Source organism: Arachis ipaensis, chromosome B6 (assembly GCF_059453495.1).
Source record: "Arachis ipaensis isolate K30076 ecotype BB chromosome B6, ASM5945349v1, whole genome shotgun sequence".
Lineage (NCBI taxonomy): Eukaryota > Viridiplantae > Streptophyta > Magnoliopsida > Fabales > Fabaceae > Arachis > Arachis ipaensis.
The window spans coordinates 22,460,291-22,521,238 of record NC_142441.1 but is presented as its reverse complement, the minus strand read 5'-3'; the positions used below and the strand labels follow the sequence as shown (position 1 = coordinate 22,521,238).

Genomic DNA, 60,948 nt, shown 5'->3' with positions numbered 1-60,948 from the left:
TTTCTTTTAAAACAATCTACATATGCAAGAACGGAATGATCACTTTCACAGCTCTTAATTTGGGCTTTTAACTGCTTATTTTCGTCAACAAGATCACAAGCAGTTTCGGCCTCCCTTACTTTTTCTTTAAGAAAACTGTTTTCAGCTTTAAGAATGGTGATTTGTTGTTCAAGTTCTTGATTTTCCAACAGGAAGCATCTTATTTTTTCAGAAAGGTGGTCTATCATGAGATGAAGATCTTCAGTGTTAGGGTTATGAAAGACTACCTGATCTATGTGATCTGCCATGAGACAAGGTTGTGACTTGGTCTCGGATTCCTCATCATCATCATTCGAGTCATTTTCCAAATCTTCCCATGAAGCCATCAGTCCCTTCTTCTTTCCTCTTTTTAGCTTCTCTTCCTTCTTTAACTTGGGACAATCAGATTTGAAATGCCTCGTTTCCTTGCAGTTGTAACAAGTTACTTTGCTAAGGTCTTTCTTCATTTTCCTTGAGCTGCTGCCTTTGCCTTTGAGCTTTACCATTTTCCTGAATTTTTTTGCAAACAACACAAATTCATTTTCAGATGAGTTATCACTGGATTCATCATCCAGAGGGTTAGTGACAGATGAAAAAGCTATTCCTTTCTTTTTTGAATCTTTTTTTAAGTAGGTGTTTTCAAAAGCAAGTAAATTTCCTCTCAAATCATCATAAGTCATAGAGTCAAGACCACTACTCTCAGAGATAATTAAAGCTTTTGTTTCCCACTCTTTTGTGAGACATCTCAACACTCTTCTCACTAGTACAAATTCAGGATACTTAATTCCCATAGCATCCAAGCCAACAATAATGGTGTTGAAGCGCTCAAACATCTCATCAATGGATTCTCCTTCCTTCATTGCAAACATTTTGTACTCTCTGTTTAACATATCTATCCTGATCTTTTTCACAATGGTTGTTCCTTCATGAGTAACTAGGAGTGTATCCCAGATTTCCTTTGCTGTTGTGCAACGTGATACCCGTCGGTACTCCTCAAAGCTGATAGCACAGTTGAGCAGATTGATAGCTTTGGCGTTGAGCTCCACCTTTTTTCTATCTTCATCCGTCCAACTTGCTTCTGGTTTAAGAGAGACAACTCCTTCGGCACTTGTAACAGTTGGATATTTAGGGCCTTCCAGGATGATCTTCCAAAGTCTATAATCCACTGCTTGTACAAATATCTTCATCCTCTCCTTCCAATAGGTATAGTTTTTCCCATTGAAGATAGGAGGTCTGTTGCTTGATTGTTCTTCGGTCAGATTGTAGGACACCACATTTGAGCCACTGTGTTCTGCCATGAGGATCTTTACTCCAAGCTGCAAAGCTTGATCTCTTTGAGACCAAGCTCTGATACCAATTGATGGTTATCAGTGGCTAAGAGAAAGGGGGGGTGAATCTTAGCCCCCTTTTTACTTGATAATGCTTGCTGACCTTTGAAACCAATCTTGGAAACCTTTTGTCTTTTTATCTCGTGACTAGCCACGAGACTTTTTCTTTTGTCTCGTCCCCAGCCACGAGACTTTTCTTTTTGTCTCGTCACTTGACACGAGATATTTTTGGTTTTTGCTCCTGTGCAGTAGAAACAGAAATGGAGTAGAGAAGAGAGAAAATTACACCCAGATATATCCTGGTTTAGCTGCTAAGTTCAGTGCAGCCTACATCCAGTCTCAATCACAAACATGATAGAATTTCACTATAATCTTCCTGATTACAGACTGTAAAGTGCTAAACCCAACTTATAAGGGGATTCCCACAGAATCATGAAACACAACACAGATGTACAAAGGAACTCTAAGGACATCTATGGCTTTTTCTTTTAATTTTGCACTCTCTGCCTCTTTCCACTCTATGGCTTTTTCATTACAAACCTCACTGTTTACCTTTTTCCATGAGACTCAAGACATGACAAAATTAAACAGAAAAATTACAAATGAAAAACATTGAAGGAGAAGAGAAAACTGTTAGCTCAGGTAGCTCTGAGAACACTGTGCCTTGCACTCTCAAACTTTCTCCTTGAATCAAACCCTGACTGTTCACCCATACTTATAGGGAGAAGCCTCCAAGGTTGAAACCAATAAACCTAGCCAACTCCTTCTTCTCCAAGTAACAAAACTGGTTCGGCCAGAGAGAGAGAAGAGATAATCCATGCAATAACCAACATGCAATTACCTCTGGTCCTTCTTTGGTCATCACTCTTCATCAATCTAAGCTCTCCATCCTTAGCTTGCTCTCCAAGATGGATTTCTGGCCCTTGATGCCTCATGATGATGATGACTTCTTCTGCTCCACTTTTGCTTCTTTCCTCACGTAGCCACCCAAGCTACCTTCTGTGATGAGTGAACTCAAAAGTAGTGACAAGCCATCTCCTCCAAGATCTTCTCTTTGCTGGCCGAATCTCCTTCTCCATTTTTGGTATGGAGGAGCCAAGATCTCATCACCATATCTTTCCTTTCATGGTTGCAGATCTTAGCCACTATATTTTTTATATTTTCTTGCTATCATTATGATGGCCTTTAGACGTGCCTTTCCTTCTTTTCGGTAGCTCAATGTAGCTTCCGTGGCTTGCTGTGTAATGACCGAAGAGAAGAAAGAATGAGAGAGAAGAAACAAATGAAAGAGAAGCAATTAAATGAATTAGTCAAAATGAGTGGAAAAAGTTGCTTTTACTTCCCTTGCTTGAGTGGCGTGCTGCATCAACAAATCAATCATGACACTCACACACTCTCTCTCATTTATGTTTCCAATGCATGTATTAATTCTCTTCAATAAAGCTTTGAGTTCCATTACATGCTTAAAGAAGAGATCCGTTGAAGGCCTTAGCAAATGATAACATTTGCTTTCCTGATGAATTTATTTTCGGATCATGCATTGGGGGAACAATTTTGGGCTTGTATCAATAATGAGTAAAGCTGGCCCAATTAAACAAAATATAGTTTCAGCCACAATAATTTAACATCAAGGCTGAATGAGAATTATTCTAATGGGCTTGCTTAAATATTATTTTGTTTGGCCCATAAAGGAATCTGCACAGCAAAAATTATTACAATTAACATACTTTAATAAAAAATAATTTAATAATTTTGCTGTTAATAATGTTTGATCATCATCAATTTAAATTAGAGTTTTCCAAACTCATCACAAATAAAAATCCAATGGCCTCTGATCACTCGTATTCATAGAATTTACCAGAAGCCAATGGGGAACACGTCCCCTTGGAGAACTATCAGGCAAATGGTGGACGAATACAGAGTGTGGTGCATACTGAGATGCACCCAATCATCAGCTACGACACAGCTAAAACTCACACTACAAGAAGAATGCTGAATACCGTCGAATTTACTGTCAGATTTAGCGTCGGACATTAGTAGTAGATTTATTGGTGGATTTGGCAATAAATTTGTTGGATAAAAAAAGTACCATCGGATTCGATTTTCTGATGGTAAATTTGCCAGTAATGATTGGAGAGGAAAAAAAAAAGAAAAAATGGCGCGATCATTACCGTTGAATTTACCGGCGGATAAATCCGCCGATAATCCGAATTAGTGCAACGCTGTGTTTTGGTCATTCGCAAAGCAATTTTCCGGTAAAGCCGACAGTAATCTTGCCCTAAATTCAAACCGTGAATCCTCTCCCCCTCATTTTTGAACTACTCTCTCTCTTTCTCTCTCTAACCTTCTCCTCTCTCTCTCTCCCCTTCTGTTCCTCTCCCACAAGCCACCTCCGGCAGTCCTTCCACCAACGTCGACCACTACCAACAACGTTCAAAGACTACGTGGACTTTTGCGCTGTGTTGGTCGCTCTATCACTGCCATTTTTATCGCTCCCGCCACTGTTGCCGTCGCCACTGTTGCACCTCTGTCGCCGTTGCTCCTTGTATCGCCGGAGCTGCCTCCTTCCTCCCTCCAGTTATGTTGTCCTCCTCCTTCTTCCAATTATTTTTTAATTTATTTTAAAAAAAATCCTAATAATACAATCTTGCTGGTTGGTCACCGTCGCCACCACTTCGCTGTCTGTGCTGCCACCACTTCGTCGAAGCTGCCTCCTTCCTCCCTTCAGGTATGTTGTCCTCCTCCTTTTTCTTTTTTTTTTTCTTTTTTTTTTTCAGATTTAGTTCATCTATTAGTTTAGATTTAGGATTTTTTAATTCTATTTTGATTTAGGGATTTTTTTAATTCTATTTTGATAATTTTGTGTTTGAAATTTTGTTTATAATTCTAATTTTGAATTTTGTTTTGATGATTTTGTGTTTATTATTATGATTTCTGTTTATTGTTCTGATATCATGAAGAATAAAAGTGATTATTTCTATATTTTTAAGGGCTTATTACTTAAGTTTTCATTAAAAACGTTGCTAATATATTGAATGTTTGAAAAGTACAAGTCAATTTGGGAGTTTTGAGAATCCTAATTAAGGTTGAGGTTGGTGTGGTTGATTTTTTTGTGTAATTGAATTTTCAATTTGAAAATGATGAGGATCATATCAGAAAGAGTTAGAAATGCCATTAATTATTAGTATTTCTTTAGTTTTTTTATTATTTAGGTAGTGTTTTTTCGTTATTGTTTTTTCAAAGGGGTAGGGTGTTCTTGATAAGAAGACTTATTCCATGAAACTGATAATTTCATTCTTTTCTATTGTACTGCTACTAAATAATGTTATGTGGTTAAAAACTATAGACACTAGAAAGCTGGATTGAATTCATTTGCTACTTAGCACAAACCAAAAAGGTTCCTAAATTAAGATTTCTGCGAAAAAAGAGGTATCTCAGAGATAGAATTTTTTATTTTATTCAAATTTTCTTAGGCAAGGCTATAATGCATTAAAAATTTAACACGGTCTTATATCCTGTTATAAGCATAAACAATATCGTTGTTTTTATTAAGAGGCCATCAAACTATGAAATGATCTATTTATTTAAGTTCGATAAATTTTTTCTCAAGTTTAACATATATATTTTTGTTGTATAAACAGATCATTGATAAAAAGAATAGAGAAAAGGACAAATAGATCCCTAACCTTTTGCCCCGCGGACATTTTTGTCCCTCACCATTGAAAAATACTTTTAAGTCCCTGACCTTCACAAAACTTGGACGGATCAGTCCCTGACGGAGGCATTTGGACGGATCAGTCCCTAACGAAGGCATTTGGACGGAGGGACTGATCCGTCCAAATTTTGTGAAGGTCAGAGACTTAAAAGTATTTTTCAATGGTCAGGGACAAAAATGTCCGCAGGACAAAAGGTTAGGGACCTATTTGTCCTTTTCTCAAAAGAATATAGAGCAATATCAATATTCTACTTACTGCAGGTAATATGCATGAATTACATTTGTATTTTATCATTAAACATTTTATCCACAAGTTTCAAAGTCAGCTTTTTAATATGCATGAATTACGTTTTTTTGTTTATAATTATTTTTTGAATTAATTAGTTGATTGTTGTTAATTGTCTGATTTATTATAAGTCCATTAAACATTTTATTGACTTATTGTTTATTGTTATCAATTTTCTAAGTTTATTATTATCTGAGTTAATTATTTTCTGCGTTAATTAGTGTTGTATTTTCTAATTTATTAGTTTAAAAATTATTGAATTTAAATATTTAAAATTAAGTTTACCGTCGGTTAAATCCATCTGTAGTTATTAATTTAATTATTAATTAATAATATATTACCATAGGATTTACAGGAGAAAATCTGATGGTAAAAATTATCAGTGAAAATATTCCGACAGTAATTAGCGGCGAACGAAAAAATCCATCGGTAAACAATTACCGGCAAACTTTATAGCGTCGGATTTATCCCGATGGTCATTACAAGAAAAACGTTGAGTACCGTCAGATTTATTGTCGGATTTAGCATCGCACATTAGCATTGACTTTACCGATAGATTTATGGACATTTTCATGCGGAATTCGTCAAGTCAAATCGTTACAGGAAAATTTTTTATTCTGACGGTCATTACAAGAAAAAATTGGCACGAAATGTACCGTAAGATTTACCGGCGGAAAAATCCGCCAGTGAACCTATTTTAGTGGAACGCTGCGTTTTTGTGACCGCAATGCGTTACCATCGGATTTATCTGCCGGTAAATTCGACGGTAAGAAGTCTTAAAATTGAAAGCGTGAACCCCCTCCCCCTTCATTTTGAATTCTCCTCTCTCTCTCTCTCTAACCCTCTCCTTTCCTCGGCACTCCGTCAGCCCTGCCGCCGCTAGCTCCTTCTGTCGTCGCTGATCCCTTCTGTTGCCGCCTCCTCTCCCCCAATCCTAGGCTCTTTTTGGAAGTTTCAATGTAAAAGCTAAGAAAAACTTAATAGACTAGGTAAGGTCTATGACTCGCTTGAAGGAGGTAGCTCTCAAGTAATGGATTTCTCTAAGGTGCAATCGGGTAGTAAGAAGAAGGACCTTTAACAACGGTGATTTGGTATTACGCTACAACAACATCGGAGCCGCTAGGCCAAGGGAAGGCAAGTTATCACCAAACTAGGAAGGATGATACCAAGTTCGCGAGTCCTACGGAAAGGGAGCATACAAACTCGAGAAACTTGACGATATCAAGATCTCGAGATCCTTGAACGTTGCTAATCTTAAGAGATTTTATTATTAAGGTCAAGTGAACGTCGCTATTCATTTAGCATTTATTTGATTTAGATATATTTCGTTTTTCTTTAACATTTGTTCTTAGTTTTATTTTACCTTGTAAATGGGATTGATTTGCAAATTCATTAATAAGTGGGTACTCTTTCCTCACCTAAGGAACCTGTTAACGACGAAGGAAGGTTTTAACGATGCCCAAGCATTTTATTATTTCATTTCTATTTATCATTCAAATCGGTTCCACGGGAAGTGATTAATCTCAAAGCCATTTTGCCCATAGTAACGGATATCCAACACAATAAAGCGAAAAATGGTAAAGTATACAACTTGGCCAATAGAAACGATAAAAGTGTAGTAACTTAACCAAGAATACAAAATAGTTTCATCGGCCCCTTAGGTAGCAAACAAACATTCTAGACAAATATACAAAGTAGATAAAAGAGAGAAAAATAAACTAAGCTTTTCTCTGGATGGGAATATTAACAATTTGCCCATCCTTTATAATCTTACAAGCGCCAAGAAGTGAGACATCAATATTAGGAGCAAAAAGCAACACATGTGATTTTAGGATATCTTTATTTGTCAAAAAGTACTTTCTTAGCATTCTTCACAATCTCCATGTTCCTCTTTAAACCAGTAGCTACCTCCTCTGCTTCTTTAGCTTTCTTCTTTGCTTCCTTGGCACGACATTCAGCTGTTGAAATCTACAAATGAAGCTCTGTCGGTAAGCCGTTGGATTTTATTTCTGCATCCTTAACCTTCTTTTTAGCATTGATCTTTGCAGTCTCAACAGCCTCTTTCCATGCCTTCAAATTCACAAGATAAGTTTGAGATTGACACAGTTTCCCATCTAGCACGTGAGATTAAGCAAGAATAGGCTTTGCCTTTCGAACAATTGCTGCAGAATGACGTAAGGAACAATAAACCTACTTTGCTTGTGCGGAAAAATCACAATCCAGGAAAAAGTTCTCAGTCTCAGGAAGAAAATGTTCAATTATGAAACCCAGGGAATCAAAACATTTCTACATCACCATTGGAGAGATGTCATCTTTACCCTTACTGTTGCCCCCTACTTTTCTTCCATTTTTTCTTCTTGGGATCAGGGTCTAGGATGACATGCAGGTCGTCATCTTTTCCCGCGCCATGAGATATGTCATGCTGAAGGATAGCGTCAGAAGTTACTTTTCTCGGTAGCATTCTCGTCCTCTTCTTCTTGCTCCACCTCACGAAGGTTGGCCAAAGTCACGTGTCCACCATCCATAGCAACTACAAAAGAAAAATTAGCAAGTTAGAATCATAAGCTTGAAAAATATAAAGACGTCATAGGAAACAGCATGAAAAGAAAAAGTAGAAACCTACCGATGTACTGATGTTTAGCTTCACGGTCACCCATGTCTAGCCAAGGATTAAGGGCACTAGTTCCTCATATCACACAACACATCGGCGACATTCCGACCTACTTAGAACAAACCTTGATACGTGACCTTTATCAAATAGTCAGCCCCAACGTCATAGTTCCTGTAAGTCGGAAACCTCCTCTAACCCTCCCGAGTTAACCGAAAAAAATGTTATCCCCTAGCCATCCTAACCTTAAAGTACTGCTCCTTGAATTCGTGAAATAAATTTTCAAAGAGCCCAAAAATTTTACGATTTTAAACTGCACAAAAGGACATGTACCCTTTATAATGTTTTCCTCCCGATTCGGTATGGTCAAAAGGAAAAAGAATAGGAAAACCTCCAACTCGAAGCAACTAATAGTAGCCTAACTATTAGGATAAAGTTAGGAGGGAGTCACGGAGCAATGGTTAAGGAGGGCAATGACAAAGGGTGAAAACAGGAACCTAATCACCAGTATAGTTAACATGAATTTGTAAACCTACATCCAATCCGGAATGTGCAGGGCCGAGAGATTTATATAGCAAGCACACTCCTGCACGTCTGGGAAGGAAAGGTCATATTGTTCCTCTACAGTACCACCTCCACATATAGCCCCAATTTCTCGAAGCTCTTGCAAATCACCCTCACTGGGCCGTAGAGGGGTTTCCGTCACGTCAGAAGTACACTAATAGTAAGTACTGGGAACTCCTAGGTCAAGAAAAACAAGCCCCCGAGGTTGGAGATTAGGAATCCTTCGTGCAATACCTACAAATGGGAGAACCACCACTATCATAAGCTTAATATTGTACTTCAACAAAGAAGATTAAGCCATTCAATTAGCTATTCCTACTTAAAATAAGACTACTCCACAAATACAATAGTGGTACCCCTTATTTTTACCGGATAATCTTATTATGAAAATCCAAAATTCTCATAGTTGCTTATTAAACTAAGAGCAAAATACAAAAGCAAAAATGTAGCAAGAGAAAATTAGTAGAAAAGGGATAATGAAAAAGGAACAAAATGTACTAGAAACAAATGAGCACAACTTCTTGTGAGCCGTAGAATAGGCAGAATGAAAAAGGGAAGAAAAGAGAAAGAAACAAGACGAAAGTAGAAAGGGAAGATCAATTAAGAAAATGAGCGGTTTTCAAAAGCTATATAACTTTAGCGGGCACGAAGGAAACCAATAGCCTGGGGGGCATGATTGTAATTACACTTGCATTTAGCATTAAAAATTCACTCACATCAACTGATGTGACACCTCCAGAAGCGTGATCAACTGACCACGAGCATATAACCTAGAAGCTTCAGATCAATCGCAGCAGATTCACCATATATAAATTTAATTTAAGCTAAAGTATACTTTTTGTTACTAAAGTTTGCTAAAAGTTTTAAAATATTCTTAAATTTTATTTTGTTTTAATTTTATCCCATATATTTTTTATTTGCATCTTAAATTTTCAAAAAAACTTAGGACTAACGCAGCAATAATGATTGACAACCAAGAGTCAACGATAAAACCACATCTGACTTGTTATGTTAAAGGTTGTCGTTGTAAAGTTGTTGCTAAAATGGTCTTAAACTTCTTGAAAAATTAGCTAACATGGGTACATTTGATACAAATTAAAAGTTTTTAGGACAAAATTGAAACAAAATAAAATTTAGAAATATTTTTGAAATTTTTTTAACAAATTTTAGGAGCGAAAAGTATATACTTTATCCTTTTAATTTAATTTAAAGAGGAGTTTGATCTTTTTCAAAATAAAGATATGAAAAATGTCAATTTCCTCATGTATGTTTGGAGGATAGATAGCGAAATCTCGAAACATTTTTTTGTTTTCCACAGTATTACTGAGCTTGACAAACCAAAGATTAATCTAAAGATTTATCGTTGGCTAATGGATTGCGACATAAACAAGACGAGATTGAAATATCCGATACTTGTTTAAGTAAATCAGCGAACAGACAGCTCAACCATCCTAAGTTGATTAATAAATCAACCAGGGAGGGACTCAGGGGGGGAGGGGACAAGTAGTGGCCTTGGCCCTCTAACAAATTTTAAAAACTCATACTATTATAATAAAGGTATTGTATAGAGTAAAATTTAATAGTATAGTGATAGTAAAAAAAAAGTTACTATTCTTTATGAGGTTTAAATTTTTTTACATATATTTATATTATTTGTATTTTTTATTTAATTTAAAATTTTCTTTTACATTTCTATTATTAATATTAATTTTAACATTTATAATCATATAAAAAATACTTTAATATTATTTATAATAATATTATTTTTAAATTTTATTTAGTTGTTTATTTTTTAATTAATTTTTATCCCTATTATTATATAAAAATACTTTAATACATTTTAAATTCATATAACAAAACTGTTATTGCAATTAACTTGTATTATTTTATGTTATATTTTTTAATTATATAAAATATAAAAATATAAGTTATTGTCACATAAATACTTAATAAAGTAAATTAATTAACAAAATATTTAAAAATAAATAATTTTATATTTTATTAGATGTAAAATCATAAAAAAATTATGAAAAAATTATAAAAATTGAGATAATTTTTTTATTTGACAAGTATTTATTAATTTTTTTAATTAAAAAATTAATTATAATTATACTATTATCAAATATATAACATTATATTTGATTATACAAGATTTTAATTTTCGACCCCTTCACTCTTAGATTCCTGGATCCGTTAATAAACTATTTTTAATATTCTATTAAAATTATATATTTTATGTTACAATATTTGTATTGTTTAGTAGTCTTGTGCTGTTCTTTTTTTTTTTGGACATGAGTCTTATGTTGTTTGAATCTATACAAGTTTTTCTTAAACTATTTTTTTATGCAATAAAGACACGCTGCACTTACAGCATTCTTAGAAAAATTGGATAGTCATCCGTTGGGCCCGCGTCCATCTTCGTCAATCATAGTTCATAAAGTCATCCATCTATGATCCTATCACGACCCCAGAAAAAAACCTATGATCTCGCTGGGGCTCTGACCAGTGTAACAGTACCACCCCGAAACTAATTGAACAAGAGTGATAATTTGAGAATTGTTCTTGGGGTTATGCTTGACGAATCTCCCATCTCACTGGTATTTTTCCTGTCATAGTCCACCCGCTTCTAAAAAAGGTAACTGCCAGTGTGGTCTAAGCTGAAGCAGCTTCTAGATCGTTGTGACATGGCTCAAGAATCACTGACAGAAGCCCCAGACATGTGCCCTTCTTCCTCGCACGCAGATCCATCTCTCTCCAGAAACCTTTCCTCTAGCCGGCTCAACGCACAGGCTCCTGAATTCGTGCCCACGCGACCTACTACTCGGCTAGTGGTGCCGCCGCCGCCTCCTCCTCCGCCGCCTTCTGGTATGGTGCATGTTTATCCACCACCCCCGACTTCACCCTTCCACGTACAGATTCAAGGTCACGTTCCAGCCGTCCAGAATCACCACCATCATCATCTTGCTCATCAGCATCATCATCATGTTCAGGCTCACTACCGTTCTCACCATCACCCGCATCAGTATCATGTTGGCACCGATTCCGGTGTGCCGCAAGTTCAGCAGTCTCACGGCGAGTCAGATCACACTCCTTCTTCCAAAAGCAAGCTATCTGAGGAAGCTAGTCAGAAGATTTTGAATCAGGTCTACTTTAATGTCCAAATTGAATGGATGCTCTTTCTTATGTTCTTTGAATTATGCAAGTAGGCGGAATATTATCCTATTGATATTACCCGTTTCATCTATACATTTAGGTTTTGGATGTTAGACTTTGTTCCATTATGATGGTTCATAACCATTCTTTCATTCCAATTCAGCGTTTCGTGTGAAAAGCACTCCACTGATCAAGTTAGGTATTATATTTGGATTGGGAGTTTAGTAGTTTGGAGGGAAGGGTTAGTTTTTTGTTCCTAAACTTAAAGAGGTTTTTATATACTGTGTCTATAAAAATTAATAAAGAATGATTTGGAAGTTTCTTGGATTTGAAATTTCGCAGGATAAATTTTGGGTGTTTCAACTGCAATTGTTTTCATATGTGGTTGTTGCAACTTGAGTTCTTTGAAACTGCTTTATTGTGGTTGCAAGTGCAGTTGTGTACCACAGTTTAAAACCAATAAATGGTGCATGATAAATAATCCCCTATTCCCCTCCTCTACTTTCCAAAATCCACTCTGCAGTCATTCCCTCGTCTGAGTGCCGTAGAACAGTAACTCATATTGGCACAAATTGATCACCACACCTGACCTGAGGAAGCATTTTTGGAAGGGGGAGGTTTGGTAATTTTACCTGTAAACTGGCTCTCGGGCACAATTGGATGTGTTAATTCGGGCTGAAATTTGATAATGATGAGGGTCGGATGCTTTATTTTTTTATTGGAGGGTGGGGGTGGAGATAAAATGGATCGTGATAAAATTTGGTCTCTGATAAGTTTATGAAGAAACTGCAGCTTTACGCTGCCTCAATATCTTTTTACAGTATGAAGCTGAAATAGCAGATTAATCTTCCATTTCTTTTTTTTCCCCTTTGGTTCATTGCTGTCATTGTTCTAGATTAGCTGATGCCTGATGTTGGAACAATTCACTGCTTATGATAGTGGGTGTGCGTTGATGTATTCAACTGCCTACAATAGAACTTCATTACCCCTTTTTTTTCCTGATTAAATATCAGCTATAGAGTGGCATTTAAAATCTGCAAGAAGCTGAAATTTTGATATGTTTTACTCAAAAAAGTCTTCAGGAGTCCTAAGTTAGCACTTGGCACTACTATCAAGTTATATATCTATTATCTGAAATAGTTTACTTTCTATAACATAGACAGAGGGAAGCTTTTTGTTGTTGAAATTTTCTGAAATTTTTGGGAAATTGAATAACTCAATTAGCTGTCAAGAGTGCTTTTGGATCATGAATTTCAGGTGGAATTAGTACTTTTCTATAATGGATTTCTGGTGGAATTCTAGAACATTAATGCCTTTTCATATTTGGCAGAAAAGGAAATTTAGAATGGATAACAATCAAGGGAAATTTTTATTTTTTGTTACATATATCTTTCTCCGTCATAGAATACTTTAAACTGCCGATGTTGAGGAATGGTTGGGGGATGGTGCACTATGTGAGGTGCAGGAAGACATTGTGTATCAGTAGCTTCCCTTTTTAGTATCATCTTTCTTATTTTGTTACCAACATTTACCTCCCCCAAAAAATGTCTTTTTAGTATAATCCTTGATTTCTTGACTGAATGCTGGAACTTGACTATTATATTGGTTTATCTAAATATGCCATAATTTGTAGGTGGAGTATTATTTCAGTGATTTAAACTTAGCTACTACTGATCATTTAATGAGGTTCATCAACAAAGATTCTGAAGGTTTTGGTAAGATGTATATTCTGTTTCCTTCTTTTTTTTCCCCTTGTGGCAGAATCACCATGAACCAAAGCATTTTATTCTACTACTGCCAGAACTTCTTTCTAACTTTAAAGAGAGGAATGGGATGATGCAGTTTCTACTTAAAGATTATCATATTTAGTGAATTGTTTTTTGTTCTGTAATAAGATGGTTGCTAAATGGTTTAAAGTTTTCATGAGCTGCGATTTTTGTATTAATGCTTTTCTAAAACTATGCAGTTCCTATATCTGTTGTTGCATCTTTCAAGAAGATCAAGGCCCTCATAACCAGTCACTCTCAACTTGCGACTGCTTTGAGGAACTCGACAAAACTTGTAAGCTTCTTCACTCTCATACTTCATGAATTAATATTATCAAGCTCATGTTCTTCTCTATGTATCTTTTCGTAATTTTATTTTTCCTATTTTTGGTATCTTGTCCAGGTAGTAAGTGAAGATGGAAAGAAAGTCAAACGCCAGCATCCCTTAACTGAGTCTGATATAGAAGAGCTACAAGTTAATTTTACTAATATTCTGTGACTGGCTATAGATTATGCTGGACAAGTTATTGATGAGCAAACAATTTGTTGAATGGATTAAATATGATACTAATATTATACATGCTATTCATTCTTTCCCTTGTAATATGCATGCTATTTATTCTTTTCATAATATTTTAATTAATGACGTTTCTTTGGTTACTATTGGTGGCTCTTAATTAGACTTCTTTCCTCTCACTTTCTCTAACATCTAGGATTATTTTTTGTTGTAGTCTCGTATTGTTGTAGCTGAAAACCTACCTGAGGATCATTGCCATCAGAATCTTATGAAGGTGTTTTCTGCTGTTGGGAGGTATTATTGCAACTTGTAACTTAAGCAGCACAATGTTTGTCACAGTATTCTTTTTCCCATAATCTTTTTAAGTTAGGTATTTGCTACTAAATTTTAAATTTCTGTCATTTTGCATTTGATTCTGCAGCGTGAAGACCATCCGGACATGTCCTCCTCAAACTTCCAATAGTGGTGCTTCTTCAGCTTCAAGATTGGGAAAAGTTGATGGCGTACATTTAGCTAACAAGGTCTACATACATACATGCATGCATAAATTCATCTACTACTGGTTCATCTGTTGAGTTACCATGCTCTGTTCTTGTTTCCATTATGTTTTGGCAAAAGTTCTCCGATATATACTTTAATTGACTGGTAAAATGACCATTTAATGGTTCTCCATAGTCCTTAGTATGATACTATGGTTTCCAAGTATAGACATGCCTACCTTTGTTTGATGCAATCATTTTTGGGCATTGACATTTGATTTTGGATTGCAATTTATGGGAGTTGAGTAGACAAGTAATGAGAACCTTTACCTCTCTTTTTCATGGAGAGTATTAATGAAGTGTATGTAATTTTTGAATCTAACACAGCTTTCTGTTCCAGTTGCATGCATTTGTTGAATATGAATCTGTTGAGCTGGCTGAGAGAGCAGTAAGTACCATTTTATTTCTGAGTTAGCAAACTGCGATGGCATTTTTGGCATTATGACAAGAGTTAGTACTATTGGCAGGTTGCGGAGCTGAATGATGAGCGAAACTGGCGGAGTGGCCTCCGTGTTCGTCAAATGGTTAGATGCATGGTATACAATTAATTTTCTTTGAATATAGGGCATTGACAATCATAATTCTTATTTTCTTATCTACAACAGCCGTATCCTGTTATTTTAATAAAATTAAAATTAAAATCCCTCTCTAGTTTGGCCTGATAAGGCGACTCAAGGCTGAGGAGTCTTCAAACTGTTGGATGGATAGATCAATATTCAATATAGTTTAGACTTTAGACATAATATCTCTTTAATATTTCATGTTCAGCCAAAACCTTCTCAAGGACGGGGAAAGAAGGGATTTGATACTGAAGCTAACTGCGAGGAGGATTATACTTCTCTTCCCGAGCAGCAGGCAAATGAAAAACCAGTAGAAGATGCTCCCGTTGCTGATACTCATACTCATGGACATGTGGTAAGTGCTTGGATATTTTGATTGCTGATTATGTGATATACCAAGTCTTTGTTGCTTAATGGCGAATGATTACATGGATACTCTATCCATAACCAGTTAATTGGTTTTGGGTTTGTTAATTGGACTTACGGTTTCTATGCCTTGTCTTTATATATATTTGTTCATTTGGCAGGAAGAACATGCCTATGAAAAAGAGAGTGGGCAGAGGAAAGGGCGTAGCCGGGGCAGGGGGAAGGGTCGTGGCCGAGTTCATAGTCGTGTGAATAATCAATTGGGAACACAAACTTCCAATTCCAATAATTCAATTCTTACTGAACAAGTCGTCGCCAAGCAACCTCCAGGGCCCCGGATGCCAGATGGTACAAGAGGATTTTCCATGGGTCGGGGGAAGCCCATAGCTGTTAATATACCTTGAGCATAATATTGTGCTACTGTACTTATAGCGAGTTTATTTCTGGGGCAAGTCTGAAGCAGATATTTAATGAGGGAAAAGTAGAAAAGTGAAATCAAAGGATAGAACAAAGTAGTCAGTCTGCCCGTTGCCTGTAACGTGTGAACAACTAGACATGGTGAATGGTGATATAAGAACTCGTCAAACGGTCAAACCTCTTGTCGTTCCATTTAAGGCCATTATCGATCCTTATGTATTCCCATCTGACCAGTATAGAAAAATACATCCTATTTTTCTAGTGAGATGTAAGGCCAAAGGAACCCGGCACCCCAGTATATTGTCAAAGCAGTATTAAAAATATGAATTTGGAGTTCAGTTCAATTGGTTATTCCGAAATTGGAAACCCGTTATTGCCACATGTAGTGAATTCAACCTGTGAGTAGCTTCTAGCTACTTGTTAACAGTTTGATACGGTAAGTTTGAACTTCCAAGTAGAGTAAGAGTATATTACTTTATGAAAAAATAATATAATTTGACTATTAATTTGTTTAGGTAAAAAACACTGCACCTAACACAATCAAAAACAGTCCAACACTAGCATGACACCGTTGAAATCCCACATCCACAGTCAACGTCACCATTACCAACTCCAACACAGCACACATTCACACCGTCGAAGCCCTTTGGAATATTGCATCGTTGTTGGCTGCACCAGCCTCGCCAACATCTATCTTCATGCTGTTGTCCCGTAGTGGAGCTAAGGAAACAGATCTAGTGTGTAGCGAACAAATCAATGCTTGATGTCTGGTGGTCTCTGGTTTAGTGACCGTGAAGAAGACAAAGGGAAAACGATGGAAAAATAAAATGAGATGGGGTGGTTAAGTGGTGCCCCGGTTGAAGGAGGCAGTGATGGAATTTTAATTTTCAAACTATCTTGAAATTGGGTTTTTCAAATTAGAGAGGAAGAGGTGGTGTGGGTGCTTGTGTTTGACTCTGGAACTCTGTTGGAACTGGTGGTGGTACCGTTGGGTTAAACCAGTTTAAATATTGCAATATACAGTACGCATCAGCACTTTGTTTAACTGTTAATTGGATTATTATCGGGACCCGGGAGGACTAAGTTGATTTACACTTATAAACAACAGGAACAAGAGTACATTTACTATAAAAAGAGAAGAGTAATTGAATTATTTATTTTTTAAAAAAATTGAATTACGAATAAATGGAAACCTATTCTGATGCAAGCACGATGAAAGCTGGAAAATTTCATCCTAATAATGAACAAAACTAGTAGTTTACACTCAGGCAAGCTAAATGAAACAAGAGAAATTGAAAGGGCAAGAAAGAGCAAAAAAAAAAAAAAAAGGAAGCAGGGGAGGGGGTGGATGGTGGAATTGAGAAATGGGAATCATGGAGAGCCACTTTCGGATCGATCAAAGTGGAGGAGTTGACCACCACATTTTGGGCAGTCTTCAACCTGTTTGGGCACCATGAAATACATGAGACAGCTCTTGCACCCAGCCACAACCAAGACATTACCCTTATTATTACTATAACTACTACTACTACTGCTACTGCTGCTGCTACTATTATTCTGCTTTTCTACTTGTCCCAGCTCTTGGTAACACTGGTCTTTGGATGAAGAGGGGCATGACTCCGATGAAGACTCTTCGCTATCGTACCAACTCTCTTCTTCTGACTTGTAATCCCTACTCATACTGCTACTGTATTCTGCTACCCTCCTTGGATCCTCCTTTGCTTTCATTCCATTCTGCCAGTTTATGTAATAAATTTCCCCCGTCTGTACATGTATATAAGTACACAATCAATACATTGTTCATTCATTCCCACCAAATTATATGCAGATAACTTCTATAAAAAATCATCTTCTAAAAGGAAATAAGCACCCAACCGCCAGGACTAGCTAGAAAGACTCAATCTTCACAATTCAGATATCGAACAAATGTTCAGGACATCCGATTAACTAAGGAAAGCCGGACCTTCCCCCAAAGAGTAGGCAAAGCAAAAGGACATGACAAGCAATCAGAAAACTAAAAATAATCTTAACTTTCTAGGGGCTTCATCTGTGCGGTTGCACTATTGTTTTATATAATGAAGAACCTAGAGAAGAAAGAGGAGAGGATTCAATAACCTTCAAATCTAGGCATTGTTCCCAGTGGTAAGGGAGTGATATATGGGAGTTGAGTTCTAGAGTAGTGTCAGAGTTGGAGATGCGGTTGTTCAGGACATCGTCTGAGCTGGATGAGATTCCTATGCCAGCTTCGGCATCTGCCTCTGCATCTGTGACTGACCCTTCTTCCCTTCTGCTCTCATGGCTATGGTTGTTTAAGGAACAATTTTGAAGAGACCTCTCTAATGAAGCTGTGATCGCCTCCATCTCCATGTTCTGAGCTGAAAAATGGTTTCCAACAACTATTATGAAAACCACAAACATATACATATATATCCAAAATATAATCTTAAATTTTCTTCTACTTCCTTTTCTTTTTAATCTCATGCATTATATTCAACGTATTAATTAAATGGATGTACTCTTCCAAATAAACGATATACATTCAGATACTCTATTGCTACCTGTGATGTGACAGCGAGCAAAATCAAATAGAGTCCTGCACTAGAATACAGCACCAAACATAGCCTTAGAGACTCTCAACTATTTGAAAAACGCAAGACTAATCACAAGAAAACAGCCACCGATGTGGCATCGGTCAGTAATATTCTGAGAGAACAACTCAATATCCCTCAGTAAAAGATCACAATACTGACAAAAATAAGAGAAGCATGAGAACCAGTAAATTTCAAATTGCCTCCAATGAACCCAGCTCAAGTAACAATCATGCACAAACCCCTTTTCTTTTTTCGCAACTAGGAACATAATTCATGTTAATGAATCAAACATCCAAATGTTCAACCAAAAATGGAAGCAAATTCATAAACTTCCAAGCCATTGTAATCCATGAGAAGACAAGAACCATCAGAAAGGGCATTAGTCACCCACGCAGCAACTCAATCTGAAAAACGTGATCCAATACCAACATTAAGGAGCACGGGGTAAGAAACAACAAGTTCCAGCAACACAGCAACCCATCAGTATATGCAGCAACAAATTAGGATGACATTGATGTTCCAGCATATATTTAAACAGCTCTACTAACATTTAGAGGCAAGGAAAGTCCAGAAACAATATGACAGGCACAATCAAGGAGCAGGAAATGACCATCAGAAATTACAATTTCATCAATTTTGGCCATAACCCAATTAAAAATCACAATGGTAACACATGATTAATCCAAAGAATCTAACCCGGCAAATTGACCCAAAACATAAAGGAGTTGAAGTTTAAAACCAACACAACAATGAGAAATCTGCACAATACTCCACAATATCCCAAGAGAAATCACAATGAAACAAAAGAACATGACAATAATCAGGCACACGACGTAAGAACCACTTAAATCAACCAGGAATAAACTTAGCACATAAACTATCCATCATCAGGAAAATAAGGGAAAAAAACTTGAGAAGTATATTTACCAAATATCATAACCCTGACTATAAGTTGCTCAGAAATTCCCCAAGCAGAATGCCAGGAACAAAGTATAGGAGCAGAGGAAACCAAAAACCAAATACAGAAAAACTCCAGCCCCAACATCATTCAAGAAGAAGAGTTAATGATCTATTTTTCAGGATAATCTCAAGCAATAAGAACGCAATTAAACTCCATAAACAGAATGCCACAGGCACAAGCACAATCAAACGGCCAGAAATCAATGAATACAGCAAAAGACAGAGGAGAAGAAAAGAAAGGAAGGAAAGAAGGAAGGAAGGAAGGAAGGGGTTAATTGTTTACCAGTAAGGGTTTGGAGGTCCAAAAAGAGAGGTGGCTGGAAGCAGCAGCGAGCGGGGCAGAACCGCGAAACGCAAGGGAAGATATTAGAAAGCAGAAGAGTGGAGAGTGGGTGTGGATTTTAAGGGAAGAATTAGAGAACACGCGCAATGAAGCGGCGCGTGTGGAAGGGTCATGGTAACCGTAGGGTAGGAGGTGTCAGCTCCAGGGAACCACTGTGGGATGCATTTTGTCTGGCTTCGCTGCTTTCACTGAAAAGAGAAAGTGGAGGTTGGTGCAGAATGGAGATGGTCCAAACGGGACTGTGGACTGTGGACTGTGGCTGTGTCTCATAGGCATAGCTGGACTGTAAGAGAATAAAAGAATCTTTTCTTTTCCTTGTTTGTTTGACAAAACAGCAGGGAATCTATGGATAAAGGCCGCAGTGACAGTGGCAGCAGGCACCATCGCCTTGTCGTACCACAAAGAAAGAGATTGATGGGAGGTGTAGGGAATACAGACCTTTAGACTACTATGGACTATGGACTTGGTCCTGTGTTGTGTGTTCCCCCTCTCTATAATTTTGGATAAATTGTTATTTTTATCTAAAATTTTTTATAAAAGAATAAAATTAATAGAAATTATTTTTAATATAGACATGACGAAGGTGTTTTGATTGAATATTGACAGCATTATAAAAATGTAAAAAAGATATCGTATTACCATGTGTTTAATACGTATCATACGTGTTATAACGCAAGACCCTTTGTGTTGACTTTTCATCTGTAAAATTCACTCACATATAATTAAATCAAATAATTTTATTTTCAACAAAAATATTAATATTTTTTTATATATAAAAATTAACCTAAAATTAACGTTATACTTATAAAAAATAAATTTTATATAAAATTAATATTTTGTTAAATTTTTTAAAAATGTTAAGTAAAATTTTAAAATTATCTTTATTCTTCATCTTCAATCATAGATACATCTCTTTTTCTTTATCCTAAACTTTTGTCATCTTTTATTATTACTAATTTTTTTCTACTCTTCTACTACCACTCCAATACTCCATTACCACTCTATGTCTCTTCTGTCTTAAATTTCACAACCTCCCTTTAAAAAAATAAAAATATCCAAAAGTGAATATGACAAAGCACAAATTTTATTTGGTTTTGGTTAGAAAATAAAGGAGAATATGAAGAAAAAAATGTCGAAGGAATAAATAGAAAAAACAAAACTTAGTCAACACAATCTGTTTTAATAATGCCCTGAAAGAAAAGAAAATATTTTAAGTGTTGAATATTACATAATCTTAGTTACACATACTGAAGTGGTGGGCTCTTTTTTTTTTTTTTTTATATGAAAGTAAAAGTAGTGATATATTTTAACATTGTAATTTTTGATATTTTTTAAAAGTGTGGAAGATACACAAATCGAAGGATTCAATTTCTATACTTCAAATTTTTTAATTTTTTTAACAGAAATTCATCGGTCCAATTTCTGTTTTCTCACAAATCTCTCGGTCCGATTTCTGTACTTCTCACAAATTGGACGGTCCGATTTTTGTTTATCTAATTAAACGGTTCCACATTTGAGAATAACACCCTATCAACCCACATTTTGAAAAAACACCGTTGCTACTCCAATATCAAAAACAAAATCTGGAAGTGGTGTAATAGCAGAAAAGAAAAAAGACAGTGACAATAAAAAATTGTAAAAATCTAGGTTGAAGATGAAGGATAAAAATAACTTAAAAATCTTAACTTTTTTAAAAAGTCATAAAAAATATAAATTTTTGGTATTTTTGTTATCGACGTTATACAAGAAACATGAATAACGCAGAAAGCTATGTAACTCCAGGTCTAAAAAATGACTAAAGGTCATATAAACGTATATTCAACATCAAATACAGGGGATAATAAAGAGCACATAAAACGGGAGCTCTAACACAAGTAAGATAACTACTATTCTACACCAAAAGCACACTTCTAACTTAAGCTTCGAAGTGTCATCGCAGGTTGCCCCCTGGCTTAGACTGTGAACAATCAACCTCGGGTCCTCGAATTCTCGTGAGTTCGTACCACGAGTCAGGTATGAACATTGACACCGTTTGTGGGATCTAAAATTGCTTGCACCATAGCTGGACACATGATCCAATCAACCATTAATCCTGACACTCCACTCAAGGAAACAATTCATGAAGACGGGCATGAAACTGATCCCAACCCCACTCATGAACGCCATGACCCTTTGGGGTTTGAGCGCAACAGTGGAGAACGTCGTATAGTTAGTTTGGGATCGTAAGACTATGACCATGCCATGCAGGAGATGTGCCATAAGATGCAGGAGATGCAAGAAATGCAAAATAAGATGAAGGAGTATTCCGAGGGTTACCTGAAACTGTAGGTCGATCTCGGATGAGATCTGCTGTGGTGGCCGGAGCTGTCGTGTCCGACTTGTTGAATCTGGTGGCGGAGCTGTCGTGTCCGACCTGGTGGAACTGAAGGAGCTGGAGATGCTGCTGATCCTTCGTCACCGGAGGATGGTGGTACCTGCAAGAGACTCCGATACTTAAGTTAGCATGGGCTTTTAGCAGGTTTTTAGTAGAATCAGAGTATGAGTTATACCTGGGTGCTCCAGTGTATTTATAATGTTGTAGAGTGATCTTTTCTGGAGATAAGATAGTTATCTTATCTTATCTTTGAGTGAAGTCATCTTTATCTTTAGGGGAACCGTCCTTATCTTTCTAGGCTTTGGCTGTCTTTAGATTTGGGCCGTGTTCCTTTGTCTGGGCCTTCTTGGGCCTCTGTAGTGATTTGGCCGACCTCTTTTATAAAGAGGTCGGATAATCCTGGTCTGAACAGTTCGGTCGACTTGTCGTTAATCAGCCTGGGTCGCACAGCTCGGATCCGGGCATGAATAGTTCCCCTGCTTGAGCGTGGTCTTCCTCTCGAGGTCGTGTCTTTTCAGACTTTTAACCACTTCTTGGAGAAGCCGAGCTCGAGCATTCTTTGTTGGGCCCGTTTGTAGAACTTCCTTTTATTGGTTTGAGTGCGGAATGTCTTTCTCACTCCTTTAACTGCATCGTGTGTTTGCGTTTTACCTAGGGAACGTGCGAGGGACTTTAAGTACTCATTAATTCCCTTTTGCTGTTTCCTTCTTCCCTCTTTCTTATTTCACTTTCGAATTTTCAAAGTGTCATCCCTTGTCATCCCTTCAGTTTCCCTTCTCCGTGCTTACTGTAACTTCCCTTTTTCTCTTTGTTCCTCTATTTCGTCTGTGACTCTTTGTTCTCTTGCCCCAAGCTCTCACGTCTTCGTGCCCTCCTTGCCTTCAGGAGTAGTTTGTGGGTTTGCCATCGTTTCGATCTTTCGTCGCCTTCTTTACAGGTTGGTTTTCTTGGCTTTTTTCCATTTTTGATACTTGGACTTTATGAGACTTTTACCTTTGCTTGTCTTTGTGTTGGAGAGTTTTTCTTTGCCTGCTGTGCACTGTTTTAAGGTTTCTTTAATTCTGTATGAATCTTCCTTTCGTTTTCTGCTAGCTAATGCTTCTAGGTTTTTGAATTTTGTTTATTGCTTCTGATCGTATCTTCTTGATTTGCGCCTTTGATGATTTTCCCTTTGCGTGCTTTGATGTTTGACAATTTGCTTTGATGATATGCTGTAAAAAGGTGATGACTTTGATATATTATTTTGTGTTTCTTCTTGTGGAATGTTGCTGTCGAAGGAGAGTTGTTTTCTTGTTTGAGGGATGTCGGGATGTAAGTCGCACTCTTTTTTCTGAAACCTTACTCTGTTGTTGCCTCCAAAGGGTGCCCCTGGATTTTGGTGTGAGTCCTGGGGTTTTCTTTTGCTGTTTGTATGCTTTAGCCCGAGTTGTATCCATATTTGTTCGAGATGCTTTGGTTAGTAATCCATTTTCTTTTTCTTACTGTAGGACTAGTTGACCCATGTTGTCTCGCAAAAATATTGTCGAGACCTCTTCCAAAGTCCCCGAGGGCATGTCGGACTGGCTGGACTCCCTCGTGTTGATGTGTGTCTCTGTGGTAAATGCTGAGTATTGTGTAGAGTTGAGGAAACATCACAGGATTTGTAGTAGTCAGGAGCAGGAGAAAGATTATGAGCTAGTAGCGCCTGATCCCGATGAGAGGGTTTGTTTCCCGACCTCGGTCCAGGGGGAGCGTCCCTTCTTTTATGCCTATGACTATTTTTTCAGCCAGCTGAACATTACTTTTCCTTTTACTCCTTTTGAGACCAATTTGTTGTGGTCGTGCAATGTATCTCCATCCTAGCTTCACCCGAATTCGTGGGGCTTCCTTAAGATCTTTCAATTACTGTGTCAAGAGTTGGATGTTAAACCATCTCAAAATCTTTTTCTTTACCTCTTTGTTTTGACTAAACCCGGCGTGGCTAAGAAGAAGGATGCTTGGGTATCTTTCCGAGCTGCCCATGGAAAGAAAGTTTTTTCGATGTATGATGAATCTTTTCGCGATTTCAAGAATTATTTTTTCAAGGTTCGAGCTATTGAAGGAGCCCGACCTTTCTTTTTGGATGAGAATGGTGAGCCCAGCTTTCCTTTAGAATGGCAAAAGAATGTAGTGGTGTCTAGATATACTTGGGAGATGTTGGACGAAGTTGAGCAAGCCTTTGTAACTGTGTTGGAAGAGAACTGGGGGCAGCCTCCCCATCTTGATACAAAGAAATTCCTAGGAGATCCCTTACTTCTCCGAGCTGAGCTGGGTAGTGGTCGACTCTTTTTTGTATCTGTTGTGCTTGTTTATTTTGTCGAATTTATTCTTTTTCTTTCCAATTTATAATTTGGTTTCTTGCTGTGTATTTTCAGATATGATTAAAAATAATGACTCCATGAGGGCCTTTAAGAAGGCGAGAAAGGCTACGGCTGCCCAGAACATCTCGGCTAAGGCGGCTGGAGAAGGATCTTCTCAGGTTCCTCCTAAAATGTCGATATTGAGCACTTCTAGGTCGAGGAAGATGATTCCTACTCCTCAAGTCCACTTGGTTAATCCTCCCGAAGCCTCTGCTGCTACCTCTTCTCCTACTGCCGTCCCTTCTCTAAAATGACAGAGAACTGTTGAGCCTTTCAATCTGGATGCCCCTGACTTTGATGCTATCGGGTTTGTTGATCAACAAAATTGCTCCTTATGGTGTTGTTCCTACTGACGATGTATCCATTCTTCGTCATTTGGACTTCATTACCCGGAGCAGTATAAAAATGGCACACATGGGGGCAGCATTATTTCGGACTGCCCAGGATGTTCTAGTTCACGCGACAAAGGCTTTTATGGAGGAGGCCAAGTCGGAATATGACAGGATCAAGGGGTTAAAGGAGGAGCTCGAAGTGAAGGTGGCTAAGCTGGAAAAGGAGTTGGAAGGTGAGAAGACTCGGGCTACTACTGCGGTGGCTTCTGCAAACCTGGCTGAGGAGATGGCGTAAAAGCATAAGGAGAGCTATGTCCTGACTTATGGCGAGATGATAGAGCTCAGGGAGAGGTTGGAGTCTGCTCGGGCTGACTACACCGAGCTCCAGGGCCATCTTGTAGGTAGCATGAATGCTGCTTATAAGAATTTGAAGGCTCAGGTTCGAGTTCTTGCGCCCGAGCTCGACCTCACCCTATTCAGTTTGGACAACATTGTAGAAGATGGTAAGATTGTCCCTGATGGCCCTGATGACGACGATGTAGATGTAGACCCTCCTCCTGTGCCATCTGTCAAAGCCCCTGCTGCCCCGGCATCTTCAACTCCTACTGCTGAGGTCGGCCAGCCCGAGTCCGACCCTGATGTTCAGATCTAGAACCGGGATGATGGGACTGTAGATGCAGTTCCTACGAGGATCATCTATCCTTCATCGACTCAAGATGCTGCTCCCGATGAGAACCTGGATCTTTGATGAATTTTATTTGATGTTTTGTACTGCCCGGTCTGTGGGCTTTTGAACTCTTATTTCTGTAACTTGTGGTCTGCTTGACTTGGATATTTTCGTCGCTTTTCTATAGCAACTCTATGTAGAAAAGCAAAGTAATTTCTTTAAGCACTTGAGGTCGGCTTTTTCGGGTGGCCTCTTGAGCCTTTTATTATGCCAGTTTTGTTCTTTTGTGATATGCTTTGTATGCAGCATTGTTCAGCACTTCCAAGCATCTTTAGAATGTTGGCATTTTGATGTCCGACCTCTTTTGATATACTTTTTTTTGTTTTCTGTGTTTTAGTCGAAATGGCTTTCGAGGTTAGCTTCGTTCGACTTATTCTTCGTAGTACTCCCATGGTAAGTCGATTTTGGTGAAGTTATGGTTGAGCCGTGCCTCTTCTAGCGCGTGTCTTTCACTAGGCTTTTTTAGTAATCCCTTGGGTTTACTTTTTTACAACTCTGTTGCTTGGTATTGGCTTTAGGCTGACTACTTCATCTCGGATGAGATCTGCTGTGGTGGCCGGAGCTGTCGTGTCCGACTTGTTGGATCTGGTGGCCAGAGCTGTCGTGCCTGACCTGGTGGAACTAGAGGAGCTGGAGATGCTGCTGATCCTTCGTCACCGGAGGGTGATGGTACCTACAAGAGACTCCGATGCTTAAGTTAGCATGGTCTTTAAGAAGATTTTTAGTAGAATCAGAGTATGAGTTATACCTGGGTGCTCCAATGTATTTATAATGTTTATCTTTAGGGGAACCGTCCTTATCTTTCTAGGCTTTGGCTACCTTTAGATTTGGGCCGTGTTCCTTTGTTTGGGCCTTCTTGGGCCTCTGTAGTGATTTGGCCGACCTCTTTTATAAAGAGGTCGGATAATCCTGGTCTGAACAGGTCGATCGACTTGTCGTCAATCAGCCCAGGTCGCACAGCTTAGATCTGGGCATGAACAGTGCCCCTGCTTGAGTGTGGTCTTCCTCTCGAGGTCATGTCTTTTCAGACTTTTAACCTTTTCTTGGAGAAGCCAAGCTCAAGCATTCTTTGTTGGGCCCGTTTGTAGAACTTCCTTTTATTGGTTTGAGTGCGGAATGTCTTTCTCACTCCTTTAACTGCAACGTGCGTTTGCGTTTTACCTAGGGAACGTGCGAGGGACTTTAAGTACTCATTAATTCCCTTTTGTCATTTTCTTCTAAGTTATTTCTAGTAATCCATTTTATGTGGGCCTTGTCAGGTCTCTTTTTATGGATTACTTTTTTATAACTTTTTGTAGCTTTGTCGGGCCGACTTCATCATGTCGGTCCCTTCTAAGTTATTTCTAGTAATCCATTTTATGTGGGCCTTGTCAGGTCTCTTTTTATGGATTACTTCTTCATAACTTTTTGTAGCTTTGTCGGGCCGACTTCATCATGTCGGTCCCTTCTAAGTTATTTCTAGTAATCCATTTTACGTGGACCTTGTCAGGTCTCTTTTTATGGATTACTTCTTTATAACTTTTTGTAGCTTTGTCGGGTCGACTTCATCATGTCGGTCCCTGGTGCACGAAATTGTGATCATCAATGGCGCCAAAAACTTGGTACGCACAATTGTAATCTCAACTCTTTATCACAACTTCGTACAACTAACCAGCAAGTGCACTGGGTCGTCCAAGTAATAAACCTTACGTGAGTAAGGGTCGATCCCACGGAGATTGTCGGCTTGAAGCAAGCTTTGGTCATCTTGTAAATCTCAGTCAGGCAGATTCAAATGGTTATGGAGAATTGATAATTAAAAGATGAATAAAACATAAAATAGGATAGAGATACTTATGTAATTCATTAGTGAGAATTTCAGATAAGCATATGAAGATGCTTTGTTCCTTCTGAACCTCTGCTTTCCTATTTCCATCTTCCAATCATTCATACTCCTATCCATGGCAAGCTTTATGTTGGGCATCATCGTTGTCAATGGCTACTTCCCGTCCTCTCAGTGAAAATGGTCCAAATGCGCTGTCACTGCACGACTAATCATTTGTCGGTTCTCAATCATGTTGGAATAGGATCCATTGATCCTTTTGCGTCTGTCACTATGCCCAACACTCGCGAGTTTGAAGCTCGTCACAGTCATCCCTTCCCAGATCCTACTCGGAATACCACAGACAAGGCTTAGACTTTCCAGATCTCAGGAATGACCGCCAATTATTCTAGCCTATACCACGAAGGTTCTAATCTTAGATTAGAAACCCAAGAGAATATACTCTAGCTGTCATCCAATGACTACGTTGAACATCATGTAGATCGCTTTGTGGTTGTCAGGCACGCGACCTTGGCTAAGCGAGTAACGAAGATTGGGTGATTGTCACGGGTCACCCCTTCATTCTGACTTAACTGAATTAAGTACGAGAGTATATCTTGGAGAAGAAGTAGGTGTGAATTGAATAGAAAATAGTAGTACTTTGCATTAATTCATGAGGAACAGCAGAGCTCCATACCTTAATCTATGGTGTGTAGAAACTCCACCATTGAAAATACATAAGAACAAGAAGTCTAGGCATGGCCGTAAGGCCAGCCTCAAACGTGAACATATAAGTTCCAAAGATGAAAAGTGTGTAAAGGTCTCTGAAAGTATGTAAAGGTCTCCAAAAGTATAATAGCAAGAGGTCATATTTATAATACTAGTAGCCTAGGGTTTACAGAAATAAGTAATTAATGCAGAAATCTTCTTCCGGGCCCACTTGGTGTGTGCTTGGTCTGAGCATTGAAGTTTTCACATGTAGAACTTTTCTTGGAGTTAAACGCCAGCTTTTGTGCCAGTTTGGGCGTTTAACTCCAGCTTTTATGCCAGTTCTGGCGTTTTGACGCCAGAATTTTTATGCTAATTTGGAACGCCAATTTGAGCCATCAAATCTCAAGTAAAGTATAGACTATTATATATTGATAGAAAGCCCATGATGTCTACTTTCCAACTCAATTAACAGCGCTCCAATTGGGCTTCTGTAGCTCCAGAAAATTCACTTCGAGTGCAGGGAGGTCAGAATCCAACAGCATCTGCAGTCCTTTTTCAGCCTCTGAATCAAATTTTTGCTCATGTCCCTCAATTTCAGCCAGAAAATACCTGAAATCACAGAAAAATACACAAACTCATAGTAAAGTCCAGAAATGTGATTTTTATTTAAAAACTGATAAAAATATAATAAAAAGTGACTAAAATATATTAAAAACTACCTAAAAACAATGCTAAAAAGCGTATAAATTATCCGCTCATCACAACACCAAACTTAAATTGTTGCTTGTCCCCAAGGAAATAAAATCAAAGTAGGATAAAAAGAAGAGAATATACAATGACTTCCAAAAACATCTATGAAGATCAGTCTTAATTAGATGAGCGGGGCTATTAGCTTTTTGCTTCTGAACTTTTTGGCATCTCACTTTATCCCTTGAAGTTCAGAATGATTGGCATCTATAGGAACTCAGAATTCAAATAGTGTTATTGATTCTCCTAGTTCAGTATGTTGATTCTTGAACACAGTCACTTTATGAGTCTTGGCCGTGACCCTAAGCATTTTGTTTTCCAGTATTACCACCGGATACATAAATGCCACAGACACATAACTGGGTGAACCTTTTTAGATTGTGACTTAGCTTTGCTAGAGTCCCCAATTAGAGGTGTCCAGAGCTCTTAAGCACACTATTTTTGCTTTGGACCACGACTTTAACCGCTCAGTCTCAAGCTTTCACTTGACACCTTCACGCCATAAGCACATGATTAGGGACAGCTTGGTTCAGCCGTTTAGGCCAGGATTTTATTCCTGTGGGCCCTCTTATCCACTGATGCTCAAAGCATTGGATCCTTTTTATTTCACCCTTGCCTTTTGGTTTAAAGGGCTATTGACTTTTTCTGCTTGCTTTTTCCTCTCTTTTTTTTGCAAGCTTTTCACTGCTTTTTCTTGCTTCAAGAATCATTTTTATGATTTTTCAGATTATCAATAACATTTCTCCTTTTCCATTATTCTTTCAAGAGCCAACAATTTTAACATTCATAAACAACAAACTAAAAAATATGTACTTTTCAAGCATTCATTCAGAAAACAAAGAGTATTGCCACCACATCAAAATAATTATTCTGTTTTAAAATTCAAAATCCATGCACTTCTTTTTCTTTTTTGATTAAAATATTTTTCTTTTAAGAAAGGTGATGGATTCATAGAACATTCATAACTTTAAGACATAGACACTAAGACATAATGATCATATAATAAAGACACAAACATAGATAAACCTAAAGCATAATTTTCGAAAAACAGAAAAATAAAGAACAAGGAAATTAAAAAACGGGTCCACCTTAGTGATGGCGGCTTGTTCTTCCTCTTGAAGATCTTATGGAGTGCTTGAGCTTCTCAATGTCTCTTCCTTGCCTTTGTTGCTCCTCTCTCATGACTCTTTGGTCTTCTCTAATTTCATGGAGGAGAATAGAATGCTCTTGGTGCTCCACCCTTAGTTGTCCCATATTGGAACTCAATTCTCCTAGGGAGGTGTTAATTTGCTCCCAATAATTTTGTGGAGGAAAGTGCATCCCTTGAGGCATCTCAGGGATTTCATGATGAGGAATTTTCTCATGCTCTTGCCCATGAGTGGGATCTCTTGTTTGCTCCATCCTTTTCTTAGTGATGGGCTTGTCCTCATCAATGAGGATGTCTTCCTCTATGTCAATTCCAACTGAATTGCAGAGGTGACAAATGAGATGAGGGAAGGCTAACCTTGCCAAAGTAGAGAACTTGTCCGCCACCTTGTAGAGTTCTAGAGATATAACCTCATGAACTTCTACTTCCTCTCCAATCATGATGCTATGGATCATGATGGCCCGGTCTATAGTAACTTCAGACCGGTTGCTAGTGGGAATGATTGAGCGTTGGATGAACTCCAACCATCCCCTAGCCACAGGCTTGAGGTCATGCTTTCTTAGTTGAACCGGCTTCCCTCTTGAATCTCTCTTCCATTGAGCGCCCTCTTCACAAATGTCTATGAGAACTTGGTCCAACCTTTGATCAAAGTTGACCCTTCTAGTGTAGGGATGTGCATCTCCTTGCATCATGGGCAAGTTGAATGCCAACCTTACATTTTCCGGACTGAAATCTAAGCATTTTTCCCGAACTATTGTAAGCCAATTCTTAGGGTTCGGGTTCACACTTTGATCATGGTTCTTCGTGATCCATGCATTGGCATAGAACTCTTGAACCATTAAGATCCCGACTTGTTGAATGGGGTTGGTGAGAATTTCCCAACCTCTTCTTTGAATCTTATGTTGGATTTCCGGATATTCACCCTTTTTGAGCTTGAAAGGGACCTCGGGGATCACCTTCTTCTTGGCCATAACTTCATAGAAGTGGTCTTGATGCACCCTTGAGATGAATCTCTCCATCTCTCATGACTCGGAGGTGGAAGCTTTTGCCTTCCCTTTCCTCTTTTTAGTGGTTTCTCCGGCCTTTGGTGCCATAAATGGTTATGGAAAAACAAAAAGCAATGCTTTTACCACACCAAACTTAGAAGGTTTGCTCGTCCTCGAGCAAAAGAAGAAAGAAAAGAGTAGAAGAAGAAAATAGAGGAGATGGAGGGGGGTTTTGTGGTTCGGCCAAGGGGGATTAGTAGTGTGTATGATGTGTGAAAATGAATGAGGGAAGATGGGTTTATATAGGAGTAGAGAGAGGGGTAGGGTTCGGCCATGTATGGGTGAGTTTGGGAGGGAAAGTGGTTTGAATTTGAATGGTGAGGTAGGTGGGGTTTTATGATGGATGGATGTGGATTGGTGAAGGGATTATGGAGAAGAGGGTAGGATTTGATAGGAGAGGGGTTTTTGGGGAAGAGGTATTGAGGTGATTGGGGAAGGGTATTTGGGGGAGAGTGTTATGGAAGGGTGTGAAGAAGAGAGAGAGAGAGAGAGACGAGGTAGGTGGGATCCTGTGGGGTCCACAGATCCTGAGGTGTCAAGGATTTTGCATCCCTGCACCATGTTGGCATGCAAACGCCCCTTGCTTGCCAATCCTGGCATTAAACGCCAGGTTGCTGCCCATTTCTGGTGTTTAACGCTAGCTTTTCTCCCCTTTCTGGCGTTTAACACCAGCTCTGTGCCCATTTTTGGCGTTAAACGCCAGCTCTATGCCCCTTTCTGGCGTTAAACGCCCAGAATGGTGCCAGACTGGGCGTTTAACGCCCATTCTGCTATTCTTACTAGCGTTTAAACACCAGTAAGCTTCTCCTCCAGGGTGTGCTATTTTTTAATACTGTTTTTCATTCTGTTTTTACTTTTTTAGTTATTTTTGTGACTTCACATGATCATCAACCTACATAAAATAACAATGGAAAATAAGTAGATATAATAAAATTGGGTTGCCTCCCAACAAGCGCTTCTTTAATGTCAATAGCTTGACAGTGGGCTCTCATGGAGCCTTACAGATACTCAAAGCATGATGATGGCCTCCCAACAGAAAAGTTAGAGTTTGAATGTAGGGGCTCTATTTGACTCTGCATTGAGAGAAGCTTTTCATGCTTCCTCTCCATGGTTACAGAGGGAGATCCTTGAGCCTTAAACACAAGGGAGTCCTCATTCACTTGAAGGACCAATTTTCCTCTGTCAACATCAATCACAGCTTTTGCTGTGGCTAGGAAGGGTCTGCCAAGGATGATGGATTCATCCATACACTTCCCAGTGTCTAGGATTATGAAATCAACATGGATGTAGTGGTCTTCAACCTTTACCAAGACATCCTCTACAAGTCCATAAGCCTGTTTCCTTGAATTGTCTGCTATCTCTAGTGAGATTTTTGCAGCTTGTACCTCAAGGATCCCTAGCTTGTCCATTACAGAGAAAGGCATGAGGTTTATGCTTGACCCTAGGTCACACAGAGCCTTCTCAAAGGTCATGGTGCCTATGGTACAAGGTATTGAGAACTTTCCAGGATCCTGTCTCTTTTGAGGTAATCTCTGCCTAGTCAAGTCATCCAGTTCTTTAGTGAGCAAGGGGGGTTCATCCTCCCAAGTCTCATTACCAAATAACTTGGCATTTAACTTTATGATTGCTCTAAGGTACTTAGCAACTTGCTCTTCAGTAACATCTTCATCCTCTTCAGAGGAAGAATACTCATCAGAGCTCATGAATGGCAGAAGTAAATTCAATAGAATCTCTATGGTCTCTGTATGAGCCTCAGATTCCCATGGTTCCTCATTAGGGAACTCCTTGGAGGCCAGTGGACGTCCATTAAGGTCTTCCTCAGTGGAAATCACTGCCTTTTCCTACTCTCTAAGTTCGGCCGAGTGGGTAATGTTGATGGCCTTGCACTCTCTTTTTGGATTCTCTTCTGTATTGCTTAGGAGAGTACTAGGAGGGAGTTCAGTAATTTTCTTACTCAGCTGACCTACTTGTGCCTCTAAATTTCTAATGGAGGACCTTTTTCAGTCATGAAACTTTGAATGGTTTTAATTAGATCAGAGACTATAGTTGCTAAGTCAGAATGGCTCTGCTTAGAATTCTCTGTCTGTTACTAAGAAGATGATGGAAAAGGCTTGCTATTGCTAAACCTATTTCTTCCACCATTACTGTTTGTTGAAGCCTTGTTGAGGCCTCTGTTGGTCCTTCCATGAGAGATTTGGGTGATTTCTTCATGAAGGATTATAGGTGTTTCCATAAGGTTCTCCCATGTAATTCACCTCTTCTATTGCTGGGTTCTCAGGATCATAAGCTTCTTCTTTAGATGAAGCTTCTTTGGTACTGCCTGTTGCTGCTTGCATTCCAGACAAACTCTGAGAAATCATATTGACTTGCTGAGTCAATATTTTGTTTTGAGCCAATATGGCATTCAGAGTGTCAATCTCAAGAACTCCTTTCTTCTAATTCGTCCCATTATTCACAGGATTCCTTTCAGAAGTGTACATGAATTGGTTATTTGTGACCATTTCAATGAGTTCCTGAGCTTCTGTAGGTGTCTTCTTCAAATGAAGAGATCCTCCAGCAGAGCTGTCCAATGACATCTTGGACAGTTCAGACAGACCATCATAGAAGATACCTATGATGCTCCACTCTGAAAGCATGTCAGAAGGATACCTTCTGATCAATTGCTTGTATCTTTCCCAAGCTTCATAGAGTGATTCACCTTCCTTCTGTCTGAAGGTTTGGACTTCCACTCTAAGCTTACTCAATTTTTGAGGTGAAAAGAACTTTGCCAAGAAGGCATTGACTAGCTTTTCCCAAGAGTTCAGGCTTTCCTTAGGTTGTGAATCCAACCATATCCTAGCTCTGTCTCTTACAGCAAAAGGGAAGAGCATAAGTCTGTAGACCTCAGGGTCAACCCCATTGGTCTTAACAGTATCACAGATTTGCAAGAATTCAGCTAAGAACTGATGATGATCTTCTAATGGGAGTCCATGAAACTTGCAATTCTGTTGCATTAGAGAAACTAATTGATGCTTAAGCTCAAAGTTGTTTGCTCCAATGGCAGGGATAGAGATGCTTCTCCCATAGAAGTCGGGAGTAGGTGCAGTAAAGTCACCAAGCACCTTCCTTGCATTGTTGGCATTGTTGTTGTTTTTGGCTGCCATGGCTTCTTCTTGTTTGAAAAGCTCTGTTAGGTCCTCTACAGAGAGTTGTACTTTAGCTTCTCTTAGCTTTCTCTTCAAGGTCCTTTCAGGTTCAGGATCAGCCTCAACAAGAATGTCTTTGTCCTTACTCCTGCTCATATGAAAGAGAGAGAAGAAGGAAGTATGGAATCCTCTATGTTATAGTATAGAGATTCCTTGAGACGTCAGAGGAAAAGAAGAATAGAAGGAGGAGGTAGAGAGGAGAGAATTCAAACTTATAGAGAGAGGGAGTCCGAATTGCACATTGAGGAAGAGTGCTAGTCCCTTAAATAGAAAAATGTGAGAAGGGGGGGAGGAAGAATTTTCGAAAACAAATTAAAAAGATTTTGAAATAATTAAAAGAAATATTGAAAAATTGATTGATGATTTTCGAAAATTAATGTTGAGAAAGTAGTTAAATGATTTTAAAAAAGATTTTGAAATTAGAAATAAAAAAGATATGATTGAAAATTATTTTGAAAAAGATGTGATGGAGAAGATATGATTGAAAATCAAATGAAAAAAAGAAAGTTTTAAAATTAAAGTTGATTACTTGACTAACAAGAAATTAGAAGATATGATTCTAGAATTTAAAATTTGATCCTTTCTTAATAGGCAAGTAACAACTTGAAAATTTTGAATTAAATCATTAATTGTAGCAAGAATTTTCAAAAATAGTAAAAAAAATATAAAATGGAAAGAAATTGATTTTGAAAAGATATGATTTGAAAAAGATTTGATTTTGAAAAATTATGAAAATTTGCAAAAGATTTGAATTAAGAACAAAATCTTACCTCTTGTGCCATCCTGGTGTTAAACACCTAGAATGGTATCCATTCTGGCGTTTAACGCCCAAAATACTACCCTTTTGGGCGTTTAACGCCCAGTCAGGTACCCTGGCTGGCGTTTAAACGCCAGTTTTCCTTCTTCATTGGGCGTTTTGAACGCCCAACTTTTTCTGTGTAATTCCTCTGCTGCATGTTCTGAATCTTCAATTCTCTGTATTAATGACTTGAGAAGACATAATTTTGAAATTTTTTTTTGAGTTTTTTAATGATGAGAAACAACAAAATAAAACTAATCATGGAAAACTAAGATCAAATAAACAAAGCATGCAAGACACCAAACTTAGAAATTTTCATATTAGATACACCAACAGATTGAGAATGCATATGAGAAACAACTAAACACACAAAACAAGAGAATTTAAAGATCAGAGCAAGGAAATCATCAAGAACATCTTGAAGATTAATGAAGAACATAATGCATGTAATTTTTGAAAATTAGAAGAATGCAATTGACACCAAACTTAAAATTAGACACTAGACTCAAACAAGAAACATAAAATATTTTTGATTTTAAGATTTAAAATTTTTTTTTGTGATTTTTCGAAAATTATATGGAAAAGAAAATAAAGAGATTCAAAATTTTTAATAAGAATTCCAGGAATCATGCAATGTTAGTCTAAAACTCCGGTCCAGGAATTAGACATGGCTCACTAGCCAGCCAAACTTTCAGTGATAGCTTCGATCTAAAACACTAGACATGGCCAATGGCTAGCCAAGCTTTAGCAGATCATTACTTTCAATAGCAAAATTGATAGAAATCAATAAGCTCTTGTGATGATAAGTTGAAACCTCGGTCCAAAAGTTTAGACATGGTTTCACAACCAGCCAGACTTCAACAAATCATCATGAAACTCTAGAATTCATTCTTAAAAACTCTGAAGAACAGAATAGAAATTTTTTTTTTGTATTTTTGAAAATTTTTTTCGAAAAAAAAAAGTAAAAAGCTTAAACATAAAATAAAATTACCTAATCTACGCAACAAGATGAACTGTCAGTTGTCCAAACTCAAACAATCCCCGGCAACGGCGCCAAAAACTTGGTGCACGAAATTGTGGTCATCAATGGCACCAAAAACTTGGTACGCACAATTGTAATCTCAACTCTTTATCACAACTCCGCACAACTAACCAGCAAGTGCACTGGGTCGTCCAAGTAATAAACCTTACGTGAGTAAGGGTCGATCCCACGGAGATTGTCGGCTTAAACCTCTACTTTCCTATTACCTTCTTCCAATCATTCATACTCCTTTCCATGGCAAGCTTTATATTGGGCATCACCGTTGTCAATGGCTACTTCCCGTCCTCTCAGTTAAAATGGTCCAAATGCGCTGTCACCGCACGGCTAATCATCTGTCAGTTCTCGATCATGTTGGAATAGGATCCATTGATCCTTTTGCGTTTGTCACTACGCCCAACACTCGCGAGTTTGAAGCTCGTCACAGTCATCCCTTCCCAAATCCTGCTCGGAATACCACAGACAAGGTTTAGACTTTCCGGATCTCAGGAATGACCGCCAATTATTCTAGCCTATACCACGAAGGTTCTAATCTTAGATTAGAAACCCAATAGAATATACTCCAGCTGTCGTCCAATGACTACGTTGAACATCATGTAGATCGCTTTGTGGTTGTCAGGCACGCGACCTTGGCTAAGCGAGTAACGAAGATTGGGTGATTGTCACGGGTCACCCCTTCATTCTGACTTAACTGAATTAAGTACGAGAGTATATCTTGGAGAAGAAGTAGGCGTGAATTGAATAGAAAATAGTAGTACTTTGCATTAATTCATGAGGAACGGCAGAGCTCCACACCTTAATCTATGGTGTGTAGAAACTCCACCGTTGAAAATACATAAGAACAAGAAGTCTAGGCATGACCGTGAGGCCAGCCTCAAACGTGAACATATAAGTTCCAAAGATGAAAAGTGTGTAAAGGTCTCTGAAAGTATGTAAAGGTCTCCGAAAGTATAATAGCAAGAGGTCCTATTTATAATACTAGTAGCCTAGGGTTTACAGAAATAAGTAATTAATGCAGAAATCTTCTTCCGGGCCCACTTGGTGTGTGCTTGGGCTGAGCATTGAAGCTTTCACATGTAGAGACTTTTCTTGGAGTTAAACGCCAGCTTTTGTGCCAGTTTGGGCGTTTAACTCCAGCTTTTGTGCCAGTTTGGTCGTTTAACTCCAGCTTTTATGCCAGTTCTGGTGTTTTGACGCCAGAATTTTTATGCTGACTTGGAATGCCAATTTGGGCCATCAAATATCGTGAAAATTCACTTTGAGTGCAGGGAGGTTAGAATCCAACAGCATCTGCAGTCCTTTTTCAGCCTCTGAATCAGATTTTTGCTTAGGTCCCTCAATTTCAGCCAGAAAATACCTGAAATCACAGAAAAATATACAAACTCATAGTAAAGTCTAGAAATGTGATTTTTATTTAAAAAATGATAAAAATATAATAAAAAATGACTAAAATATATTAAAAACTACCTAAAAATAATGCCAAAAAGCGTATAAATTATCCGCTCATCAGTCCCTTCTAAGTTATTTCTAGTAATTCATTTTATGTGGACCTTGTCAGGTCTCTTTTTATAGATTACTTCTTTATAACTTTTTGTAGCTTTGTCGGGTCGACTTCATCATGTCGGTCCCTTTTAAGTTATTTCTAGTAATCCATTTTATGTGGACCTTGTCAGGTATCTTTTTATGGATTACTTCTTTATAACTTTTTGTAGCTTTGTCGGGTCGACTTCATCATGTCGGTCCCTTTTAAGTTATTTCTAGTAATCCATTTTCAGGGCTAGCCATGCCTCTTTTCTATGGGTTACTTTTTATAACTTTTTGTCGCTTTAATCTAGTCTGACTTCTTTTATGTCAGTCCATTCTAAGTTATTTCTGCTAATCCATTTTTTATTTCAAACCTCGTCAGGCCTCTATTCATGGATCGCTTTTTATAACTTCTTGCATTATTCTGTTTTTGTCGCTTTTCATCTTGCTGATTTTGATCCTCGTTTGGCCGACCTTTGATGAATTCGGTTTTCATCTTCGCCGACCTTATCATGATCGAGCAGTGGGTTTGGTTTTCACTTTTGCCGATCTGTAGCTTTATAATCGGGTGATGAATTTTTGCATTTCAGATTAATGCGTCTTGATAAAGAGGATTTGTAGAAAATCTGAAAAAACTCTATTCAAATAGAAAATATGCAAATATATACATGTGGGTGCTCACCCTTCTTAAATTAGGTAATTTGTAGATCTTGGCTTGGCGCCTCATTAAAAAACCTTCTTTAGGAAAAAGAGTGTACCTTTGTCCTAAGATCTTTTATTATCTTTTAACTATAATACCTTCTTAGGTTGCAGGCATGCCATGACCTTGGTAGCTCTCGCCCCTCAAGTTCGGATACTTTGTAATAGCCCTTTCCCAATACCTCTGTGACTCGGTATGGTCTTTTCCAGTTAGCCGCCAGCTTCCCCTCTCCGGGTCGACTTGTTACGATATTTCGGATTAGAATGAGGTCATTGTTGGCGAAGCTTCGCTGTACTACCTTTGTGGTGGAATGAGGAGTTGTCCGATATGCCCATAAGACTTGTGGGAGCTCTTCAGCCCATGCTCCCTTTCCGTCTTGTAGTCTCCATTTTAATCCAGCCAATATGACTTTATTGGCGACTTCTGCCTGTCCATTAGCCTGGGGATGTTCTACGGAAGTGAATTGGTGTTTTATTTTCAAGTCGGCCACCAATTTTCTAAAGCCTATGTCTGTGAATTGAGTGCCATTATCTGTGATAATGGAGTAAGGAACCCTAAATCTTGTGACAATGTTTCTATATATGAATTTTTTGACTTCTTTGAGCAGTGGCGTTAGCTAGGGGCTCTGCCTCAATCCACTTTGTGAAATAGTCTACCCCTACGATGAGGAACTTGACCTATCCTGATCCTTGGGGGAAGGGCCCAATGAGGTCGAGTTCCCATTTTACAAATGGCCAAGGTGAGGTTACACTGATGAGTTCTTCTGGTGGGGCGATGTGAATATTTGCATGTTTCTGACATGGTGGACATGTCTTTACGAACTCTGTTGCTTCCTTTTGCATAGTCGGCCAATAGAATCTGGCTCGGAGTACTTTTTTGGCGAGAGCTCGTGCTCCGAGATGGTTTCTACAGATGCCACTGTGTACTTCCTCTAAAACTTCCTTGTATTGGAAGTTGGCACACATTTTAATAGTGGCGTTAAAATCCCTCTCTTGTATAGAGTATTGTTTATGATGGTATAGTATTGTGCCTCCCTTTTTAACCTCTTTGCCTCCTTTTTATCTGTAGGGAGTGTTTCTATTTTGAGATAGTTAATTATGGGAGTCATCCATCCTTGATCCATACTTGTTATGGCTAGGACCTTTTCTTCTTCCGAGATTGACGGGTTCTACAGTATTTCTTGGATGAGGCTTCTATTGTTGCCCCCTGGTTTGGTGCTGGCTAGTTTTAAGAGTGCATCAGCTCGAGCATTCTGTTCTCGAGGTACGTGGCGGACCTCATATTCCCCGAGTTGTCCGAGCTGTTTCCTGGTTTTGTCCAAGTACTTTTTCATGGTGGGATCATTGGCTTGGTAGCTCCCTGCTTTTTGTGAGGTGACTACTTGTGAGTCGCTGAAGATGATAAGTTTTTGAGCTCCAACCTCCTTAGCCAGCTCCAAACCAGCTAGTAGTGCCTCATATTCGGCCTGGTTGTTTGAAGCAGGGAACCCGAATTTGAGGGAAAGTTCGATTTGGGTTCCCTGAACGCTTTTTATTATCACGCCTGCGCCACTTCCGATTTTGTTTGAAGAGCCGACTACGTAGAGATTCCATTCTGTGGGAATTCCCAGAGTGTCAGTGTATTCAGCAATGAAGTCGGCCAGATATTGGGACTTGATGGCCGTCTGAGCTTCATATTGTAGGTCGAACTCGGATAGCTCGACTGCCCACTGTAAAATCCTTCTGGCTAAATCTGTTTTCTATAGAATGCCTTTTATGGGCTGGTAAGTATGGACTTTGATCGTGTGAGCTTGAAAATATGGTCGAAGTCGTCGAGAAGTTAGTATGAGAGCGTAGGCGAACTTTTCTATCTTCTGATAGTTTAGTTTGGTCACTTGTAGGGCTTTGCTGATGAAGTAGATGGGCTGCTGCCCATTTTTGTCTTCTCTGACTAGTGCTGAGGCTATTGCTCGATTTCCTACTACGAGGTATAATACAAGTGGTTCTCCCTCCCGTGGTCGAGTTAGAATAGGTGGTTGTCCCAGGAACCGTTTGAAATCCTAGAAGGCCTGCTCGCACTCCGTTGTCCATTCAAACCTCCTTCCCTTCTTTAAAGTGGCGTAGAAGGGGAGAGATCTTATGGCTGATCCGGCTAAAAATTTGGACAAGGCTGCCAGTCTTCCATTGAGTTGCTGTACCTCTTTGACGCAGGCCAGACTTTTATGTCGAGTATTGCTCGACATTTATTTGGGTTTGCCTCAATTCCTCTTTGTGTGAGCATGAAGCCCAAGAACTTGCCAGCTTCTACTGCAAAAGTGCATTTTACTGGATTGAGTCGCATACCGTGCTCTCTTATGGTGTCGAACACTTTGGTGAGGTCAGAAAGTAGCAATTCTTCACTCTGTATTTTTACCAACATGTCATCTACATATACCTCCATGAGTTTCCCAACGTGGTCTGCGAAGACTTTGTTCATTAATCTTTGGTAAGTATCTCCTGCGTTTTTAAGTCCGAATGGCATGACGACATAACAATAGTTTGCTTTTGGGGTTAGGAACAAGGTTTTTTCCTAATCAGGTGGATACATTGGGATTTGATTGTATCCTGAATAAGCATCCATGAAAGAGAGGTACTTGTATCCAGAGGAAGCATCCACTAGAGTGTCGATATTTGGGAGTGGATAGGGATCTTTTGGGCAAGCTTTATTGAGGTCGGTGTAATCAGTGCACATCCGCCATTTCCCATTTGACTTTTTCACCAAGACAACATTGGCTAGCCATAGGGGGTACTTGAATTCTCTTATGAATCCTGCCTCCAGTAGAGCTTGTACCTGTTCTTCCACAGCTTGGGATCTTTTCGGCCCGAGCTTCCTACGCTTCTGCTGTACTGGCCGAGATCCTGGGTATACTGTCAGTTTATGGCACATTAGCTTGGGGTCTATGCCTGACATGTCTGTGGCCCTCCACGCGAAGAGGTCGACATTATCCCTTAGGAACTGTATCAAGGGCCTTTTTACCTCTTCCTTTAGGGTTGCCCCAATATTTGTTGTTCTGTCCAGGGTGTCTCCGATCTGGACTTCTTCGACTTTGCCCTCAGGTTGTGGGCGAAGTTCTTCCTGACCTCGAACTCCCCCGAGTTCAATGGTGTGGATTTCTTCCCATTTGCCTCTGAGGTTCAGACTTTCATTGTAACAGCGTCGTGCTATTTTCTGATCTCCTTTTATCGTACCAATCCCTTCTGGGGTTGGAAATTTCATGCATAGATGTGGAGTTGAGACTACTGCTATGAGCTGATTTAATGTTGCCCGACCTATTAGGGCGTTGTAGGCTGAGCTTATGTCGACTACAATATAATCTATGTTGAGTGTCCTTGACCGGTTTCCTTTTCCAAAGGTTGTGTGTAGTGAGATGTATCCAAGTGGTTGGATTGGAGTGTCTCCTAGTCCAAATAAGTTGTTCGGATATGCTCTGAGCTCTTTTTCCTCTAGGCCGAGTTTGTCGAAGGCGGTTTTAAACAAGATATCAGCCGAGTTTCCTTGGTCCACTAGTGTGTGGTGGAGGTTAGCGTTGGCCAATATGATAGTGATGACCATGGGATCGTCGTGTCCCGAGATGATACCAGTCGCGTCCTCTTTAGTGAAAGTAATAGTAGGCAGGTTGGGTGCCTCTTCTCCTCCCTCGATGTGATATACTTCTTTCAGGTATCTTTTTCGAGATAATTTAGAGATCCCTCATCCTGCAAATCCTCCATATATCATGTGGACATGTCTCTCTGGGGTACGAAGTGGCCGCTCAGTTCGGCCGACTTCTTCGTCTCTTCTTCTTTTTCTGGGCTCATCTGTTTTGCTGGCTAAGTACCGATCTAGTCTCCCCTCTCTCACCAATTTTTCTATGACATTCCTCAAGTTGAAGCACTCGTTGGTGGGATGTCCATAAATTCGATGGTATTCATAATATTCTGTCCGATTTCTGCCTCCTTTTTTGCTTTTAATTGGTCGAGGTGGTGGAACCTTCTCAGTGTGGCATAATTCTCGATAAACTTCCACAAGAGACACCCGAAGGGGGGGGGTGTAGTTGTGGTATTTCTTAATCTTCTCTCCGTGTTGGTCTTCTTTCTTCTTGGACTCTTTATCCTTATCCCGAGATGAGTAGGAGAATCCGGATTTTGAGGTCTCTCCTATTCGAGAGTTTTCCTCCATGTTGATGTAGTTCTCATCTCGTTCCTGCACTTTATTTAGAGATGTGGGATATCTTTTTCATATGGAGTGACTAAAAGGTCCCTCTCGTAGGCCATTGATGAGGCTTATAATGGCTGCTTCTGTTGGCAGACTTTGTATATCCAAACATGCTTTGTTGAATCTTTCCATATAGTTGCGAAGACTCTCCCGATCTCTTTGCTTGATCCCTAATAGGCTTGGGGCGTGCTTGGTTTTGTCTTTCTGTATGGAGAATCTGGCAAAAAATTTTTTGGCTAGGTCATCGAAACTTGCGATGAATCTCGGGGGCAGACTGTCGAACCATTTAATTGCTGTCTTGGTTAGGATTATTGGGAAGGCTTTGCATCGAATAGCGTCTGATGCGTCGGTGAGATACATTCTGCTTCTGAAATTGCTGAGATGATGGCTCGGATCTGATGTGCCGTCGTATGGGGTTATGCCAGGAGCTTTGAAGTCCTTTGAGACTTTGGCTTTCATAATCTCTTTAGTGAATGGGTCTTGATCTTTGCGGGGGTGATCTTCATGACTGGATTGTGTAGTCTTGGTTTTGAGATCGGCTTCGAGTTTCAAGAGTTTATCCTCCGATTCTCGGCGTCGCCTGGTTTCTCTCTGAAGGTTTCTTTCAGCTTCTCGTTGATGTTCGACCTCTTTTTCGAGTTGTTTGAGGCGATCTTGTTGAGCTCGTAGGGCCTCCATGATTTCTGTGTTTGGAAAATTTTTATTTTTGTTGGGTTGAGAGGTATCCTTAGGTGTGGTGTCCGCATTTTTATGCGGAGTTCTCTCCTCCAATTCGGAGTCATGGTCGTTGTCAAGGTTATCTGCCATGGTGATGGGATGACTTCCAAGTCCCCGAAAATGGTGCCAATGTTCTGAGGGTTACCTGAAACTGTTGGTCGATCACGGATGAGATCTGCTGTGGTGGCCGGAGCTATCGTGTCCGACCTGGTGGAACTGGAGGAGCTGGAGATGCTGCTGATCCTTCATCACCAGAGGGTGGTGGTACCTGCAAGAGACTCCGATACTTAAGTTAGCATGGGCTTTAAGCAGGTTTTTAGTAGAATCAGAGTATGAGTTATACCTGGGTGCTCCAGTGTATTTATAATGTTGTAGAGTGATCTTTTCTGGAGATAAGATAGTTATCTTATCTTATCTTTAAGTGAAGTCATCTTTATCTTTAGGAGAACCGTCCTTATCTTTCTAGGCTTTGGCTGCCTTTAGATTTGGGCCGTGTTCCTTTGTCTGGGTCTTTTTGGGCCTCTGTAGTGATTTGGTCGACCTCTTTTATAAAGAGGTCAGATAATCCTGGTCTGAACAGGTCGGTCGACTTGTCGTCAATCAGCCCGGGTCACACAGCTCGGATCCGGGCATGAACAAAGAGCTAGAGAGAAGATTAAAAGAATTCTTAGAGTCCCACAGAACCCGATCCCGCAATCGTACGGTAAAGGAGCGTTCCCGAGGTAGAGAAAGGGTGAGTCCAGAAAGGTCCCGAGATCACCGACGTGAAGATGGGGTCGGCTAAAACGGAGGAAATCCTCTCGACATCAAGATCCATATGATGACCACAAAAGATGAAGAAGGTCCAACTCCCAATCCCAATCAACTCAGTCCAGAAGGAAACGGACTTTGGACAGAAGTCCAAGCCCTATGCATTATATGGATTCTAGGGAGCATGTAATCATGGGACAAACTCCCTTTGCCTCACATGTTCTACAGGTCCGATTATTCAAATACTTTGATAAACCAACCGATTTGAAATATGAAGAAAAGTCAGACTCTCAGGAACATATAGATGCTTTTGAAGCATGAATAAACCTAAAGGGAGTAGGAGATGCTATAAGATATAAAGCATTCCCAATAACTCTTTCTGGGCCGGCAAGGGTGTGGTTCAACACATTGTCCTCTGGCTCCATCTCCTCATTTCATGGCATCAAGGTCAAGTTTCTTGCTCACTTTACCACTAGGCGTACTCAGGCTAAACACCAATTTCACTACTCGGAGTAGAACAAAGGGTTGGGAAAAGCATAAGAGATTATCTTGACAGGTTCAACAAAGCACTCTTAGAAGTGAACACCAGAACACCAAAGGTCATATGTCTTTGCCTTATCGCCGGTTTGCTCGAAGGAGACTTCTGTAGGCACCTCACATCTAAAGATGTGAAGTTTATGGAGAAAATCCATTAGATTGCTCTAGAATATATGAAGGACGAAGACATCTCAAGTGTAGTTTTGACAAAGTGAAAAAACTCAGCTCCCTCACCTAATAAGGCCGGGACCTCGGGATAAAGTACTCTAAAGACAATGGTTCCTAGAATGGGAAAATTTTCTTCATACATACCGCTCGTGGCATCACTAGCGGAGGTTTACCAACAAGTGTCACATCGTGGCATCTACCCAAAGCTAGGCAAATTTGACCAAGGGCATCTTTAAATAAATCTCAATATTGTGATGACCATAAGTCCTATGGTCATAGGATAGAAGATTATGTAGATATGAAGGATGCCTTAGAGTAGGCTATCCAGGATGGAAAGCTTCCAGAGATTGTCTAGCATGTTAAGCCACCCCAATGACAAAATGATTATGAATATCAGGAGGCGAGGAATCCTCAAAATTCTAAAACTACAAAAAGTCAGGAAGTCACTGCACAAGTGTTTGTGAATGTGGTGGTACGAAAGAATGAGTTGTAAAAAACTAAAAACGCAATTAAGAAAGATGTCAAGTCCACAAGTAGTTCCAACGTTTTCAAGATACAGAGCTTCCCAACCATTCAATTCAATGCAGAAGATTACCAATATACCACGATGGAGGATGATGAGCCTTTGGTGATCACAACTAGGTTATGAAATGGAATCGCAAAAAGAATATTGATATATATTAGAGCAGATTCCAATTTACTATTTAGGAATGCATTTAATGCCCTAGGGCTCAAGGATCACCATCTCAAGCCACACCTACCTGGAGTGATGGGATTGGGAGATTATTATATCAAACCTGACGGAGCTATCAACTTCCTCTTCACGGTGGGAGAAGGATCGGAAGCTTGGGTGGTACAAGAAGAGTTTGTAGTTTGAAGGATTCAACGGCCCATAATGTTATCCTTGGACGAAAAATGCTGAATGACCTTTGCGCTTTCGTTTTAACCAAGTTTTCCATCATGAAGTATATGACGGCAGAAGGATGGGTAGCCACAATTCAAGGAGATCGAATATTTGCTATCAAGTGCAATACAGCAAGTCTGGGCCTAAGAGATAAGGCCCAGAAGTCCACAGGGGTATTCTTACTGGATTTGGACTCTCGAGTTCAGGAGAAGCCGAGGCTGCAGACTGACGATAATCTGGAAAGATCCAAATTGGATTGGAGGCGGAGAAATATACATTCATCAACAAAGACTTACTTTACCCGCTGAAGTCGGAACTTCAAGATCTCTTGAAAGGTAACATATCTATTTGCCAGGGAACCATCCGACATGCCCGGGATTGACCCCGCGTTCATGTCCCATCAACTTGCCATCGATCCCTCGTATAAACCGGTCGCTCAACGACATCGTAAGATGTCCCAAGATCAGGGTGACGAGGTTAAGAGGCAAGGGCAAGGGTTATTTGTAATACCCTACCACACTAAACTTTACGCTTAAGTCGTAAAACAGAGGTGGTGTGGTATTACGACCTCTAAAATAAAATGAGTACATATAATAGCAGAAGAATTATAATATGCTAGGAGCCTTGAAGAATAGAGGAAACAAAAATCGCGAAATAAAAGAGCAACGCTCAAGGAACGAGTTAACTTGCGTGCTAAGAAAACCATAACTATTAAACATAAGATAACAGAAGTGGGAATAGAGTGCCAAAGATACAAAATAACAAGCTCCTAACTCAGCCTGCGAAGTCAAGACTGGCCGGAGAATATTTACATATATATACATACATATCCAAAACCCAAAAGTACATATACACAATCCTGCCTCTCCATAAACCTCTAGGAGGATCAAAAGAACAAGTTATGCAGAGAGAAAACTAAGTACATATATATACATCATAGCATGACAAAATAACCCTGTAACCACTCTGCTTCAAGAGTCCAGATGCCTAACGAGATGCCTCTCGACCTGCATCTGAAAAATAACAACATAGTATGGAATGAGAACCGGAGGTTCTCAGTATGGTAAAGGTGCCACACACATAATATATAAGGTCCTGGGAATGCCAGAGGCAATCCTAGAACGCCGACACTCAGATTATAGAGCTTAAAGTATTAAATAGAAGCCATAAAAGGTGGTTCTCTAAAAATATTTAATCCTAACTCAACTTAACCTTAAATCTAAATCCATACTGCCATTCTTCCATACCTCCAACTCCTTCATGCATTTTCACAGACAAATAGACAGATAAGGCAAACACAAGAAGGTTACAACTACTGCAGGTAACAAATACACATTTAGCATGGCAAATACAGATAGGCACACCCAATTAAAGCACAAGCAAGTAATTCAAGTAATATGCATATGATGCATGCCTGTCCTATGGCTGATGAGGCTCATCTGTCGGTTATCCAGCCAACCCGACAAGTCTGAATTGTCCTTAGACGGTCCTCCGACGTGCATCCCCAAGAGTCTATGCATAGCTTTTTTTTAAGTAATCAATATTGCTCAATGGGGGTAACATTTCCGGGAATTTATATAGTGCCCGGTCACACTTACGTCGTAGGGTCAACAGAGTATCGAGTTTTCAACCTGGTACACATGGTGGCAAGCCACGGCACTTTATCCAGGGAATCTCTGATGTGGCGGAAATTGGGGAGTTAAGAATTTATTATAAGAGATGCGTTGCAAGTAAAGTTCTTAACAAACCAGAAATCCACTTATCAATTTAGAAGGGTTGTCACAAAGTTAAAATTAAAATACTGGGAGTATGAGTCCCAGGTCGTCTCCCAACGAGTTGCAGAGAGATGTGCTATTTTATTAATCAGATGTTTTCAAAAATGGTTTGAGTTGAATAACAGGAAATTAAATTGGAGAGTTTATGTAATTTTAAATAAAAGCCTTGGCTGGGAGTAGATTAGTTGGAAGCCCTATTCTTGTTGGAGTATTCTCAAGATTAATTGGTAATTGAGGGTTGTTCTGTTTAGTTATCCCTTACTAGGTAAGGAAAAGTCAAACAAGTTGGAAAGCTATTTCTATTCACAAGTCCCAATTCGCTTACTTGGAAGGATTGGTGTCAGTGACTAGAGAGCAATCCAACAATAAACCCAATTACAATTTTTCTTTTAAGCATTCCAACTCAAGATCTTCCTTTCAATCAACTCCCATCCAAGTTATGGAACTACTCGCTCATTGTAAATGTAGAATTCATAACATAGGAAAAGGAAATATAGAAAGACATGATAAATAATAATCAAAGGAATCAATTAGAAATAAAAATAGTTCTTGTATTAATAAATTCTAAAAATAATCCAATAATAATTCTGAGTAAACAAAGGACATGGAAGAGTAAGAGACAGGTAAAGAAAACAAACTAGAATGACAAAGTCTTGCTGAGGTAATAACTCTTCTCAATATCCCAATGCGAAAAGCAATAATAATAAAATCCTAAGAACTATGAATGTGTAGAGAGAAAACCTAGAGGAGGAGTAAAACTAGATCTAAAACTAAGATTGTGTGGAATGAATGTCCTCTTTCGGTTTCTGCATGTTCCTTGGCTCTAGTCTGCTTTTCTGGGCCGAAAACTGGGTCAAAGTAGGGCCCAAAATCGCCCCCAGCGAATTCTGCAGATTCTGCAGATCGCGCATGTCACGCGATCATGTCATTCATGCGGACGCGTCATTCAGCGTTTTGCCTTTCCACGCGTGCGCGTCGTCCACGCCTCCGCGTCACTTGTGCAGTTCCTATCCGCGCGGTCGCGTGAGCCATGCGTCCGCGTCACTGCGATTTCCTTTATGTCGCGCGGTCGCGTGAGCCATGCGTCCGCGTCACTTCTCGCTGGTCATCTCCTCAATTTCTTGTGTTCCTTCTATTTTTGCAAGCTTCCTTTCCAATCTCCAAGTCATTCATGCCCTATAAAGCCTGAAACACTTAACACACAGATCACGACATCTAATGGAATGAAGGAGAATTAAAATACGTAATTAAAAGTCTCTAGGAAGTAAATATTCAATCATGTAATAATTTTAGGAAGGAAATATAAATGCATGCCAATCATATGAATAAGTGGGTAAAGAATTGATAAAACCATACAATTAAGCACAATATAAACCATAAAATAGTGGTTTATCAACCTCCCCACACTTAAACATTAGCATGTCCTCATGCTTAGTTGAAGGAGATAAAACAAATGAGTAGGAACATGTAAAACTCATGTAATGCAATGCAACCTATATATATGAATGCAACTATATGATTCTTGTCCACTTGGTCAAAAGTAAATAGGTTCTTCAAGACAATCACAAATCAAACTCCACTAATTCAATTCTTATACAGTAAGAACAGATAAAAATGCAAGAAGGTAGCTCCTGAAAGCAGGGAACATAGAATTTAAGCATTGAACCCTCACTGATGATGTATGTATACTCTAATCTCTCTAGTGTATAGGGCAATCACTCTATCCTTCTCTAATCATACTTTCTAATTTTTGTTCTTCTCCTAACCAATCAACAACATTTAATATACCTATGCAAACATCATAAGGTCTTTTCAAGGTTGTAATGGGGCCAAGGTAAGGGTAAGGATACATATATGGTTAAGTAAGCTTGTAAATTGAATCTTTAATTAACCTAAGCTTTAACCCATACATATGTACATTCTATATAACTCAAATTTCATACCTAGCTACCCAAAATTTCTCTTTCACATTCCATACTCATGTATCAACTTTTTATTTTAACTTTATCATACATGCATTGATCCTTGAATTCTTAACTTAACATTGGGGTAATTTTGTCCCCTTATTCATTTATTGAAAATTTTATTTTAATTTAATTTAATTTTATTTTATATTTTTTATTTTTTTTTTGAATATAAATATGGAAATAAACATAGCTTATCAATGCACATAGATTTTTTTTATTCTTATATTTCACATGAGTAGGTACCCAAATTTCCATTATATTATCATGACACATTGCCTTATTATCTTTTGTTCCCACAATTTTCCATACTTAATTAACACACACAATTCTATCTTAAGCTAACCAAAGGCTCAATTGAAAGTGGCTAACAAAGGTAATTGAAAGGGTAGGCTTGATTTGGATAAGTGAGCTTAAACAAGTAATGGCCTCAATCATATGCAAACATATAAATATATTAAACATTGGACATATAGGATGAAACAAAATGTAGATTACAATCATAGAGAAGTAAACACACAAGAATAAAATAATTATGGTTAAATAATGTAACCATGTAAATAAGCTCAAAATCTCACAGGTTGTGTGTTCTTTAGCTCAAAAACCATGTTCTATATACAACTTCAAGCAAATTTAACATACAAGTTTTGATAAAAATTAGTGAAATTTTATTCTCAAAATAGGGTCAGGGTCTTAGAAGAAACTTATTGTCTTTTCAATCAAGTAGAACATGCATGCAACTAATCTATTACTATGTAATTTATCCTATTCTACAAAAGAAAAACTAACTAAATATCCTATTTTATTGGTGTTAGGAAAGAGAAATTACCTCCGGAAGTCAGGTACTGACCGACCTTCCCACACTTAAGGCTTTGCACCGTCCTCGGTGCCATCTGTCAGGAACAGGCGTGGGCTGGTAGCAGTATCTCCACAGTCGGGACCATCATGGCTCCATGTGCTGGTAAAGGAAGTGGAGTCCGGGGTGTCTGAGTTCTTGAATTTTCCCATAATCAGCTCCTTAAGGTATGTGAATCGGTGCTTGTTACGGTGCTCTCTTAGCTTAGCTTTCTGTTCCTGCCGATCCAACTTTTCAAGTATCTGATGGAGCAGTTGGGTTGTTGTAGGTGCTTGTGGTGCGGAAGGAGGGAGCTCTTCAGCCGGTTCAGGAGGCTGGCTAGTAGGGGCTGCTGGAAGTCTAATATATTTCCCGTTAGGGACGTACTGATCATCCCGTGGAAGCATGGCTTTGGTGTCCCCAGCTCTGTAGGAGACCCTGGCTGCTGAGACGAGATCTGAGACCAAGGCGGGAAAAGGTAAGTTGCCCGCAATCTGTACATGTCCCATGGCATTCCGGATGTGTCTTGGTAAGTTCAGAGGCTGGTTTGTAAGGATGCACCATAGTAGAACGGCCATGTCTGCAGTGAAGGAGGATTCGTGAGTGCTCGGAAAGATGTAATGGGACATGATCTGTGCCCATACGCGAGCCTCCAAGGTAAGTGCTGAAGCCGATATTCCCTTAGGACGGGAACGGTGGTATCCGTAGATCCATCTGCTGCCAGGTAGTGCGATAACTCTGAGAACAGCGTCCCAGTCAAATTGGTACATCTGGCGCTTGAGTGAGGCTTCTTGAAAGGCGTCCAATCCTTCTGGAGCAGGGGGAAGATCTAGATCTTGTTGAATGGCCTCTTCTGTAATGGGGACTTGCTTCTGACGTACATAGACAGACTGCAGGGTTGGCAGGTGGAAATTAGAGTAGAACTCAACAACCCAAGAAAGATTAACCTGCCTTGGCTGTCTCTGGAGGAAACCCCATTGTCTTCGTGCAATTTGCGGCTCAACAAAGGTAGTAATATTGGGCGGGAGGATAAGAAGGTATTCGTTGTTGTAACTCCTTTCTGCCAGGATGGGGAACATCTGCTCACAGTAGCGATTGGTAAATCGTGCAGTGTCCTTTGCTGGGAAGGCTTTCTCTTTTTCATCAAACTTTATAATCCTCTTAATTCTTTTTGTTGAGGGCTTGACTGCAGTTGAAGAGGGTTCTGTCACTAGTGCTCTTTTTGTTCCTCTCCTTGCTGTTGATTTGGGAGTAGCTTTCTCTTTTCCTTTCTTGGTGGCCATCCTGAAAAGGAAAAAAGGAAGTAATATGAATTCAAAGGGACAGAGCAAGGAAGAGGATGGTGTAAGTGATAATCAATGCACGGTAAAGAGGATGTCGTTAACACATGGTCATGACTACATGTGAAAAGTTTACCAATGGAAATACAGCAAGTGCATGTGATGACAATTAAATGCAAGGTGTTTATTGGCATGCAGGCAAAGGTATGAGTAGCATAGATCAAGCATTTAATATGTTAAATATGTTATCACTCGTAACAAACTAACCATCATGTTTGTATTGACAATTAAATTAAATTAATAAAATAGTAAAGGAAATTTATGAAAAGCAAGCATTGAATAGTAGAATAGAATAATGTAGAAAATGCATAATGCATTATGAGTTTTTTCACAAACATGTAGCATGCATGATGAATAAACTATTGAAAATAATAATTTGAACATGCAAGCAACCCTTTAAAAAGTAATATATAATTGCCAAATAATTTTACAACAATCCACAAGCATATAATGAGAAATAATGACTCAATTAAATTTCTAACACCAATGAAAAGAAAAGGAAAGAAAAAGAAAAAGAAAATATGGATAATGAAAGTAAAAAGAAAAGAAAAGAAGAAAAATTAAGAAGAAGAATAGAAAAGTAAGAAGAGAAGGGAAAAGAAAAACCTTGTAAATGGTGGTGAGAAAGTAGAAAGTGAGAAAGAAGGAAGAAGGAAGAAGGAAGAAGGAGGAAATAAGGAAGGAAAAGAAAAAGTAGGATTTGAAGGGAGAAAGATAAGATATTTTGGCACATTAGGTTAAGCTGTGCGGCGCAGGCGACGCGGACGCGTGGGTGACGCGGTCGCACGACTTGTGCTTATTCGGATTGACGTGGTCGCGTCGGTCACGCGGTCGCGTGACATGTTTTGTGCTACTGGCGCGAAGGCAGCCTCGCGCTCGCACAACTCTCTGTTCAAAATCTTATTTTGCCAAATTTTGGGTGACACGGTCGCGTGGTCGACGCGATCGCGTGAGTGGCCAATATTGGAATATGACGCGGATGCGTGAGCCATGCGTCCGCGTGGTAAGGCTGTGCGTCTAGCGCTAGTCCAGCACCACTCCAGCATAACTTTCGGGTATGCACCCTTTTTACGTCGATTTTCATGTCACGCAGCCGCGTGGGTGACGCGGTCTCGTGGGAGGCCAGTGTTCGCACATGATGCGGACGCGTCAGTGACGCGGTCGCGTGGGGTGATTTCTGCCAAAGGCACGCCTCCAGCCACGCTTCTGCGTGACTTTCTGTTCGCTTTCTTATTCTTTCTGAGCCACCTGCGACGCGGACGCATCATTGATGCAGTCGCGTCGCGTGAAATTTTTTTTTTAAATATAAAAATATGCAAATGCAGATGCAAGCTATATGTGCGAATAAGGAGAAGAGTTATGAAAAAAGAAAACTACGAATAAAGAAAAGAACGATCATACCATGGTGGGTTGTCTCCCACCTAGCACTTTGCTTTAACGTCCGTAAGTTGGACGCTCCACTAGCTCAGTCTTCGGCTATGTGTGGGTCCTCCAAGAGGAAGATCTCGAGCTCTTTGTTTTCCTTCAACTTCATGCCATGGTACAGCTTTAAACGATGTCCATTAACTTTGATGAGTTCAAAGCTTGAAGGATGACTTAGGTAAAAAACTCCGTATTGCTCGGCCTTCTCTACTCTGTATGGACCTTCCCATCTTGATCTCAACTTGCCTGGCATGAGCCTCAGTCGAGATTTGTAAAGGAGGACTAAGTCCCCAGGTTGGAACTCTCTCCTCTTGATGTGCTGATCATGTACAGCCTTCATATTCTCCTTGTACAGCCTTGAGTTCTCATAAGCTTCCAGGCGAAGGCTTTCTAATTCTTGCAGTTGCAACTTCCTCTCAGCTCCGGCTGTTTCAAATCCCATATTGCATTCCTTTACTGCCCAAAAGGCTTTGTGCTCTACTTCAACTGGGAGATGGCAGGCTTTTTCATAAACTAAGCGAAAAGGACTCATCCCAATGGGTGTCTTGTATGCTGTTCTGTATGCCCAAAGTGCATCTTGTAGCCTGATGCTCCAGTCTCTCCTATGAGGTTTGACTATCTTTTGCAAGATGCGCTTTATCTCTCTGTTTGACACTTCGGCTTGCCCATTAGTATGAGGATGGTAGGCGATTGCAACTTTATGAATTATCCCATGCTTTTTCATTAATCCTGTTAGTCTCCTGTTACAGAAATGGGTGCCTTGATCGCTCACGATTGCTCGTGGTAATCCAAAGCGACAAATGATATGGTTTCTAACAAAAGAAACAACAGCGTTAGCATCATCAGTGTGGGTAGGAATTGCTTCCACCCATTTGGAAACGTAATCCACAGCTAACAATATATAAAAATAACCATTAGAATTTGGGAATGGACCCATGAAGTCAATGCCCCAAACATCAAAAATTTCACAGAAAAACATAATCTGTTGAGGCATCTCATCCCTCTTGGATATATTATCAAATTTTTGGCATGGGAAACAAGATTTACAAAATTCAGCAGTGTCTCTAAAAAGAGTAGGCCACCAGAATCCACAGTCTAAGATTTTTCTAGCTGTTCTTTGAGGGCCAAAATATCCTCCACTCTCAGATGAGTGGCAGGCCTCTAAGATAGACTGGAATTCTGATTGAGGCACACACCGTCTAATTACCTGGTCAGCACCACATCTCCATAAATATGGGTCATCCCATATATAATATTTAGACTCGCTTTTCAGCTTGTCTCTTTGATGCTTAGTAAAGTTTGGAGGAAAGGTGCGACCAACTAGATAATTAGCTACAGGTGCATACCAAGGGACTACCTCAGATACTGCTTGCAGGTTATCAAATGGGAAATTATCAGCTATAGGAGTGGAGTCATCCTTAATGTGCTCAAGGCGACTCAAGTGGTCTGCCACTAGATTCTGGTTACCACTCCTATCCTTTATTTCTAAATCAAATTCTTGTAGTAGCAGTATCCAACGTATAAGCATTGGTTTGGATTCCTTTTTAGCTAATAAATACTTTAGAGCTGCGTGGTCTGAGTACACTACTACTTTCGTACCAAGTAAATAGGCTCAAAATTTATCCAGAGCAAAAACAATAGCAAGAAGCTCTTTCTCATTAGTAGTGTAATTAGACTGAGCGGCGTCTAAGGTCTTAGACGCGTAAGCAATGACGAAAGGATCCTTACCTTCACGATGAGCCAGTGCTGCTCCTACTGCATGGTTGGACGCATCGCACATTATTTCAAATGGCTGGCTCCAGTCTGATCCTCTCACAATTGGAGCTTGAGTCAGGGCAGTCTTCATCTTATCAAACGCTTGTTTGCAATCCTCACTGAACTCGAACTCAATATCTTTCTGCAGTAGTCTAGATAAGAGAAGTGCTACCTTACTAAAGTCCTTAATGAATCTCCGGTAAAAACCTGCATGGCCAAGAAACGAACGGACTTCCCTCACAGAGGAGGGGTAAGGTAAACTAGAAATAGCATCCACCTTTGCTGGATCTACAGAAATGCCAGTATTAGATACAACATGTCCTAGTACAATCCCTTGTTTAACCATAAAGTGACATTTTTCAAAATTCAATACAAGGTTTGTACTGACACATCTATCTAACACTCTAGATAAACTATCCAAAAGTCATCCATAAAAACCTCCATACAGTCCTCAATAAGATCAGAGAAAAGACTCATCATGCACCTTTGGAAAGTAGCTGGTGCATTGCACAAGCCAAAGGGCATTCTCTTATAAGCATAAGTCCCAAAAGGACATGTAAAAGTAGTCTTTTCCTGATCTTCAGGAGCTATATGAATCTGGAAATAACCTGTGTAACCATCTAGAAAGCAATAATGTGATTTACCTGACAAGCGATCCAGCATTTGATCGATGAATGGAAGAGGATAGTGATCCTTACGAGTGGCTTGGTTGAGACACCTGTAATCAATGCAGACTCTCCAGGCGTTCTGTACTCTGGTTGTCATGAGCTCTCCATGCTCATTCTTCACTGTAGTGACTCCAGACTTCTTGGGCACCACTTGTACTGGGCTCACCCATTCACTGTCTGAGATGGGATAGATGATATCTGCCTCCAGTAGTCTGGTCACTTCCTTCTTGACAACCTCTAAGATAGTGGGGTTCAGTCTTCTCTGGGTTGACGGACAGGTCTTGCCCCCTCTTCTAAAAATATTCTGTGCTCACAAACTTGAGGGTTGATGCCTACTATGTCTGCCAAACTCCAACCAATTGCCTTCTTGTGCCTCCTCAGCACACCAAGTAGCTGCTCTTCTTGTTGAGAAGTGAGTTCCCTTGCAATGATAACTGGAAACTTCTGCTTGTCCTCAAGGTAAGCATATTTGAGGTGTAGAGGGAGGGTTTCAATTCTAACTTCTGCTCATGGTCAGGCTTTGGGTTGTCTGGAGTTGGTAACAATGGTAAAGCATTGTTATTGTCCTCAGAAAGTGTCCCCATACTCGGACCTTGTCCTATGTACTTCTCTTCAAATTCTTCCTGGTGAATTTCAGCCACGGTTTCATCTATGATGTCACACCGGAGGATAGAATGATCCTCCGAAGGATGCTTCATAGCTCCATTCAGATTGAAGATTACTACTCGGCCATCTATTTCAAAAGAGTATGTTCCTGAAAAAGCATCCAATTTGAACTTTGAGGTCTTCAGGAATGGTCTTCCGAGTAGGATTGATGATGGCTTCTCTGAGTCATTTTGGGGCATCTCCAGGATATAAAAATCAATGGGGAAGGTGAGTCCCTTAATGCTCATTAATACATCTTCAGCAACTCCAACCACTGTAATAATGCTTTTATCTGCTAACACAAAACGAGCTGCCGACCTTTTTAAGGGAGGGAGCCTTAAATTGTCATATATAGACAAAGGCATTATACTAACACATGCTCCTAAATCACACATGCAGTCAGAAAATATCACACCGCCAATAATACAATTAACCATACATGGACCTGGATCACTACACTTCTCAGGTATACCTCCCATTAAAGCAGATATAGAACTACCTAAAGGAATAGTTTCTAATTCATTAATTTTGTCTTTGTGTATATATAAATCTTTTAGAAACTTTGTGTATTTAGGTACCTGCTGAATAACATCAAAAAGGGGAACAGTTACCTCAACCTTTTTGAATATTTCTACCATTTTGGGATCAGGTTCCAACTGCTTCCTGGGCTTCCTTGCAAGTTGTGGAAATGGAATAGGAATGGTGTTTTCTGCAGTGTCTGCGCCCTTTTGTGCTTCTTCCTATGATTGAACTTCTTCTTCTTCAGCCATGTCCTGTATGTCCTTTTCCTCTTCAACATCTTCTACTTCCACTACCTCTTCAGCTGAGGCGTGTTCTGGTGGGTTTGGCTCCTCCTGATTCCTCTCTTGCAGTGTAGTTCCGGACCTTAGGGTGATGGCATTGATGCCACCCTTCGGATTGGGCAAGGGTTGAGAAGGAATTCCACTGGAGTTTGCCTGTTGAGTGTTTGAAGTATTGGGTGGTGCCAGCTGAGAGATGAGAGCTTGTATGGCGGATGCTAGGCCATTAAGTGAACTTTCCATGTTCCTTTGTCCTTGTGCAATGGATTGAATGGCCTCTTCACTTGGAGAGGAATTAGATTGAGTGATCTGCAGAACTTGTTGCTGGTTGTGTTGTGGTCCTTGGGACTGCCTCAGGTGAGGTGCTCTGTAAGGCTGGTTCTGGTTCTGCTACCTGTTGTTGTTATTATTCCACCTCTGATATCCTTGATTGTCTCTGCCTCCTCTATTATTGTTGTCCCTCCAATTCTGGTTAGAATTATCCCTCCAACCTTGGTTGGAATTGTCCTGCCATCCATGGTTGTAACTGCCACCTTGATTGTACCCTTAGTTGGTGCGGTTATAGAAGTTATGAGTGGCTGCCACGGTGTTGTCTTCCTATTGGAGCTGCGGGCATTCATCAGTATAATGGATGTAATCAGCACAGATTCCGCACACTCTCTGTGGGACTAGCTGTTGGCTTTGATGCGCTTGTTGTTGACTCAACTGCATCTGCTTCAGTAAGGTGGTCATTTCACTTATACTCTGAGCCAGAGCAGTAGTCTCCTTGCTAGAAGATACCTCTACAACAGCTTTTGACCGACCTTGTTTCTGCCTGTGATTCCTTGTAGATTCAGCTAAGTCGCTGATCAATTGCCATGCCTCATCAGTGGTCTTGTACTTTTTCATAGACCCATTGCTAGCACTTTCCAATGTAGTCTTATCTTGGGGCCTCATGCCCTGTGTTACGTAGCCGAGCAACACTATCTTGTCAATCATATAGTGGGGGCATGCTTCCAGAAGGTTGTTGAAGTGCTCCCAGTATTCATAGAGAGTCTCGGATTCATCCTGAACAATCATGGAAATGTCTTTCTTCAGTTTATCAGTAACTTCAGCTAGAAAGAATTTTTCTAAAAATTCCCTTCTGAGTGTATCCCAGCCGGATACAGTTGCTGCGGGTTGAGTGTAGTACCACTCTCTCACCTTTTTCTCAAGAGAGAATGGGAAGGCTTTCAGCAAAATAGAAGTTTCATCCGCACCATCGTGCCTGACAGTAGAACAGGCTGCTTGGAAGTCTCTAAGGTGCTTGATAGGCTCTTGAGCAGGCAAGCCATGAAACTTGGGCATCAAGTTTAGCAGTGCAGTCTTTATTTCAAAGTCTGTAGCCACTGCTGGGTGATGCACTTGAAACGGTTGCATTGAAAAATCAGGGACTCCAGCCACCTGGATAGTAATTCTCCTAGGTGCTGCCATGTCACCTGCACGTAAATCAACCGAATCAGCAGAAAGGGAGCCTGTTTCTTCCTCAAGTGACGTTTCAGATCCGCCCTCAGAGAGGACTAACCGACGCCGAGCTTGCCTTATTCGTGAAATAGTTTTTTCAATCTCAGGATCGAATACTGGCAAGCTTGGATCAAGAAGTGAATGCGTCATTTAACGAAAGAAACATGAAGCTCATAGTAGCAAAATAAAATAAAATACAAATAAATAAATTACAATTAATAACTTTAGCACTCTATTGCAACTCCCCGGCAACGGCGCCAAAAATTGACGTGGCAGAAATTGGCGAGTTAAGAATTTATTATAAGAGATGCGTTGCAAGTACAGTTCTTAACCAACCAGAAATTCGCTTATCAATTTAGAAGGGTTGTCACAAAGTTAAAATTAAAATACTGGGAGTATGAGTCCCAGGTCGTCTCCCAACGAGTTGCAGAGAGATGTGCTATTTTATTAATCAGATGTTTTCAAAAATGGTTTGAGTTGAATAACAGGAAATTAAATTGGAGAGTTTATGTAATTTTAAATAAAAGCCTTGGCTGGGAGTAGATTAGTTGGAAGCCATATTCTTATTGGAGTATTCTCAAGATTAATTGATAATTGAGGGTTGTTCTGTTTAGTTATCCCTTACTAGGTAAGGGAAAGTCAAACAAGTTGGAAAGCTATTTCTATTCACAGGTTCCAATCCGCTTACTTAGAAGGATTGGTGTCAGTGACTAGAGAGCAATCCAACAATAAACCCAATTACAATTTTTCTTTTAAGCATTCCAACTCAAGGTCTTCCTTTCAATCAACTCCCATCCAAGTTATGGAACTACTCGCTCATTGTAAATGTAGAATTCATAACATAGGAAAAGGAAATATAGAAAGACATGATAAATAATAATCAAAGGAATCAATTAGAAACAAAAATAGTTCTTGTATTAATAAATTCTAAAAATAATCCAATAATAATTCTGAGTAAACAAAGGACATGGAAGAGTAAGAGACAGGTAAAGAAAACAAACTAGAATGACAAAGTCTTGCTGAGGTAATAACTCTTCTCAATATCCCAATGCGAAAAGCAATAATAATAAAATCCTAAGAACTATGAATGTGTAGAGAGAAAACCTAGAGGAGGAGTAAAACTAGATCTAAAACTAAGATTGTGTGGAATGAATGTCCTATTTCAGTTTCTGCATGTTCCTTGGCTCTAGTCTGCTTTTCTGGGCCGAAAACTGGGTCAAAGTAGGACCCAAAATCGCCCCCAGTGAATTCTGCAGATTCTGCAGATCGCGCACGTCACGCGATCGCGTCATTCATGCGGACGCGTCATTCGGCGTTTTGCCTTGCCACGCGTGCGCGTCGTCCACGCCTCCGCGTCACTTGTGCAGTTCCAATCCGCGCGGTTGCATGAGCCAAGCGTCCACGTCACTTCTCGCTGGTTATCTCCTCAATTTCTTGTGTTCCTTCCATTTTTGCAAGCTTCCTTTCCAATCTCCAAGTCATTCATGCCCTATAAAGCCTGAAACACTTAACACACAGATCACGGCATCTAATAGAATGAAGGAGAATTAAAATACGTAATTAAAAGTCTCTAGGAAGTAAATATTCAATCATGTAATAATTTTAGGAAGGAAATATAAATGCATGCCAATCATATGAATAAGTGGGTAAAGAATTGATAAAACCATACAATTAAGCACAATATAAACCATAAAATAGTGGTTTATCAATCTCGTATCTCAGATTATTCAAATTCATAAGCCATTTAAATAATTCAATTATAATTCATCAACATCCACATCATTCTCAATCGCATCTCATTCATCATTATACGTCAATCATATTCAATCCTTATCCTTCATTATCACACCTCCCATTCCGTCCATCAATAGTTCCAATTCAAAACATAATTCATTCTTTTTTAAATGAATCAAACTTAAAACATGCTCATTTTCTTAATAACTCTAAATCAAACCATATAACCTTTGAATCTAAATCTTTTTAGATAATCATATAAACAAAATCTCTAATTTTTATAAAATTTCGGCAGCATCTCCTCTAAAACTCGGACTTTGCCACCCTTTTCGGGTCCAAACCTGCTTTCTTTTCAATTCAACATACCCTTCCTCATCGTCATAACAATCACCACAATAAATCTACCTCAGATAAACAATTATACTCATACAATATTCAAATCCAACAACCCAAAATTCAACTAAGAATCATAGTTCACAAATCCTAGGTTTTTAACACAAAATACCTCATTATCACAACAACCTCCACAATAGTTATACCTCAAATCAATGATTCACCAAATCATTAGTTAATCAACAAGCACCAAACCAACCATGTTCATCAACAATAACATTCAACCATAATTCTCTCCAAATTAACATAACAACATTTACCATCCAAAATTAATAACTAATTATCCAATAAACTTCAACCAAATATATATTCATCGACAAATTACTAAACATTAAACATACACCTGCATTCCAACTTATCCTATGGTCAATTAGCCTAAGTTTTCACAGAACATTATATATTAAATGCAAGAAACCTAAACCATACCTTGGCCGATTTTCACGTAACGACGAAAGCTATTTATTCAAAACCAAGACAGCCCCTCAAAACTCAACTAATCCGCTTCCTCCAAGTTCCAGTATTCACAATTTCAAGCTCCAATTATTTATTCTCAACCTAATACACATTCATAACACATATATATCCAATTTAATACTCAAAGCTCAAATT

The 60,948-nt window shown here is 39.4% G+C and overlaps 3 protein-coding genes across 7 annotated transcripts; 1 reads left to right on the top strand and 2 right to left on the bottom strand.

The window, feature by feature from the left end:
* The first annotated feature begins 10,796 nt into the window (after window positions 1–10,796).
* LARP6B (RNA-binding protein) lies at window positions 10,797–16,181 on the top strand. Of its 2 annotated transcripts, XM_016350341.3 has the most exons (10): window positions 10,797–11,662; window positions 13,306–13,387; window positions 13,639–13,733; window positions 13,842–13,913; window positions 14,170–14,249; window positions 14,377–14,476; window positions 14,835–14,882; window positions 14,962–15,030; window positions 15,263–15,409; window positions 15,582–16,181. In XM_016350341.3, the coding sequence occupies exons 1-10, from the start codon at window positions 11,204–11,206 to the stop codon at window positions 15,822–15,824; spliced, it is 1,395 nt and encodes a 464-aa protein (XP_016205827.1). In that variant the 5' UTR covers window positions 10,797–11,203; the 3' UTR covers window positions 15,825–16,181. The 2 variants fall into 2 exon arrangements, with proteins under 2 accessions (XP_016205827.1, XP_088346213.1); XM_088490087.1 differs by lacking the exon at window positions 13,842–13,913 and having other exon boundaries at window positions 10,865–11,662; window positions 13,639–13,736.
* A 792-nt stretch (window positions 16,182–16,973) lies between these two features.
* On the bottom strand, window positions 16,974–20,202 carry LOC107646146 (ATP-dependent RNA helicase). 4 transcript variants are annotated; one of them, XM_088490090.1, is made up of 4 exons: window positions 19,672–20,202; window positions 18,396–18,832; window positions 17,953–18,212; window positions 16,974–17,601 (listed from the first exon to the last, which is right to left on the bottom strand). In XM_088490090.1, exons 3-4 carry the CDS (start codon window positions 18,202–18,204, stop codon window positions 17,209–17,211), a joined length of 645 nt encoding a protein of 214 aa, XP_088346216.1. In that variant the 5' UTR covers window positions 18,205–18,212; window positions 18,396–18,832; window positions 19,672–20,202; the 3' UTR covers window positions 16,974–17,208. The 4 variants fall into 4 exon arrangements, with proteins under 4 accessions (XP_088346216.1, XP_088346217.1, XP_088346215.1 ...); XM_088490091.1 differs by having other exon boundaries at window positions 18,396–18,435; window positions 19,672–19,969; XM_088490089.1 differs by lacking the exon at window positions 18,396–18,832.
* A 24,287-nt stretch (window positions 20,203–44,489) lies between these two features.
* Window positions 44,490–51,383, bottom strand: LOC148554863 (uncharacterized). Its single transcript, XM_088490527.1, has 2 exons — window positions 50,305–51,383; window positions 44,490–44,577 (listed from the first exon to the last, which is right to left on the bottom strand). The coding sequence occupies exons 1-2, from the start codon at window positions 51,381–51,383 to the stop codon at window positions 44,490–44,492; spliced, it is 1,167 nt and encodes a 388-aa protein (XP_088346653.1).
* Window positions 51,384–60,948: the final 9,565 nt, after the last annotated feature.

Coding starts and splice junctions, on each gene's coding strand:
- LARP6B (XM_016350341.3), top strand. CDS start 11,204: ATGGCTCAAGAATCACTGACAGAAGCCCCAGACATGTGCCCTTCTTCC. Junction 14,250..14,376: donor GTGTTTTCTGCTGTTGGGAG/GTATTATTGCAA, acceptor TTGATTCTGCAG/CGTGAAGACCATCCGGACAT. Junction 15,031..15,262: donor GTCAAATGGTTAGATGCATG/GTATACAATTAA, acceptor TTTCATGTTCAG/CCAAAACCTTCTCAAGGACG.
- LOC107646146 (XM_088490088.1), bottom strand. CDS start 19,476: ATGATGTTGGGGCTGGAGTTTTTCTGTATTTGGTTTTTGGTTTCCTCT. Junction 18,213..19,355: donor AGTCAGGGTTATGATATTTG/GTAAATATACTT, acceptor ACCATTTTTCAG/CTCAGAACATGGAGATGGAG. Junction 17,602..17,952: donor AACAATGCCTAGATTTGAAG/GTTATTGAATCC, acceptor ATACATGTACAG/ACGGGGGAAATTTATTACAT.
- LOC148554863 (XM_088490527.1), bottom strand. CDS start 51,383: ATGGCCACCAAGAAAGGAAAAGAGAAAGCTACTCCCAAATCAACAGCA. Junction 44,578..50,304: donor CTAAGAGAGCACCGTAACAA/GCACCGATTCAC, acceptor TCACATCTTTAG/ATGTGAGGTGCCTACAGAAG.